Source organism: Delphinapterus leucas, chromosome 17, assembly GCF_059928025.1.
Source record: "Delphinapterus leucas isolate spDelLeu-1000000601 "Yukka" chromosome 17, BTC_Dleu_Yukka2, whole genome shotgun sequence".
Taxonomy (NCBI): Eukaryota; Metazoa; Chordata; class Mammalia; order Artiodactyla; family Monodontidae; genus Delphinapterus; species Delphinapterus leucas.
The window spans coordinates 51000354-51072442 of record NC_143145.1 but is presented as its reverse complement, the minus strand read 5'-3'; the positions used below and the strand labels follow the sequence as shown (position 1 = coordinate 51072442).

Genomic DNA, 72089 nt, shown 5'->3' with positions numbered 1-72089 from the left:
CAGAAGGGATGTGACCAGAGGTTGGGCCACGGCCTGCTTTAGAATCAAAGCACCTTGTATTCCTGAGCTGCTTGAAGGCTGCAATCGCTGGATTTTGGTTCTGGAGCGACCCAGGTCTTTTTGCGACTTTTCCGGAGTGTGCTTTCTCTTGGGACAACGTCTGGAGACTGGCGTCTCTGCTTCCACCTTTGCTGGCTTGGCGAAAGGAACATCCCCGTGGGCCCGGTAGCCACCAACCAGGCAGTAGGTCTCCCCATGCCGGCCGAACTGCGTTTTTCCACACCCTCGGTAGAGGACATGGTAGTGACCAGGTGTAGGACGAGAAACGGGAGCAACTGCTGCTGCAAAGAAAATCAGAACTGATCAGTCACTTCTGCTGTGCACAGTCTCCTGCCGGAACTTCCCTCTCTCACGTCTCTCCCAGTTTCTGGCTGAAGACCTTTAATCTACTTGACGTCCAAAACACAGCCTTGGCCCATCACCTCTATGAGTCCCTAAGGAAGGGACCGTGGCTGCAAAAGCCCTCCCTAGAGCCTACGGCTGCAGCGGATGAGGAAGTCTCTTCACCGTTTCCAGGGAAAACAGTAGAGCCCGAAAGTAATTGCAATCGTGATCCTCTCCATCTCTGCCTTCCACAACAGAGAAAACATTTCTTGCAGTGTGTCACTTCTGAGGCTTTCATGGAAATGTCTTTCAAGTTTTGAAAAACATAATCTAATATAAATTGGTTAAGAGCCCCGCCCACCTTGGCAACCCCTCTTGGGCCCCACTTATCCCGCCTGTTTCAACCACACTGAAATCCAGCCCTCTGATACTTTTATGTGGATTAGAACAAGGCCAAATCCTGAGGCAGAATGATCAGGAGACTCAGAACCGGGTTCTGGGTACCAAGACTAGGCTCACGTCAACCAAGCCTCCTGGAACACCATCTCCTCAGCCCTCCAGTCTCGTTAGCACTTCATCACCCCCCCTTCGTTCTTACGGTCTTCCCATCAATATGGCAACACCCTCTCCCCTACTACTCAGCAACGCAGTAAGGGATGTGTCTGAGGGGACCGATATAGATGTCTACATGATAGCCCAGTGGTGTCTGGGTTTGAAGGTGCGGTTCAAGAGTGGCCCTGTTCCTCAAACCGCTCCATCTACAATTGGCCAACAAAAAGGCACTTGTCTTTTGTTAAGAGGCCAATCAGGAAAGGGTCTGAATGGAAGCATCCTGTAGCCCAAAGGGTAAGGCTACATTTATAAAGCTCAGAACCGTCCTGCACACTTGTCCAGGGATGACCTTTCACTTGTCCTCAGCAGTGAGAACTGTGCGTCCCTGAAGGCGTCCCAGCTCACTGGTATTACTTACATCTGGGAAAGTGCTCAGCTGTACGTAGTTGGCAACCCCCACAGGAATATGTACCAGCCAGGTGAGGTTGTGTGTGTATCACACCTCCTGTAGAGTTGCCGAGTCTGGGTGTCCCTGCTGCACTGCCCACCCAGGGAACAGAGCACAGGTTAGAGTACACGTACACTATCCGCTCACACATTCTCACACAGACAGCCAAAAAGATTGGTATCTGGTGGAGAACTGGCAGAGAAGTTTCTCTGAGTGCAGCCCGTTTGCATAGTTATGCTGCCGTGGAAACCCTGAGAACGCCTGTGAGGGCATCACTACCCAGTGACGTCATAAATGGAAGCTTTGACTTGAGGGGCAGGCTTGAGGAGGAGGGGCAGTTTTGTGGAGGAGAACAGGGTAGAGGCAAAGGTACTCTGCCTCGCCCCTCACCCCTGGGCCTCCCCACCCATGCCCTAGTCTAGTAGACACCCCACGTGGGGCGTGCCGGTGGGCTGGCACAGCCGCAGGGGCCACAGGAGGGCAAGAGAGACCCATATTCTGAGTTTGGCTTGAGAGGCAAGATTAACGTAAGAGACAGCTAGGTTGTATGGCACTGACCCTGAGAGGCAGAGATTTGTGTGGCCTGGGGAATCAGGGAAGGCTCATGGCAGTCGGCCTGAAGGACCAGTGAGATTTGGACCCATGCGGAAGAGAGGGAATACATTCCAGTTTGGAAGAATAAAGGAAGAGACACACTCTTCTCGACCTTGTCGTGCCCCAAATATAAATTCATAGCACCCTCACATTTTTACCACTGAGGACTTAAAAAAGCCAAGAGGTTGAGGGGCCTACCCAGTGTTACACAGGTAGTGGAGAGGTGTTCTGCTCAATGGTTAGGTTCATGTCGGGGCTCCAGATTTACAGCTAATAGGAATGGGAGGACAAGCTCATGCCAATTCAGATATTTCCAAGGGATACTGAGAGAGATGTTAAAGGTGCAAAAGGAGGGTGCTGAATGACCTCACAAAGTGGAAATGGTGGGCCCATTTTAACATGAAATTGAAAACAAATTCATGACAAAAGGACATAATAGAAAATGACAACATAATCATTACACTTCCCTCTCCCCTAGAAGTAAAAATCATTAGAATCCTCTTTCTCTCCACCGGGAAAGGATGAGAGCAAGACTCAGCAGCAGCTCCCATGAAAAACATGGTCAACAGTGGGAAGAGGTGTTACTAAGACGATTTGGTCCGACTCAGAGAAGGAAAGAGACAACTCTGCCCTTAGCGTGATCAGGCCCACAGGAAGGAACCACATTTGGGGCAGCCTTTGATAGTGTGGCAATGAGAGAGAACCTTCTTTAGGAGGGGACTCCCTTTTGCCGACCTTGAAAAAGCAAAGATGGGACATTCGTTCACTGGGGCTGTTGCAGAAGGGATGTGACCAGAGGTTGGGCCACAGCCTGCTTTAGAATCAAAGCACCTTGTATTCCTGAGCTGCTTGAAGGCTGCAATCGCTGGATTTTGGTTCTGGAGCGACCCAGGTCTTTTTGCGACTTTTCCGGAGTGTGCTTTCTCTTGGGACAACGTCTGGAGACTGGCGTCTCTGCTTCCACCTTTGCTGGCTTGGCGAAAGGAACATCCCCGTGGGCCCGGTAACCACCAACCAGGCAGTAGGTCTCCCCATGCCGGCCGAACTGCGTTTTTCCACACCCTCGGTAGAGGACATGGTAGTGACCAGGTGTAGGACGAGAAACGGGAGCAACTGCTGCTGCAAAGAAAATCAGAACTGATCAGTCACTTCTGCTGTGCACAGTCTCCTGCCGGAACTTCCCTCTCTCACGTCTCTCCCAGTTTCTGGCTGAAGACCTTTAATCTACTTGACGTCCAAAACACAGCCTTGGCCCATCACCTCTATGAGTCCCTAAGGAAGGGACCGTGGCTGCAAAAGCCCTCCCTAGAGCCTACGGCTGCAGCGGATGAGGAAGTCTCTTCACCGTTTCCAGGGAAAACAGTAGAGCCCGAAAGTAATTGCAATCGTGATCCTCTCCATCTCTGCCTTCCACAACAGAGAAAACATTTCTTGCAGTGTGTCACTTCTGAGGCTTTCATGGAAATGTCTTTCAAGTTTTGAAAAACATAATCTAATATAAATTGGTTAAGAGCCCCGCCCACCTTGGCAACCCCTCTTGGGCCCCACTTATCCCGCCTGTTTCAACCACACTGAAATCCAGCCCTCTGATACTTTTATGTGGATTAGAACAAGGCCAAATCCTGAGGCAGAATGATCAGGAGACTCAGAACCGGGTTCTGGGTACCAAGTCTAGGCTCACATCAACCCAGCCTCCTAGAACACCATCTCCTCAGCCCTCCAGTCTCGTTAGCACTTCATCACCCCCCCTTCGTTCTTACGGTCTTCCCATCAATATGGCAACACCCTCTCCCCTAGTACTCAGCAACGCAGTAAGGGATGTGTCTGAGGGGACCGATATAGATGTCTACATGATAGCCCAGTGGTGTCTGGGTTTGAAGGTGCGGTTCAAGAGTGGCCCTGTTCCTCAAACCGCTCCATCTACAATTGGCCAACAAAAAGGCACTTGTCTTTTGTTAAGAGGCCAATCAGGAAAGGGTCTGAATGGAAGCATCCTGTAGCCCAAAGGGTAAGGCTACATTTATAAAGCTCAGAACCGTCCTGCACACTTGTCCAGGGATGACCTTTCACTTGTCCTCAGCAGTGAGAACTGTGCGTCCCTGAAGGCGTCCCAGCTCACTGGTATTACTTACATCTGGGAAAGTGCTCAGCTGTACGTAGTTGGCAACCCCCACAGGAACATGTGCCAGCCAGGTGAGGTTGTGTGTGTATCACACCTCCTGTAGAGTTGCCGAGTCTGGGTGTCCCTGCTGCACTGCCCACCCAGGGAACAGAGCACAGGTTAGAGTACACGTACACTATCCGCTCACACATTCTCACACAGACAGCCAAAAAGATTGGTATCTGGTGGAGAACTGGCAGAGAAGTTTCTCTGAGTGCAGCCCGTTTGCACAGTTATGCTGCCGTGGAAACCCTGAGAACGCCTGTGAGGGCATCACTACCCAGTGACGTCATAAATGGAAGCTTTGACTTGAGGGGCAGGCTTGAGGAGGAGGGGCAGTTTTGTGGAGGAGAACAGGGTAGAGGCAAAGGTACTCTGCCTCGCCCCTCACCCCTGGGCCTCCCCACCCATGCCCTAGTCTAGTAGACACCCCACGTGGGGCGTGCCGGTGGGCTGGCACAGCCGCAGGGGCCACGGGAGGGCAAGAGAGACCCATATTCTGAGTTTGGCTTGAGAGGCAAGATTAACGTAAGAGACAGCTAGGTTGTATGGCACTGACCCTAAGAGGCAGAGATTTGTGTGGCCTGGGGAATCAGGGAAGGCTCATGGCAGTCGGCCTGAAGGACCAGTGAGATTTGGACCCATGCGGAAGAGAGGGAAGACATTCCAGTTTGGAAGAATAAAGGAAGAGACACACTCTTCTCGACCTTGTCGTGCCCCAAATATAAATTCATAGCACCCTCACATTTTTACCACTGAGGACTTAAAAAGGCCAAGAGGTTGAGGGGCCTACCCAGTGTTACACAGGTAGTGGAGAGGTGTTCTGCTCAATGGTTAGGTTCATGTCGGGGCTCCAGATTTACAGCTAATAGGAATGGGAGGACAAGCTCATGCCAATTCAGATATTTCCAAGGGATACTGAGAGAGATGTTAAAGGTGCAAAAGGAGGGTGCTGAATGACCTCACAAAGTGGAAATGGTGGGCCCATTTTAACATGAAATTGAAAACAAATTCATGACAAAAGGACATAATAGAAAATGACAACATAATCATTACACTCCCCTCTCCCCTAGAAGTAAAAATCATTAGAATCCTCTTTCTCTCCACCGGGAAAGGATGAGAGCAAGACTCAGCAGCAGCTCCCATGAAAAACATGGTCAACAGTGGGAAGAGGTGTTACTAAGACGATTTGGTCCGACTCAGAGAAGGAAAGAGACAACTCTGCCCTTAGCGTGATCAGGCCCACAGGAAGGAACCACATTTGGGGCAGCCTTTGATAGTGTGGCAATGAGAGAGAACCTTCTTTAGGAGGGGACTCCCTTTTGCCGACCTTGAAAAAGCAAAGATGGGACATTCGTTCACTGGGGCTGTTGCAGAAGGGATGTGACCAGAGGTTGGGCCACGGCCTGCTTTAGAATCAAAGCACCTTGTATTCCTGAGCTGCTTGAAGGCTGCAATCGCTGGATTTTGGTTCTGGAGCGACCCAGGTCTTTTTGCGACTTTTCCGGAGTGTGCTTTCTCTTGGGACAACGTCTGGAGACTGGCGTCTCTGCTTCCACCTTTGCTGGCTTGGCGAAAGGAACATCCCCGTGGGCCCGGTAGCCACCAACCAGGCAGTAGGTCTCCCCATGCCGGCCGAACTGCGTTTTTCCACACCCTCGGTAGAGGACATGGTAGTGACCAGGTGTAGGACGAGAAACGGGAGCAACTGCTGCTGCAAAGAAAATCAGAACTGATCAGTCACTTCTGCTGTGCACAGTCTCCTGCCGGAACTTCCCTCTCTCACGTCTCTCCCAGTTTCTGGCTGAAGACCTTTAATCTACTTGACGTCCAAAACACAGCCTTGGCCCATCACCTCTATGAGTCCCTAAGGAAGGGACCGTGGCTGCAAAAGCCCTCCCTAGAGCCTACGGCTGCAGCGGATGAGGAAGTCTCTTCACCGTTTCCAGGGAAAACAGTAGAGCCCGAAAGTAATTGCAATCGTGATCCTCTCCATCTCTGCCTTCCACAACAGAGAAAACATTTCTTGCAGTGTGTCACTTCTGAGGCTTTCATGGAAATGTCTTTCAAGTTTCGAAAAACATAATCTAATATAAATTGGTTAAGAGCCCCGCCCACCTTGGCAACCCCTCTTGGGCCCCACTTATCCCGCCTGTTTCAACCACACTGAAATCCAGCCCTCTGATACTTTTATGTGGATTAGAACAAGGCCAAATCCTGAGGCAGAATGATCAGGAGACTCAGAACCGGGTTCTGGGTACCAAGTCTAGGCTCACATCAACCCAGCCTCCTGGAACACCATCTCCTCAGCCCTCCAGTCTCGTTAGCACTTCATCACCCCCCCTTCGTTCTTACGGTCTTCCCATCAATATGGCAACACCCTCTCCCCTAGTACTCAGCAACGCAGTAAGGGATGTGTCTGAGGGGACCGATATAGATGTCTACATGATAGCCCAGTGGTGTCTGGGTTTGAAGGTGCGGTTCAAGAGTGGCCCTGTTCCTCAAACCGCTCCATCTGCAATTGGCCAACAAAAAGGCACTTGTCTTTTGTTAAGAGGCCAATCAGGAAAGGGTCTGAATGGAAGCATCCTGTAGCCCAAAGGGTAAGGCTACATTTATAAAGCTCAGAACCGTCCTGCACACTTGTCCAGGGATGACCTTTCACTTGTCCTCAGCAGTGAGAACTGTGCGTCCCTGAAGGCGTCCCAGCTCACTGGTATTACTTACATCTGGGAAAGTGCTCAGCTGTACGTAGTTGGCAACCCCCACAGGAACATGTGCCAGCCAGGTGAGGTTGTGTGTGTATCACACCTCCTGTAGAGTTGCCGAGTCTGGGTGTCCCTGCTGCACTGCCCACCCAGGGAACAGAGCACAGGTTAGAGTACACGTACACTATCCGCTCACACATTCTCACACAGACAGCCAAAAAGATTGGTATCTGGTGGAGAACTGGCAGAGAAGTTTCTCTGAGTGCAGCCCGTTTGCACAGTTATGCTGCCGTGGAAACCCTGAGAACGCCTGTGAGGGCATCACTACCCAGTGACGTCATAAATGGAAGCTTTGACTTGAGGGGCAGGCTTGAGGAGGAGGGGCAGTTTTGTGGAGGAGAACAGGGTAGAGGCAAAGGTACTCTGCCTCGCCCCTCACCCCTGGGCCTCCCCACCCATGCCCTAGTCTAGTAGACACCCCACGTGGGGCGTGCCGGTGGGCTGGCACAGCCGCAGGGGCCACGGGAGGGCAAGAGAGACCCATATTCTGAGTTTGGCTTGAGAGGCAAGATTAACGTAAGAGACAGCTAGGTTGTATGGCACTGACCCTAAGAGGCAGAGATTTGTGTGGCCTGGGGAATCAGGGAAGGCTCATGGCAGTCGGCCTGAAGGACCAGTGAGATTTGGACCCATGCGGAAGAGAGGGAAGACATTCCAGTTTGGAAGAATAAAGGAAGAGACACACTCTTCTCGACCTTGTCGTGCCCCAAATATAAATTCATAGCACCCTCACATTTTTACCACTGAGGACTTAAAAAGGCCAAGAGGTTGAGGGGCCTACCCAGTGTTACACAGGTAGTGGAGAGGTGTTCTGCTCAATGGTTAGGTTCATGTCGGGGCTCCAGATTTACAGCTAATAGGAATGGGAGGACAAGCTCATGCCAATTCAGATATTTCCAAGGGATACTGAGAGAGATGTTAAAGGTGCAAAAGGAGGGTGCTGAATGACCTCACAAAGTGGAAATGGTGGGCCCATTTTAACATGAAATTGAAAACAAATTCATGACAAAAGGACATAATAGAAAATGACAACATAATCATTACACTCCCCTCTCCCCTAGAAGTAAAAATCATTAGAATCCTCTTTCTCTCCACCGGGAAAGGATGAGAGCAAGACTCAGCAGCAGCTCCCATGAAAAACATGGTCAACAGTGGGAAGAGGTGTTACTAAGACGATTTGGTCCGACTCAGAGAAGGAAAGAGACAACTCTGCCCTTAGCCTGATCAGGCCCACAGGAAGGAACCACATTTGGGGCAGCCTTTGATAGTGTGGCAATGAGAGAGAACCTTCTTTAGGAGGGGACTCCCTTTTGCCGACCTTGAAAAAGCAAAGATGGGACATTCGTTCACTGGGGCTGTTGCAGAAGGGATGTGACCAGAGGTTGGGCCACGGCCTGCTTTAGAATCAAAGCACCTTGTATTCCTGAGCTGCTTGAAGGCTGCAATCGCTGGATTTTGGTTCTGGAGCGACCCAGGTCTTTTTGCGACTTTTCCGGAGTGTGCTTTCTCTTGGGACAACGTCTGGAGACTGGCGTCTCTGCTTCCACCTTTGCTGGCTTGGCGAAAGGAACATCCCCGTGGGCCCGGTAGCCACCAACCAGGCAGTAGGTCTCCCCATGCCGGCCGAACTGCGTTTTTCCACACCCTCGGTAGAGGACATGGTAGTGACCAGGTGTAGGACGAGAAACGGGAGCAACTGCTGCTGCAAAGAAAATCAGAACTGATCAGTCACTTCTGCTGTGCACAGTCTCCTGCCGGAACTTCCCTCTCTCACGTCTCTCCCAGTTTCTGGCTGAAGACCTTTAATCTACTTGACGTCCAAAACACAGCCTTGGCCCATCACCTCTATGAGTCCCTAAGGAAGGGACCGTGGCTGCAAAAGCCCTCCCTAGAGCCTACGGCTGCAGCGGATGAGGAAGTCTCTTCACCGTTTCCAGGGAAAACAGTAGAGCCCGAAAGTAATTGCAATCGTGATCCTCTCCATCTCTGCCTTCCACAACAGAGAAAACATTTCTTGCAGTGTGTCACTTCTGAGGCTTTCATGGAAATGTCTTTCAAGTTTTGAAAAACATAATCTAATATAAATTGGTTAAGAGCCCCGCCCACCTTGGCAACCCCTCTTGGGCCCCACTTATCCCGCCTGTTTCAACCACACTGAAATCCAGCCCTCTGATACTTTTATGTGGATTAGAACAAGGCCAAACCCTGAGGCAGAATGATCAGGAGACTCAGAACCGGGTTCTGGGTACCAAGTCTAGGCTCACATCAACCCAGCCTCCTGGAACACCATCTCCTCAGCCCTCCAGTCTCGTTAGCACTTCATCACCCCCCCTTCGTTCTTACGGTCTTCCCATCAATATGGCAACACCCTCTCCCCTAGTACTCAGCAACGCAGTAAGGGATGTGTCTGAGGGGACCGATATAGATGTCTACATGATAGCCCAGTGGTGTCTGGGTTTGAAGGTGCGGTTCAAGAGTGGCCCTGTTCCTCAAACCGCTCCATCTGCAATTGGCCAACAAAAAGGCACTTGTCTTTTGTTAAGAGGCCAATCAGGAAAGGGTCTGAATGGAAGCATCCTGTAGCCCAAAGGGTAAGGCTACATTTATAAAGCTCAGAACCGTCCTGCACACTTGTCCAGGGATGACCTTTCACTTGTCCTCAGCAGTGAGAACTGTGCGTCCCTGAAGGCGTCCCAGCTCACTGGTATTACTTACATCTGGGAAAGTGCTCAGCTGTACGTAGTTGGCAACCCCCACAGGAACATGTGCCAGCCAGGTGAGGTTGTGTGTGTATCACACCTCCTGTAGAGTTGCCGAGTCTGGGTGTCCCTGCTGCACTGCCCACCCAGGGAACAGAGCACAGGTTAGAGTACACGTACACTATCCGCTCACACATTCTCACACAGACAGCCAAAAAGATTGGTATCTGGTGGAGAACTGGCAGAGAAGTTTCTCTGAGTGCAGCCCGTTTGCACAGTTATGCTGCCGTGGAAACCCTGAGAACGCCTGTGAGGGCATCACTACCCAGTGACGTCATAAATGGAAGCTTTGACTTGAGGGGCAGGCTTGAGGAGGAGGGGCAGTTTTGTGGAGGAGAACAGGGTAGAGGCAAAGGTACTCTGCCTCGCCCCTCACCCCTGGGCCTCCCCACCCATGCCCTAGTCTAGTAGACACCCCACGTGGGGCGTGCCGGTGGGCTGGCACAGCCGCAGGGGCCACGGGAGGGCAAGAGAGACCCATATTCTGAGTTTGGCTTGAGAGGCAAGATTAACGTAAGAGACAGCTAGGTTGTATGGCACTGACCCTAAGAGGCAGAGATTTGTGTGGCCTGGGGAATCAGGGAAGGCTCATGGCAGTCGGCCTGAAGGACCAGTGAGATTTGGACCCATGCGGAAGAGAGGGAAGACATTCCAGTTTGGAAGAATAAAGGAAGAGACACACTCTTCTCGACCTTGTCGTGCCCCAAATATAAATTCATAGCACCCTCACATTTTTACCACTGAGGACTTAAAAAGGCCAAGAGGTTGAGGGGCCTACCCAGTGTTACACAGGTAGTGGAGAGGTGTTCTGCTCAATGGTTAGGTTCATGTCGGGGCTCCAGATTTACAGCTAATAGGAATGGGAGGACAAGCTCATGCCAATTCAGATATTTCCAAGGGATACTGAGAGAGATGTTAAAGGTGCAAAAGGAGGGTGCTGAATGACCTCACAAAGTGGAAATGGTGGGCCCATTTTAACATGAAATTGAAAACAAATTCATGACAAAAGGACATAATAGAAAATGACAACATAATCATTACACTCCCCTCTCCCCTAGAAGTAAAAATCATTAGAATCCTCTTTCTCTCCACCGGGAAAGGATGAGAGCAAGACTCAGCAGCAGCTCCCATGAAAAACATGGTCAACAGTGGGAAGAGGTGTTACTAAGACGATTTGGTCCGACTCAGAGAAGGAAAGAGACAACTCTGCCCTTAGCGTGATCAGGCCCACAGGAAGGAACCACATTTGGGGCAGCCTTTGATAGTGTGGCAATGAGAGAGAACCTTCTTTAGGAGGGGACTCCCTTTCGCCGACCTTGAAAAAGCAAAGATGGGACATTCGTTCACTGGGGCTGTTGCAGAAGGGATGTGACCAGAGGTTGGGCCACGGCCTGCTTTAGAATCAAAGCACCTTGTATTCCTGAGCTGCTTGAAGGCTGCAATCGCTGGATTTTGGTTCTGGAGCGACCCAGGTCTTTTTGCGACTTTTCCGGAGTGTGCTTTCTCTTGGGACAACGTCTGGAGACTGGCGTCTCTGCTTCCACCTTTGCTGGCTTGGCGAAAGGAACATCCCCGTGGGCCCGGTAGCCACCAACCAGGCAGTAGGTCTCCCCATGCCGGCCGAACTGCGTTTTTCCACACCCTCGGTAGAGGACATGGTAGTGACCAGGTGTAGGACGAGAAACGGGAGCAACTGCTGCTGCAAAGAAAATCAGAACTGATCAGTCACTTCTGCTGTGCACAGTCTCCTGCCGGAACTTCCCTCTCTCACGTCTCTCCCAGTTTCTGGCTGAAGACCTTTAATCTACTTGACGTCCAAAACACAGCCTTGGCCCATCACCTCTATGAGTCCCTAAGGAAGGGACCGTGGCTGCAAAAGCCCTCCCTAGAGCCTACGGCTGCAGCGGATGAGGAAGTCTCTTCACCGTTTCCAGGGAAAACAGTAGAGCCCGAAAGTAATTGCAATCGTGATCCTCTCCATCTCTGCCTTCCACAACAGAGAAAACATTTCTTGCAGTCTGTCACTTCTGAGGCTTTCATGGAAATGTCTTTCAAGTTTCGAAAAACATAATCTAATATAAATTGGTTAAGAGCCCCGCCCACCTTGGCAACCCCTCTTGGGCCCCACTTATCCCGCCTGTTTCAACCACACTGAAATCCAGCCCTCTGATACTTTTATGTGGATTAGAACAAGGCCAAATCCTGAGGCAGAATGATCAGGAGACTCAGAACCGGGTTCTGGGTACCAAGTCTAGGCTCACATCAACCCAGCCTCCTGGAACACCATCTCCTCAGCCCTCCAGTCTCGTTAGCACTTCATCACCCCCCCTTCGTTCTTACGGTCTTCCCATCAATATGGCAACACCCTCTCCCCTAGTACTCAGCAACGCAGTAAGGGATGTGTCTGAGGGGACCGATATAGATGTCTACATGATAGCCCAGTGGTGTCTGGGTTTGAAGGTGCGGTTCAAGAGTGGCCCTGTTCCTCAAACCGCTCCATCTGCAATTGGCCAACAAAAAGGCACTTGTCTTTTGTTAAGAGGCCAATCAGGAAAGGGTCTGAATGGAAGCATCCTGTAGCCCAAAGGGTAAGGCTACATTTATAAAGCTCAGAACCGTCCTGCACACTTGTCCAGGGATGACCTTTCACTTGTCCTCAGCAGTGAGAACTGTGCGTCCCTGAAGGCGTCCCAGCTCACTGGTATTACTTACATCTGGGAAAGTGCTCAGCTGTACGTAGTTGGCAACCCCCACAGGAACATGTGCCAGCCAGGTGAGGTTGTGTGTGTATCACACCTCCTGTAGAGTTGCCGAGTCTGGGTGTCCCTGCTGCACTGCCCACCCAGGGAACAGAGCACAGGTTAGAGTACACGTACACTATCCGCTCACACATTCTCACACAGACAGCCAAAAAGATTGGTATCTGGTGGAGAACTGGCAGAGAAGTTTCTCTGAGTGCAGCCCGTTTGCACAGTTATGCTGCCGTGGAAACCCTGAGAACGCCTGTGAGGGCATCACTACCCAGTGACGTCATAAATGGAAGCTTTGACTTGAGGGGCAGGCTTGAGGAGGAGGGGCAGTTTTGTGGAGGAGAACAGGGTAGAGGCAAAGGTACTCTGCCTCGCCCCTCACCCCTGGGCCTCCCCACCCATGCCCTAGTCTAGTAGACACCCCACGTGGGGCGTGCCGGTGGGCTGGCACAGCCGCAGGGGCCACGGGAGGGCAAGAGAGACCCATATTCTGAGTTTGGCTTGAGAGGCAAGATTAACGTAAGAGACAGCTAGGTTGTATGGCACTGACCCTAAGAGGCAGAGATTTGTGTGGCCTGGGGAATCAGGGAAGGCTCATGGCAGTCGGCCTGAAGGACCAGTGAGATTTGGACCCATGCGGAAGAGAGGGAAGACATTCCAGTTTGGAAGAATAAAGGAAGAGACACACTCTTCTCGACCTTGTCGTGCCCCAAATATAAATTCATAGCACCCTCACATTTTTACCACTGAGGACTTAAAAAAGCCAAGAGGTTGAGGGGCCTACCCAGTGTTACACAGGTAGTGGAGAGGTGTTCTGCTCAATGGTTAGGTTCATGTCGGGGCTCCAGATTTACAGCTAATAGGAATGGGAGGACAAGCTCATGCCAATTCAGATATTTCCAAGGGATACTGAGAGAGATGTTAAAGGTGCAAAAGGAGGGTGCTGAATGACCTCACAAAGTGGAAATGGTGGGCCCATTTTAACATGAAATTGAAAACAAATTCATGACAAAAGGACATAATAGAAAATGACAACATAATCATTACACTCCCCTCTCCCCTAGAAGTAAAAATCATTAGAATCCTCTTTCTCTCCACCATGAAAGGATGAGAGCAAGACTCAGCAGCAGCTCCCATGAAAAACATGGTCAACAGTGGGAAGAGGTTTTACTAAGACGATTTGGTCCGACTCAGAGAAGGAAAGAGACTACTCTGCCCTTAGCGTGATCAGGCCCACAGGAAGGAACCACATTTGGGGCAGCCTTTGATAGTGTGGCAATGAGAGAGAACCTTCTTTAGGAGGGGACTCCCTTTCGCCGACCTTGAAAAAGCAAAGATGGGACATTCGTTCACTGGGGCTGTTGCAGAAGGGATGTGACCAGAGGTTGGGCCACGGCCTGCTTTAGAATCAAAGCACCTTGTATTCCTGAGCTGCTTGAAGGCTGCAATCGCTGGATTTTGGTTCTGGAGCGACCCAGGTCTTTTTGCGACTTTTCCGGAGTGTGCTTTCTCTTGGGACAACGTCTGGAGACTGGCGTCTCTGCTTCCACCTTTGCTGGCTTGGCGAAAGGAACATCCCCGTGGGCCCGGTAGCCACCAACCAGGCAGTAGGTCTCCCCATGCCGGCCGAACTGCGTTTTTCCACACCCTCGGTAGAGGACATGGTAGTGACCAGGTGTAGGACGAGAAACGGGAGCAACTGCTGCTGCAAAGAAAATCAGAACTGATCAGTCACTTCTGCTGTGCACAGTCTCCTGCCGGAACTTCCCTCTCTCACGTCTCTCCCAGTTTCTGGCTGAAGACCTTTAATCTACTTGACGTCCAAAACACAGCCTTGGCCCATCACCTCTATGAGTCCCTAAGGAAGGGACCGTGGCTGCAAAAGCCCTCCCTAGAGCCTACGGCTGCAGCGGATGAGGAAGTCTCTTCACCGTTTCCAGGGAAAACAGTAGAGCCCGAAAGTAATTGCAATCGTGATCCTCTCCATCTCTGCCTTCCACAACAGAGAAAACATTTCTTGCAGTCTGTCACTTCTGAGGCTTTCATGGAAATGTCTTTCAAGTTTCGAAAAACATAATCTAATATAAATTGGTTAAGAGCCCCGCCCACCTTGGCAACCCCTCTTGGGCCCCACTTATCCCGCCTGTTTCAACCACACTGAAATCCAGCCCTCTGATACTTTTATGTGGATTAGAACAAGGCCAAATCCTGAGGCAGAATGATCAGGAGACTCAGAACCGGGTTCTGGGTACCAAGTCTAGGCTCACATCAACCCAGCCTCCTGGAACACCATCTCCTCAGCCCTCCAGTCTCGTTAGCACTTCATCACCCCCCCTTCGTTCTTACGGTCTTCCCATCAATATGGCAACACCCTCTCCCCTAGTACTCAGCAACGCAGTAAGGGATGTGTCTGAGGGGACCGATATAGATGTCTACATGATAGCCCAGTGGTGTCTGGGTTTGAAGGTGCGGTTCAAGAGTGGCCCTGTTCCTCAAACCGCTCCATCTGCAATTGGCCAACAAAAAGGCACTTGTCTTTTGTTAAGAGGCCAATCAGGAAAGGGTCTGAATGGAAGCATCCTGTAGCCCAAAGGGTAAGGCTACATTTATAAAGCTCAGAACCGTCCTGCACACTTGTCCAGGGATGACCTTTCACTTGTCCTCAGCAGTGAGAACTGTGCGTCCCTGAAGGCGTCCCAGCTCACTGGTATTACTTACATCTGGGAAAGTGCTCAGCTGTACGTAGTTGGCAACCCCCACAGGAACATGTGCCAGCCAGGTGAGGTTGTGTGTGTATCACACCTCCTGTAGAGTTGCCGAGTCTGGGTGTCCCTGCTGCACTGCCCACCCAGGGAACAGAGCACAGGTTAGAGTACACGTACACTATCCGCTCACACATTCTCACACAGACAGCCAAAAAGATTGGTATCTGGTGGAGAACTGGCAGAGAAGTTTCTCTGAGTGCAGCCCGTTTGCACAGTTATGCTGCCGTGGAAACCCTGAGAACGCCTGTGAGGGCATCACTACCCAGTGACGTCATAAATGGAAGCTTTGACTTGAGGGGCAGGCTTGAGGAGGAGGGGCAGTTTTGTGGAGGAGAACAGGGTAGAGGCAAAGGTACTCTGCCTCGCCCCTCACCCCTGGGCCTCCCCACCCATGCCCTAGTCTAGTAGACACCCCACGTGGGGCGTGCCGGTGGGCTGGCACAGCCGCAGGGGCCACGGGAGGGCAAGAGAGACCCATATTCTGAGTTTGGCTTGAGAGGCAAGATTAACGTAAGAGACAGCTAGGTTGTATGGCACTGACCCTAAGAGGCAGAGATTTGTGTGGCCTGGGGAATCAGGGAAGGCTCATGGCAGTCGGCCTGAAGGACCAGTGAGATTTGGACCCATGCGGAAGAGAGGGAAGACATTCCAGTTTGGAAGAATAAAGGAAGAGACACACTCTTCTCGACCTTGTCGTGCCCCAAATATAAATTCATAGCACCCTCACATTTTTACCACTGAGGACTTAAAAAAGCCAAGAGGTTGAGGGGCCTACCCAGTGTTACACAGGTAGTGGAGAGGTGTTCTGCTCAATGGTTAGGTTCATGTCGGGGCTCCAGATTTACAGCTAATAGGAATGGGAGGACAAGCTCATGCCAATTCAGATATTTCCAAGGGATACTGAGAGAGATGTTAAAGGTGCAAAAGGAGGGTGCTGAATGACCTCACAAAGTGGAAATGGTGGGCCCATTTTAACATGAAATTGAAAACAAATTCATGACAAAAGGACATAATAGAAAATGACAACATAATCATTACACTCCCCTCTCCCCTAGAAGTAAAAATCATTAGAATCCTCTTTCTCTCCACCATGAAAGGATGAGAGCAAGACTCAGCAGCAGCTCCCATGAAAAACATGGTCAACAGTGGGAAGAGGTTTTACTAAGACGATTTGGTCCGACTCAGAGAAGGAAAGAGACTACTCTGCCCTTAGCGTGATCAGGCCCACAGGAAGGAACCACATTTGGGGCAGCCTTTGATAGTGTGGCAATGAGAGAGAACCTTCTTTAGGAGGGGACTCCCTTTTGCCGACCTTGAAAAAGCAAAGATGGGACATTCGTTCACTGGGGCTGTTGCAGAAGGGATGTGACCAGAGGTTGGGCCACGGCCTGCTTTAGAATCAAAGCACCTTGTATTCCTGAGCTGCTTGAAGGCTGCAATCGCTGGATTTTGGTTCTGGAGCGACCCAGGTCTTTTTGCGACTTTTCCGGAGTGTGCTTTCTCTTGGGACAACGTCTGGAGACTGGCGTCTCTGCTTCCACCTTTGCTGGCTTGGCGAAAGGAACATCCCCGTGGGCCCGGTAGCCACCAACCAGGCAGTAGGTCTCCCCATGCCGGCCGAACTGCGTTTTTCCACACCCTCGGTAGAGGACATGGTAGTGACCAGGTGTAGGACGAGAAACGGGAGCAACTGCTGCTGCAAAGAAAATCAGAACTGATCAGTCACTTCTGCTGTGCACAGTCTCCTGCCGGAACTTCCCTCTCTCACGTCTCTCCCAGTTTCTGGCTGAAGACCTTTAATCTACTTGACGTCCAAAACACAGCCTTGGCCCATCACCTCTATGAGTCCCTAAGGAAGGGACCGTGGCTGCAAAAGCCCTCCCTAGAGCCTACGGCTGCAGCGGATGAGGAAGTCTCTTCACCGTTTCCAGGGAAAACAGTAGAGCCCGAAAGTAATTGCAATCGTGATCCTCTCCATCTCTGCCTTCCACAACAGAGAAAACATTTCTTGCAGTCTGTCACTTCTGAGGCTTTCATGGAAATGTCTTTCAAGTTTCGAAAAACATAATCTAATATAAATTGGTTAAGAGCCCCGCCCACCTTGGCAACCCCTCTTGGGCCCCACTTATCCCGCCTGTTTCAACCACACTGAAATCCAGCCCTCTGATACTTTTATGTGGATTAGAACAAGGCCAAATCCTGAGGCAGAATGATCAGGAGACTCAGAACCGGGTTCTGGGTACCAAGTCTAGGCTCACATCAACCCAGCCTCCTGGAACACCATCTCCTCAGCCCTCCAGTCTCGTTAGCACTTCATCACCCCCCCTTCGTTCTTACGGTCTTCCCATCAATATGGCAACACCCTCTCCCCTAGTACTCAGCAACGCAGTAAGGGATGTGTCTGAGGGGACCGATATAGATGTCTACATGATAGCCCAGTGGTGTCTGGGTTTGAAGGTGCGGTTCAAGAGTGGCCCTGTTCCTCAAACTGCTCCATCTGCAATTGGCCAACAAAAAGGCACTTGTCTTTTGTTAAGAGGCCAATCAGGAAAGGGTCTGAATGGAAGCATCCTGTAGCCCAAAGGGTAAGGCTACATTTATAAAGCTCAGAACCGTCCTGCACACTTGTCCAGGGATGACCTTTCACTTGTCCTCAGCAGTGAGAACTGTGCGTCCCTGAAGGCGTCCCAGCTCACTGGTATTACTTACATCTGGGAAAGTGCTCAGCTGTACGTAGTTGGCAACCCCCACAGGAACATGTGCCAGCCAGGTGAGGTTGTGTGTGTATCACACCTCCTGTAGAGTTGCCGAGTCTGGGTGTCCCTGCTGCACTGCCCACCCAGGGAACAGAGCACAGGTTAGAGTACACGTACACTATCCGCTCACACATTCTCACACAGACAGCCAAAAAGATTGGTATCTGGTGGAGAACTGGCAGAGAAGTTTCTCTGAGTGCAGCCCGTTTGCACAGTTATGCTGCCGTGGAAACCCTGAGAACGCCTGTGAGGGCATCACTACCCAGTGACGTCATAAATGGAAGCTTTGACTTGAGGGGCAGGCTTGAGGAGGAGGGGCAGTTTTGTGGAGGAGAACAGGGTAGAGGCAAAGGTACTCTGCCTCGCCCCTCACCCCTGGGCCTCCCCACCCATGCCCTAGTCTAGTAGACACCCCACGTGGGGCGTGCCGGTGGGCTGGCACAGCCGCAGGGGCCACGGGATGGCAAGAGAGACCCATATTCTGAGTTTGGCTTGAGAGGCAAGATTAACGTAAGAGACAGCTAGGTTGTATGGCACTGACCCTAAGAGGCAGAGATTTGTGTGGCCTGGGGAATCAGGGAAGGCTCATGGCAGTCGGCCTGAAGGACCAGTGAGATTTGGACCCATGCGGAAGAGAGGGAAGACATTCCAGTTTGGAAGAATAAAGGAAGAGACACACTCTTCTCGACCTTGTCGTGCCCCAAATATAAATTCATAGCACCCTCACATTTTTACCACTGAGGACTTAAAAAAGCCAAGAGGTTGAGGGGCCTACCCAGTGTCACACAGGTAGTGGAGAGGTGTTCTGCTCAATGGTTAGGTTCATGTCGGGGCTCCAGATTTACAGCTAATAGGAATGGGAGGACAAGCTCATGCCAATTCAGATATTTCCAAGGGATACTGAGAGAGATGTTAAAGGTGCAAAAGGAGGGTGCTGAATGACCTCACAAAGTGGAAATGGTGGGCCCATTTTAACATGAAATTGAAAACAAATTCATGACAAAAGGACATAATAGAAAATGACAACATAATCATTACACTCCCCTCTCCCCTAGAAGTAAAAATCATTAGAATCCTCTTTCTCTCCACCGGGAAAGGATGAGAGCAAGACTCAGCAGCAGCTCCCATGAAAAACATGGTCAACAGTGGGAAGAGGTGTTACTAAGACGATTTGGTCCGACTCAGAGAAGGAAAGAGACAACTCTGCCCTTAGCCTGATCAGGCCCACAGGAAGGAACCACATTTGGGGCAGCCTTTGATAGTGTGGCAATGAGAGAGAACCTTCTTTAGGAGGGGACTCCCTTTTGCCGACCTTGAAAAAGCAAAGATGGGACATTCGTTCACTGGGGCTGTTGCAGAAGGGATGTGACCAGAGGTTGGGCCACGGCCTGCTTTAGAATCAAAGCACCTTGTATTCCTGAGCTGCTTGAAGGCTGCAATCGCTGGATTTTGGTTCTGGAGCGACCCAGGTCTTTTTGCGACTTTTCCGGAGTGTGCTTTCTCTTGGGACAACGTCTGGAGACTGGCGTCTCTGCTTCCACCTTTGCTGGCTTGGCGAAAGGAACATCCCCGTGGGCCCGGTAGCCACCAACCAGGCAGTAGGTCTCCCCATGCCGGCCGAACTGCGTTTTTCCACACCCTCGGTAGAGGACATGGCAGTGACCAGGTGTAGGACGAGAAACGGGAGCAACTGCTGCTGCAAAGAAAATCAGAACTGATCAGTCACTTCTGCTGTGCACAGTCTCCTGCCGGAACTTCCCTCTCTCACGTCTCTCCCAGTTTCTGGCTGAAGACCTTTAATCTACTTGACGTCCAAAACACAGCCTTGGCCCATCACCTCTATGAGTCCCTAAGGAAGGGACCGTGGCTGCAAAAGCCCTCCCTAGAGCCTACGGCTGCAGCGGATGAGGAAGTCTCTTCACCGTTTCCAGGGAAAACAGTAGAGCCCGAAAGTAATTGCAATCGTGATCCTCTCCATCTCTGCCTTCCACAACAGAGAAAACATTTCTTGCAGTGTGTCACTTCTGAGGCTTTCATGGAAATGTCTTTCAAGTTTTGAAAAACATAATCTAATATAAATTGGTTAAGAGCCCCGCCCACCTTGGCAACCCCTCTTGGGCCCCACTTATCCCGCCTGTTTCAACCACACTGAAATCCAGCCCTCTGATACTTTTATGTGGATTAGAACGAGGCCAAACCCTGAGGCAGAATGATCAGGAGACTCAGAACCGGGTTCTGGGTACCAAGTCTAGGCTCACATCAACCCAGCCTCCTGGAACACCATCTCCTCAGCCCTCCAGTCTCGTTAGCACTTCATCACCCCCCCTTCGTTCTTACGGTCTTCCCATCAATATGGCAACACCCTCTCCCCTAGTACTCAGCAACGCAGTAAGGGATGTGTCTGAGGGGACCGATATAGATGTCTACATGATAGCCCAGTGGTGTCTGGGTTTGAAGGTGCGGTTCAAGAGTGGCCCTGTTCCTCAAACCGCTCCATCTGCAATTGGCCAACAAAAAGGCACTTGTCTTTTGTTAAGAGGCCAATCAGGAAAGGGTCTGAATGGAAGCATCCTGTAGCCCAAAGGGTAAGGCTACATTTATAAAGCTCAGAACCGTCCTGCACACTTGTCCAGGGATGACCTTTCACTTGTCCTCAGCAGTGAGAACTGTGCGTCCCTGAAGGCGTCCCAGCTCACTGGTATTACTTACATCTGGGAAAGTGCTCAGCTGTACGTAGTTGGCAACCCCCACAGGAACATGTGCCAGCCAGGTGAGGTTGTGTGTGTATCACACCTCCTGTAGAGTTGCCGAGTCTGGGTGTCCCTGCTGCACTGCCCACCCAGGGAACAGAGCACAGGTTAGAGTACACGTACACTATCCGCTCACACATTCTCACACAGACAGCCAAAAAGATTGGTATCTGGTGGAGAACTGGCAGAGAAGTTTCTCTGAGTGCAGCCCGTTTGCACAGTTATGCTGCCGTGGAAACCCTGAGAACGCCTGTGAGGGCATCACTACCCAGTGACGTCATAAATGGAAGCTTTGACTTGAGGGGCAGGCTTGAGGAGGAGGGGCAGTTTTGTGGAGGAGAACAGGGTAGAGGCAAAGGTACTCTGCCTCGCCCCTCACCCCTGGGCCTCCCCACCCATGCCCTAGTCTAGTAGACACCCCACGTGGGGCGTGCCGGTGGGCTGGCACAGCCGCAGGGGCCACAGGAGGGCAAGAGAGACCCATATTCTGAGTTTGGCTTGAGAGGCAAGATTAACGTAAGAGACAGCTAGGTTGTATGGCACTGACCCTAAGAGGCAGAGATTTGTGTGGCCTGGGGAATCAGGGAAGGCTCATGGCAGTCGGCCTGAAGGACCAGTGAGATTTGGACCCATGCGGAAGAGAGGGAAGACATTCCAGTTTGGAAGAATAAAGGAAGAGACACACTCTTCTCGACCTTGTCGTGCCCCAAATATAAATTCATAGCACCCTCACATTTTTACCACTGAGGACTTAAAAAAGCCAAGAGGTTGAGGGGCCTACCCAGTGTTACACAGGTAGTGGAGAGGTGTTCTGCTCAATGGTTAGGTTCATGTCGGGGCTCCAGATTTACAGCTAATAGGAATGGGAGGACAAGCTCATGCCAATTCAGATATTTCCAAGGGATACTGAGAGAGATGTTAAAGGTGCAAAAGGAGGGTGCTGAATGACCTCACAAAGTGGAAATGGTGGGCCCATTTTAACATGAAATTGAAAACAAATTCATGACAAAAGGACATAATAGAAAATGACAACATAATCATTACACTCCCCTCTCCCCTAGAAGTAAAAATCATTAGAATCCTCTTTCTCTCCACCGGGAAAGGATGAGAGCAAGACTCAGCAGCAGCTCCCATGAAAAACATGGTCAACAGTGGGAAGAGGTGTTACTAAGACGATTTGGTCCGACTCAGAGAAGGAAAGAGACAACTCTGCCCTTAGCCTGATCAGGCCCACAGGAAGGAACCACATTTGGGGCAGCCTTTGATAGTGTGGCAATGAGAGAGAACCTTCTTTAGGAGGGGACTCCCTTTTGCCGACCTTGAAAAAGCAAAGATGGGACATTCGTTCACTGGGGCTGTTGCAGAAGGGATGTGACCAGAGGTTGGGCCACGGCCTGCTTTAGAATCAAAGCACCTTGTATTCCTGAGCTGCTTGAAGGCTGCAATCGCTGGATTTTGGTTCTGGAGCGACCCAGGTCTTTTTGCGACTTTTCCGGAGTGTGCTTTCTCTTGGGACAACGTCTGGAGACTGGCGTCTCTGCTTCCACCTTTGCTGGCTTGGCGAAAGGAACATCCCCGTGGGCCCGGTAGCCACCAACCAGGCAGTAGGTCTCCCCATGCCGGCCGAACTGCGTTTTTCCACACCCTCGGTAGAGGACATGGTAGTGACCAGGTGTAGGACGAGAAACGGGAGCAACTGCTGCTGTAAAGAAAATCAGAACTGATCAGTCACTTCTGCTGTGCACAGTCTCCTGCCGGAACTTCCCTCTCTCACGTCTCTCCCAGTTTCTGGCTGAAGACCTTTAATCTACTTGACGTCCAAAACACAGCCTTGGCCCATCACCTCTATGAGTCCCTAAGGAAGGGACCGTGGCTGCAAAAGCCCTCCCTAGAGCCTACGGCTGCAGCGGATGAGGAAGTCTCTTCACCGTTTCCAGGGAAAACAGTAGAGCCCGAAAGTAATTGCAATCGTGATCCTCTCCATCTCTGCCTTCCACAACAGAGAAAACATTTCTTGCAGTGTGTCACTTCTGAGGCTTTCATGGAAATGTCTTTCAAGTTTCGAAAAACATAATCTAATATAAATTGGTTAAGAGCCCCGCCCACCTTGGCAACCCCTCTTGGGCCCCACTTATCCCGCCTGTTTCAACCACACTGAAATCCAGCCCTCTGATACTTTTATGTGGATTAGAACGAGGCCAAATCCTGAGGCAGAATGATCAGGAGACTCAGAACCGGGTTCTGGGTACCAAGTCTAGGCTCACATCAACCCAGCCTCCTGGAACACCATCTCCTCAGCCCTCCAGTCTCGTTAGCACTTCATCACCCCCCCTTCGTTCTTACGGTCTTCCCATCAATATGGCAACACCCTCTCCCCTAGTACTCAGCAACGCAGTAAGGGATGTGTCTGAGGGGACCGATATAGATGTCTACATGATAGCCCAGTGGTGTCTGGGTTTGAAGGTGCGGTTCAAGAGTGGCCCTGTTCCTCAAACCGCTCCATCTGCAATTGGCCAACAAAAAGGCACTTGTCTTTTGTTAAGAGGCCAATCAGGAAAGGGTCTGAATGGAAGCATCCTGTAGCCCAAAGGGTAAGGCTACATTTATAAAGCTCAGAACCGTCCTGCACACTTGTCCAGGGATGACCTTTCACTTGTCCTCAGCAGTGAGAACTGTGCGTCCCTGAAGGCGTCCCAGCTCACTGGTATTACTTACATCTGGGAAAGTGCTCAGCTGTACGTAGTTGGCAACCCCCACAGGAACATGTGCCAGCCAGGTGAGGTTGTGTGTGTATCACACCTCCTGTAGAGTTGCCGAGTCTGGGTGTCCCTGCTGCACTGCCCACCCAGGGAACAGAGCACAGGTTAGAGTACACGTACACTATCCGCTCACACATTCTCACACAGACAGCCAAAAAGATTGGTATCTGGTGGAGAACTGGCAGAGAAGTTTCTCTGAGTGCAGCCCGTTTGCACAGTTATGCTGCCGTGGAAACCCTGAGAACGCCTGTGAGGGCATCACTACCCAGTGACGTCATAAATGGAAGCTTTGACTTGAGGGGCAGGCTTGAGGAGGAGGGGCAGTTTTGTGGAGGAGAACAGGGTAGAGGCAAAGGTACTCTGCCTCGCCCCTCACCCCTGGGCCTCCCCACCCATGCCCTAGTCTAGTAGACACCCCACGTGGGGCATGCCGGTGGGCTGGCACAGCCGCAGGGGCCACAGGAGGGCAAGAGAGACCCATATTCTGAGTTTGGCTTGAGAGGCAAGATTAACGTAAGAGACAGCTAGGTTGTATGGCACTGACCCTAAGAGGCAGAGATTTGTGTGGCCTGGGGAATCAGGGAAGGCTCATGGCAGTCGGCCTGAAGGACCAGTGAGATTTGGACCCATGCGGAAGAGAGGGAAGACATTCCAGTTTGGAAGAATAAAGGAAGAGACACACTCTTCTCGACCTTGTCGTGCCCCAAATATAAATTCATAGCACCCTCACATTTTTACCACTGAGGACTTAAAAAAGCCAAGAGGTTGAGGGGCCTACCCAGTGTTACACAGGTAGTGGAGAGGTGTTCTGCTCAATGGTTAGGTTCATGTCGGGGCTCCAGATTTACAGCTAATAGGAATGGGAGGACAAGCTCATGCCAATTCAGATATTTCCAAGGGATACTGAGAGAGATGTTAAAGGTGCAAAAGGAGGGTGCTGAATGACCTCACAAAGTGGAAATGGTGGGCCCATTTTAACATGAAATTGAAAACAAATTCATGACAAAAGGACATAATAGAAAATGACAACATAATCATTACACTCCCCTCTCCCCTAGAAGTAAAAATCATTAGAATCCTTTCTCTCCACCGGGAAAGGATGAGAGCAAGACTCAGCAGCAGCTCCCATGAAAAACATGGTCAACAGTGGGAAGAGGTGTTACTAAGACGATTTGGTCCGACTCAGAGAAGGAAAGAGACAACTCTGCCCTTAGCCTGATCAGGCCCACAGGAAGGAACCACATTTGGGGCAGCCTTTGATAGTGTGGCAATGAGAGAGAACCTTCTTTAGGAGGGGACTCCCTTTTGCCGACCTTGAAAAAGCAAAGATGGGACATTCGTTCACTGGGGCTGTTGCAGAAGGGATGTGACCAGAGGTTGGGCCACGGCCTGCTTTAGAATCAAAGCACCTTGTATTCCTGAGCTGCTTGAAGGCTGCAATCGCTGGATTTTGGTTCTGGAGCGACCCAGGTCTTTTTGCGACTTTTCCGGAGTGTGCTTTCTCTTGGGACAACGTCTGGAGACTGGCGTCTCTGCTTCCACCTTTGCTGGCTTGGCGAAAGGAACATCCCCGTGGGCCCGGTAGCCACCAACCAGGCAGTAGGTCTCCCCATGCCGGCCGAACTGCGTTTTTCCACACCCTCGGTAGAGGACATGGTAGTGACCAGGTGTAGGACGAGAAACGGGAGCAACTGCTGCTGTAAAGAAAATCAGAACTGATCAGTCACTTCTGCTGTGCACAGTCTCCTGCCGGAACTTCCCTCTCTCACGTCTCTCCCAGTTTCTGGCTGAAGACCTTTAATCTACTTGACGTCCAAAACACAGCCTTGGCCCATCACCTCTATGAGTCCCTAAGGAAGGGACCGTGGCTGCAAAAGCCCTCCCTAGAGCCTACGGCTGCAGCGGATGAGGAAGTCTCTTCACCGTTTCCAGGGAAAACAGTAGAGCCCGAAAGTAATTGCAATCGTGATCCTCTCCATCTCTGCCTTCCACAACAGAGAAAACATTTCTTGCAGTGTGTCACTTCTGAGGCTTTCATGGAAATGTCTTTCAAGTTTCGAAAAACATAATCTAATATAAATTGGTTAAGAGCCCCGCCCACCTTGGCAACCCCTCTTGGGCCCCACTTATCCCGCCTGTTTCAACCACACTGAAATCCAGCCCTCTGATACTTTTATGTGGATTAGAACGAGGCCAAATCCTGAGGCAGAATGATCAGGAGACTCAGAACCGGGTTCTGGGTACCAAGTCTAGGCTCACATCAACCCAGCCTCCTGGAACACCATCTCCTCAGCCCTCCAGTCTCGTTAGCACTTCATCACCCCCCCTTCGTTCTTACGGTCTTCCCATCAATATGGCAACACCCTCTCCCCTAGTACTCAGCAACGCAGTAAGGGATGTGTCTGAGGGGACCGATATAGATGTCTACATGATAGCCCAGTGGTGTCTGGGTTTGAAGGTGCGGTTCAAGAGTGGCCCTGTTCCTCAAACCGCTCCATCTGCAATTGGCCAACAAAAAGGCACTTGTCTTTTGTTAAGAGGCCAATCAGGAAAGGGTCTGAATGGAAGCATCCTGTAGCCCAAAGGGTAAGGCTACATTTATAAAGCTCAGAACCGTCCTGCACACTTGTCCAGGGATGACCTTTCACTTGTCCTCAGCAGTGAGAACTGTGCGTCCCTGAAGGCGTCCCAGCTCACTGGTATTACTTACATCTGGGAAAGTGCTCAGCTGTACGTAGTTGGCAACCCCCACAGGAACATGTGCCAGCCAGGTGAGGTTGTGTGTGTATCACACCTCCTGTAGAGTTGCCGAGTCTGGGTGTCCCTGCTGCACTGCCCACCCAGGGAACAGAGCACAGGTTAGAGTACACGTACACTATCCGCTCACACATTCTCACACAGACAGCCAAAAAGATTGGTATCTGGTGGAGAACTGGCAGAGAAGTTTCTCTGAGTGCAGCCCGTTTGCACAGTTATGCTGCCGTGGAAACCCTGAGAACGCCTGTGAGGGCATCACTACCCAGTGACGTCATAAATGGAAGCTTTGACTTGAGGGGCAGGCTTGAGGAGGAGGGGCAGTTTTGTGGAGGAGAACAGGGTAGAGGCAAAGGTACTCTGCCTCGCCCCTCACCCCTGGGCCTCCCCACCCATGCCCTAGTCTAGTAGACACCCCACGTGGGGCGTGCCGGTGGGCTGGCACAGCCGCAGGGGCCACAGGAGGGCAAGAGAGACCCATATTCTGAGTTTGGCTTGAGAGGCAAGATTAACGTAAGAGACAGCTAGGTTGTATGGCACTGACCCTAAGAGGCAGAGATTTGTGTGGCCTGGGGAATCAGGGAAGGCTCATGGCAGTCGGCCTGAAGGACCAGTGAGATTTGGACCCATGCGGAAGAGAGGGAAGACATTCCAGTTTGGAAGAATAAAGGAAGAGACACACTCTTCTCGACCTTGTCGTGCCCCAAATATAAATTCATAGCACCCTCACATTTTTACCACTGAGGACTTAAAAAAGCCAAGAGGTTGAGGGGCCTACCCAGTGTTACACAGGTAGTGGAGAGGTGTTCTGCTCAATGGTTAGGTTCATGTCGGGGCTCCAGATTTACAGCTAATAGGAATGGGAGGACAAGCTCATGCCAATTCAGATATTTCCAAGGGATACTGAGAGAGATGTTAAAGGTGCAAAAGGAGGGTGCTGAATGACCTCACAAAGTGGAAATGGTGGGCCCATTTTAACATGAAATTGAAAACAAATTCATGACAAAAGGACATAATAGAAAATGACAACATAATCATTACACTCCCCTCTCCCCTAGAAGTAAAAATCATTAGAATCCTCTTTCTCTCCACCGGGAAAGGATGAGAGCAAGACTCAGCAGCAGCTCCCATGAAAAACATGGTCAACAGTGGGAAGAGGTGTTACTAAGACGATTTGGTCCGACTCAGAGAAGGAAAGAGACAACTCTGCCCTTAGCCTGATCAGGCCCACAGGAAGGAACCACATTTGGGGCAGCCTTTGATAGTGTGGCAATGAGAGAGAACCTTCTTTAGGAGGGGACTCCCTTTTGCCGACCTTGAAAAAGCAAAGATGGGACATTCGTTCACTGGGGCTGTTGCAGAAGGGATGTGACCAGAGGTTGGGCCACGGCCTGCTTTAGAATCAAAGCACCTTGTATTCCTGAGCTGCTTGAAGGCTGCAATCGCTGGATTTTGGTTCTGGAGCGACCCAGGTCTTTTTGCGACTTTTCCGGAGTGTGCTTTCTCTTGGGACAACGTCTGGAGACTGGCGTCTCTGCTTCCACCTTTGCTGGCTTGGCGAAAGGAACATCCCCGTGGGCCCGGTAACCACCAACCAGGCAGTAGGTCTCCCCATGCCGGCCGAACTGCGTTTTTCCACACCCTCGGTAGAGGACATGGTAGTGACCAGGTGTAGGACGAGAAACGGGAGCAACTGCTGCTGCAAAGAAAATCAGAACTGATCAGTCACTTCTGCTGTGCACAGTCTCCTGCCGGAACTTCCCTCTCTCACGTCTCTCCCAGTTTCTGGCTGAAGACCTTTAATCTACTTGACGTCCAAAACACAGCCTTGGCCCATCACCTCTATGAGTCCCTAAGGAAGGGACCGTGGCTGCAAAAGCCCTCCCTAGAGCCTACGGCTGCAGCGGATGAGGAAGTCTCTTCACCGTTTCCAGGGAAAACAGTAGAGCCCGAAAGTAATTGCAATCGTGATCCTCTCCATCTCTGCCTTCCACAACAGAGAAAACATTTCTTGCAGTGTGTCACTTCTGAGGCTTTCATGGAAATGTCTTTCAAGTTTTGAAAAACATAATCTAATATAAATTGGTTAAGAGCCCCGCCCACCTTGGCAACCCCTCTTGGGCCCCACTTATCCCGCCTGTTTCAACCACACTGAAATCCAGCCCTCTGATACTTTTATGTGGATTAGAACGAGGCCAAATCCTGAGGCAGAATGATCAGGAGACTCAAAACCGGGTTCTGGGTACCAAGTCTAGGCTCACATCAACCCAGCCTCCTGGAACACCATCTCCTCAGCCCTCCAGTCTCGTTAGCACTTCATCACCCCCCCTTCGTTCTTACGGTCTTCCCATCAATATGGCAACACCCTCTCCCCTAGTACTCAGCAACGCAGTAAGGGATGTGTCTGAGGGGACCGATATAGATGTCTACATGATAGCCCAGTGGTGTCTGGGTTTGAAGGTGCGGTTCAAGAGTGGCCCTGTTCCTCAAACCGCTCCATCTGCAATTGGCCAACAAAAAGGCACTTGTCTTTTGTTAAGAGGCCAATCAGGAAAGGGTCTGAATGGAAGCATCCTGTAGCCCAAAGGGTAAGGCTACATTTATAAAGCTCAGAACCGTCCTGCACACTTGTCCAGGGATGACCTTTCACTTGTCCTCAGCAGTGAGAACTGTGCGTCCCTGAAGGCGTCCCAGCTCACTGGTATTACTTACATCTGGGAAAGTGCTCAGCTGTACGTAGTTGGCAACCCCCACAGGAACATGTGCCAGCCAGGTGAGGTTGTGTGTGTATCACACCTCCTGTAGAGTTGCCGAGTCTGGGTGTCCCTGCTGCACTGCCCACCCAGGGAACAGAGCACAGGTTAGAGTACACGTACACTATCCGCTCACACATTCTCACACAGACAGCCAAAAAGATTGGTATCTGGTGGAGAACTGGCAGAGAAGTTTCTCTGAGTGCAGCCCGTTTGCACAGTTATGCTGCCGTGGAAACCCTGAGAACGCCTGTGAGGGCATCACTACCCAGTGACGTCATAAATGGAAGCTTTGACTTGAGGGGCAGGCTTGAGGAGGAGGGGCAGTTTTGTGGAGGAGAACAGGGTAGAGGCAAAGGTACTCTGCCTCGCCCCTCACCCCTGGGCCTCCCCACCCATGCCCTAGTCTAGTAGACACCCCACGTGGGGCGTGCCGGTGGGCTGGCACAGCCGCAGGGGCCACAGGAGGGCAAGAGAGACCCATATTCTGAGTTTGGCTTGAGAGGCAAGATTAACGTAAGAGACAGCTAGGTTGTATGGCACTGACCCTAAGAGGCAGAGATTTGTGTGGCCTGGGGAATCAGGGAAGGCTCATGGCAGTCGGCCTGAAGGACCAGTGAGATTTGGACCCATGCGGAAGAGAGGGAAGACATTCCAGTTTGGAAGAATAAAGGAAGAGACACACTCTTCTCGACCTTGTCGTGCCCCAAATATAAATTCATAGCACCCTCACATTTTTACCACTGAGGACTTAAAAAAGCCAAGAGGTTGAGGGGCCTACCCAGTGTTACACAGGTAGTGGAGAGGTGTTCTGCTCAATGGTTAGGTTCATGTCGGGGCTCCAGATTTACAGCTAATAGGAATGGGAGGACAAGCTCATGCCAATTCAGATATTTCCAAGGGATACTGAGAGAGATGTTAAAGGTGCAAAAGGAGGGTGCTGAATGACCTCACAAAGTGGAAATGGTGGGCCCATTTTAACATGAAATTGAAAACAAATTCATGACAAAAGGACATAATAGAAAATGACAACATAATCATTACACTCCCCTCTCCCCTAGAAGTAAAAATCATTAGAATCCTCTTTCTCTCCACCGGGAAAGGATGAGAGCAAGACTCAGCAGCAGCTCCCATGAAAAACATGGTCAACAGTGGGAAGAGGTGTTACTAAGACGATTTGGTCCGACTCAGAGAAGGAAAGAGACAACTCTGCCCTTAGCCTGATCAGGCCCACAGGAAGGAACCACATTTGGGGCAGCCTTTGATAGTGTGGCAATGAGAGAGAACCTTCTTTAGGAGGGGACTCCCTTTTGCCGACCTTGAAAAAGCAAAGATGGGACATTCGTTCACTGGGGCTGTTGCAGAAGGGATGTGACCAGAGGTTGGGCCACGGCCTGCTTTAGAATCAAAGCACCTTGTATTCCTGAGCTGCTTGAAGGCTGCAATCGCTGGATTTTGGTTCTGGAGCGACCCAGGTCTTTTTGCGACTTTTCCGGAGTGTGCTTTCTCTTGGGACAACGTCTGGAGACTGGCGTCTCTGCTTCCACCTTTGCTGGCTTGGCGAAAGGAACATCCCCGTGGGCCCGGTAGCCACCAACCAGGCAGTAGGTCTCCCCATGCCGGCCGAACTGCGTTTTTCCACACCCTCGGTAGAGGACATGGTAGTGACCAGGTGTAGGACGAGAAACGGGAGCAACTGCTGCTGCAAAGAAAATCAGAACTGATCAGTCACTTCTGCTGTGCACAGTCTCCTGCCGGAACTTCCCTCTCTCACGTCTCTCCCAGTTTCTGGCTGAAGACCTTTAATCTACTTGACGTCCAAAACACAGCCTTGGCCCATCACCTCTATGAGTCCCTAAGGAAGGGACCGTGGCTGCAAAAGCCCTCCCTAGAGCCTACGGCTGCAGCGGATGAGGAAGTCTCTTCACCGTTTCCAGGGAAAACAGTAGAGCCCGAAAGTAATTGCAATCGTGATCCTCTCCATCTCTGCCTTCCACAACAGAGAAAACATTTCTTGCAGTGTGTCACTTCTGAGGCTTTCATGGAAATGTCTTTCAAGTTTCGAAAAACATAATCTAATATAAATTGGTTAAGAGCCCCGCCCACCTTGGCAACCCCTCTTGGGCCCCACTTATCCCGCCTGTTTCAACCACACTGAAATCCAGCCCTCTGATACTTTTATGTGGATTAGAACGAGGCCAAATCCTGAGGCAGAATGATCAGGAGACTCAGAACCGGGTTCTGGGTACCAAGTCTAGGCTCACATCAACCCAGCCTCCTGGAACACCATCTCCTCAGCCCTCCAGTCTCGTTAGCACTTCATCACCCCCCCTTCGTTCTTACGGTCTTCCCATCAATATGGCAACACCCTCTCCCCTACTACTCAGCAACGCAGTAAGGGATGTGTCTGAGGGGACCGATATAGATGTCTACATGATAGCCCAGTGGTGTCTGGGTTTGAAGGTGCGGTTCAAGAGTGGCCCTGTTCCTCAAACCGCTCCATCTGCAATTGGCCAACAAAAAGGCACTTGTCTTTTGTTAAGAGGCCAATCAGGAAAGGGTCTGAATGGAAGCATCCTGTAGCCCAAAGGGTAAGGCTACATTTATAAAGCTCAGAACCGTCCTGCACACTTGTCCAGGGATGACCTTTCACTTGTCCTCAGCAGTGAGAACTGTGCGTCCCTGAAGGCGTCCCAGCTCACTGGTATTACTTACATCTGGGAAAGTGCTCAGCTGTACGTAGTTGGCAACCCCCACAGGAACATGTGCCAGCCAGGTGAGGTTGTGTGTGTATCACACCTCCTGTAGAGTTGCCGAGTCTGGGTGTCCCTGCTGCACTGCCCACCCAGGGAACAGAGCACAGGTTAGAGTACACGTACACTATCCGCTCACACATTCTCACACAGACAGCCAAAAAGATTGGTATCTGGTGGAGAACTGGCAGAGAAGTTTCTCTGAGTGCAGCCCGTTTGCACAGTTATGCTGCCGTGGAAACCCTGAGAACGCCTGTGAGGGCATCACTACCCAGTGACGTCATAAATGGAAGCTTTGACTTGAGGGGCAGGCTTGAGGAGGAGGGGCAGTTTTGTGGAGGAGAACAGGGTAGAGGCAAAGGTACTCTGCCTCGCCCCTCACCCCTGGGCCTCCCCACCCATGCCCTAGTCTAGTAGACACCCCACGTGGGGCGTGCCGGTGGGCTGGCACAGCCGCAGGGGCCACAGGAGGGCAAGAGAGACCCATATTCTGAGTTTGGCTTGAGAGGCAAGATTAACGTAAGAGACAGCTAGGTTGTATGGCACTGACCCTAAGAGGCAGAGATTTGTGTGGCCTGGGGAATCAGGGAAGGCTCATGGCAGTCGGCCTGAAGGACCAGTGAGATTTGGACCCATGCGGAAGAGAGGGAAGACATTCCAGTTTGGAAGAATAAAGGAAGAGACACACTCTTCTCGACCTTGTCGTGCCCCAAATATAAAGTCATAGCACCCTCACATTTTTACCACTGAGGACTTAAAAAAGCCAAGAGGTTGAGGGGCCTACCCAGTGTTACACAGGTAGTGGAGAGGTGTTCTGCTCAATGGTTAGGTTCATGTCGGGGCTCCAGATTTACAGCTAATAGGAATGGGAGGACAAGCTCATGCCAATTCAGATATTTCCAAGAGATACTGAGAGAGATGTTAAAGGTGCAAAAGGAGGGTGCTGAATGACCTCACAAAGTGGAAATGGTGGGCCCATTTTAACATGAAATTGAAAACAAATTCATGACAAAAGGACATAATAGAAAATGACAACATAATCATTACACTCCCCTCTCCCCTAGAAGTAAAAATCATTAGAATCCTCTTTCTCTCCACCGGGAAAGGATGAGAGCAAGACTCAGCAGCAGCTCCCATGAAAAACATGGTCAACAGTGGGAAGAGGTGTTACTAAGACGATTTGGTCTGACTCAGAGAAGGAAAGAGACAACTCTGCCCTTAGCCTGATCAAGCCTACGGGAAGGAACATTTGCGGCAGGCTTTGATAGTGTGGCAATGAGAGACAACCTTCTTTAGGAGGGGACTCCCTGTTGCCGACCTCGAAAAAGCAAAGGTGGGACATTCGTTCACTGGGGCTGTTGCAGAGGCGATGTGCCCGGGAGGTAGAGACTGCTTCGACTACCATTTTAGAGGTTGGACCACCCTGGTTGAAAACCACAGCACCTTCTATTCCTAAACTGCTTGAATCAGCGGGTGCACGTTAGGACACACGAAGTCAGGCCCCATTTGGAGCAGATTGCCTTTGGGAATGGTAGAATGTAAAACGTGAAGGGGAATGCTCTGGAGGAGCTTTGTCATGGCAGGTGGGCCAGCATGAGACCATTCAGATTCTCCAAGGCTCCAGAGATTACTTGGCTGGGAGCATCCCTCTGATGTGGTGGGGGAACTTCTACGTTAATAGGACCTGGCTGGGCATCTGGGGGAGGCAGAATAAATGGTTTATTAACTACGAGAGCGAGAGACTCACCTGGGGGGTTCCACAAAAGCACTTAAAAAGACTTGTACCTGGATTCTTGAGCCAACCCCAAGAAAACTTATCTAGATGTGGAGTAGGGCTCAGGAAGCTGCACTTTTAATAAGCTTCCTGGGCAGTCCCACCACAGTGGTCCATGGATAGAATGACCAAATTATTGTGTATTCTCGGTTGCTTTTGGGAGTCAAAGTGGGCAATATGAGAAACCGCAGCAGCCCTACGTATAAACAGGGAATATTCAAGGCAAACAGAGGTGTTTAGTTATTCTATGCATGAATCAGATTTGAGAAAAGCTAGCCTGCTGGTTAAAGAACACAACCCTAACGACAGACAGACCGGATTCTGTCCTACTTACTTGTGTGATTTTGACCAAGTTCTTTTATCCTTCTGACTGTTTCTTCATATGGAAAAGAGCTATGGCTGTACATTTAGCACAATATTCTCTTTTGGCAAAAGTTGCTCTGGGTCCATGTGTGCTCTCTGCAACGTAATCCTTTACAGTGCGCAAGCATTTTTAAGTTGTTTGGTGAAGTACTACACTTGACTTTTAACTGTTCATTACTTCGGGCAAAGCTTATGTAGTGCTGCAGAGACTAGAACCTATGCAGAGATAGTGAGAGGATGTTATAAGCTTATTCTGCCGGTTTATGAAAAACTTTTAACCTTTTCTCCTCTTCCTCAACCTGCCACCAAGAGATGAGAAAGAAGGCAGAGCCTGGAAATGCACACCAAGCAATACTTCTGGGGAGTTAGTTGGAGCGGGAGGGCTGACGCCTGAGCCCAGCTCCGCTTAGCCGAGCGGGTCCGCGGCGTGTCCAGCGGCTGTGGCGGAACCCGAGGGTGGTGGGCGTGGGCCCCTGTCGCGGCTGCACTGGCACGGTGAGTGAGGGCCATGGGCCGATTTGCGCGGCCGCCACATTCCCAGACCGGCCGCCAACCCTCCTGGTTCCTTCGCCGCTCCCCGACGCCGGGAGCCGGGAGCCAAGAGCAGCCCGCAAACGGGCACCTGCGCCCGCCGCCCGGAGATACACCAGAAATACATCTACACTTGGAACAACTCCTACATAACACCTACTGAACTCTGGCAGAAGACCTCAGACCTCCCAAAAGGGAAGAAAGTCCCCACGTACCTGGACGTGTGGATGAAAGGTTCTTGGTGCTGCAGCCAGGAGTCAGTGCTGTGCCTCTGAGGTGGGAGAGTCAACTGCAGGACACTGGTCCACAAGAGACCTCCCAGTTCCACATAATATCAAATGGCGAAAATCTCCCAGAGATCTCCATCTCAACAACAGCACGCAGAATCACTCAACGACCAGCAAGCTGCAGTGCTGGACACCCTATGGCAAACAACTAGCAAGACAGGAACACAACCCCACCCATTAGCAGAGAGGCTGCCGAAAATCATAATAAGTCCACAGACACCCCAAAACACACCAACAGACGTGGACCTGCCCACCAGAAAGACAAGATCCAGCCTCATCCACCAGAACACAGGCACTACTGCCCTCCACCTGGAAGCCTACACAACCCACTGAAACAACTTTAGCCACTGGGGACAGACACCAAAAACAAAGGGAACTACGAACGTGCAGCCTGCAAAAAGGAGACCCAAAACACAGTAAGAGTAGCAAAATGAGAAGACAGAAAAACACACATCAGATAAAGGAGCAAGATAAAAACACACCAGACCTAACAAACGAAGAGGAAATAGGCAGTCTACCTGAAAGAGAATTCAGAATAATGATAGTAAAGAGGATCCAATATCTTGGAAATAGAATAGACAAAATGCAAGAAACATTTAACAAGGACCTAAAAGAACTAAAGATGAAACAAACAATGATGAACAATGCAAGAAATGAAATTAAAAATACTCTAGATGGAATTAATAGCAGAATAACAGGCAGAAGAACGGATAAGTGACCTGGAAGATAAAATAGTGGAAATAACTACTGCAGAGCAGAATGAAGAAAAAAGAATGAAAAGAACTGAGGACAGTCTCAGAGGCATCTGGGACAACATTAGACACACCAACTTTCAAATTATAGGGGTTCCAGAAGAAGAAGAGAAAAACAAAGGGACTGAGAAAATATTTGAAGAGATGATAGTTGAAAACTTCCCTAATATGGGAAAGGAAATAGTTAATCAACTCCAGGAAGCACAGAGTCTCATACAGGATAAATCCAAGGAGAAATACACCAAGACACATATTAATGAAACTGTCAAAAATTAAATTCAAAGAAAACATATTAAAAGCAGCAAGGGAAAAACAACAAATAACACACAAGGGAATCCCCATAAGGTTAAAAGCTGATCTTTCAGCAGAAACTCTGCAAGCCAGAAGGGACTGGCAGGACATATTTAAAGTGATGAAGGAGAAGAACCTACAACCAAGATTACTCTACCCAGCAAGGATCTCATTCAGATTTGATGGAGCAATTAAAAGCTTTAGAGACAAGCAAAAGCTGAGAGAACTCAGCACCACCAAACCAGCTTTACAACAAAGGCTAAAGGAACTTCTCTAGGAAAGAAACCCAACAGAAGGAAAAGACCTACAATAACGAACCCAAAACAATTAAGAAAATGGGAATAGGAACATACATATAGAAAATTACCTTAAATGTAAATACACTAAATGCTCCCACCAAAAGACACAGATTGGCTGAATGGATACAAAAACAAGACCCGTATAGATGCTGTCTACAAGAGACCCGCTTCAGACCTAGAGACACATACAGACTAAAAGTAAGGGGATGGAAAAAGATATTCCATGCAAATGGAAACCAAAAGAAAGCTGGAGTAGCAATTCTCATATCAGTCAAAATAGACTTTAAAATAAAGACTATTAGAAGAGACAAAGGACACTACATAATGATCAAGGGATCGATCCAAGAAGAAGATATAACAATTGTAAATATTTATGCACCCAACATAGGAGCACCTCAATACACAAGGCAAATACTAATAGCCATAAAAGGAGAAATCGACAGTAACACATTCATAGTAGGGGACTTTAACACCCCACTTTCACCAATGGACAGATCATCCAAAATGAAAATAAATAAGGAAACACAAGCTTTAAATGATACGTTAAACAAGATGGACTTAATTGATATTTATAGGACATTCAATCCAAAAACAACAGAATACACATTTTTCTCAAGTGCTCGTGGAACATTCTCCAGGATAGATCATATCTTGGGTCACAAATCAAGCCTTGGTAAATTTAAGGAAATTGAAATTGTATCAAGTACCTTTTCCGACCAAAACGCTATGAGACTAGACATCAATTACAGGAAAAGATCTGTAAAAACTACAATCACGTGGAGGCTAAACAATACACTACTGAATAACGAAGTGATCACTGAAGAAGTCAAAGAGGAAATCAAAAAATACCTAGAAGCAAATGACAATGGAGACACGACGACCCAAAACTTATGGGATGCAGCAAAAGCGCTTCTAAGAGGGAAGTTTATAGCAATACAATACTACCTTAAGAAACAGGAAACATCTCGAATAAACAACCTAAACTTGCATCTAAAGCAATTAGAGAAAGAAGAAGAAAAAAAGCCCAAAGTTAGCAGAAGGACAGAAATCATAAAGATCAGATCAGAGATAAATGAAAAAGAAATCAAGGAAACGATAGCAAAGATTAATAAAACTAAAAGCTGGTTCTCTGAGCAGATAAACAAAATTGATAAACCATCAGCCAGATTCATCAAGAAAAAAAGGGAGAAGAGTCAAATCAATAGAATCAGAAATGAAAAAGGAGAAGTAACAACTGACACTGCAGAAATACAAAAGATCATGAGAGATTACTACAAGCAACTCTATGCCAATAAAATGGACAACATGGAAGAAGTGGACAAATTCTTAGAAATGCACAAGGTGCCAAGACTGAATCAGGGAAAAACGGAAAATATGAACAGAACAATCACAAGCACTGAAATTGAAACTGTGATTAAAAATCTTCCAACAATCAAAAACCCAGGACCAGATGGCTTCACAGGTGAATTCTATCAAACGTTTAGAGAAGAGCTAACAGCTATCCTTCTCAAACCCTTCCAAAATATAGCAGAGGGAGGAACACTCCCAAACTCATTCTACGAGGCCACCATCACCCTGATACCAAAACCAGACAAGGATGTCACAAAGAAAGGAAACTACAGGCCAATATAACTGATGAACATAGATGCAAAAATCCTGAACAAAATACTAGCAAACACAATCCAAGAGCACATTCAAAGGATCATACACCATGATCAAGTGGGGTTTATTCCAGGAATGCAAGGATTCTTCAATATACGCAAATCAATCAATGTGATACACCATATTAACAGATTGAAGGAGAAAAACCATATGGTCATCTCAATAGATGCAGAGAAAGCTTTCGACAAAATTCAACACCCATTTATGATAAAAACCCTGCAGAAAATAGGCATAGAGGGAACTTTCCTCAACATAATAAAGGCCATATATGACAAACCCACAGCCAACACCATCCTCAATGGTGAAAAACTGAAAGAATTTCCACTAAGATCAGGAAAAAGACAAGGTTGCCCACTCCCACCACTCTTATTCAACATAATTTTGGAAGTTTTAGCCACAGCAATCAGAGAAGAAAAGGAAATAAAGGGAATCCAAATCGGAAAAGAAGAAGTAAAGCTGTCACTGTTTGCAGATGACATGATACTATACATAGAGAATCCTAAAGATGCTACCAGAAAACTACTAGAACTAATCAATGAATTTGGTAGAGTTGCAGGAAACAAAATTAATGCACAGAAATCTCTTGCATTCCTATACACTAACGATGAAAAATCTGAAAGTGAAATGAAGAAAACACTCCCATTTACCATTGCAACAAAAAGAACAAAATATCTACGAATAAACCTACCTAAGGAGGCAAAAGACCTATATGAAGAAAATTATAAGACACTGATGTAAGAAATTACAGATGATACAAATAGATGGAGAGATATACCATGTTCTTGGATTGGAATAATCAACATTGTGAAAATGACTCTACTACCCAAAGCAATCTACAGATTCAATGCAATCCCTATCAAACTATCACTGGCATTTTTCACAGAACTACAAGTAAAAATTTCACAATTTGTATGGAAACACAAAAGACCCCAAATAGCCAAAGCTATCTTGAGAACGAAACACGGAGCTGGAGGAATCAGGCTACCTGAGTTCAGACTCTACTACAAAGCTACAGTAATCAAGACAGTATGGTACTGGCACAAAAACAGAAAGATAGATCAATGGAACAGGATAGAAAGCCCAGAGATAAACCCACACACATATGGTCACCTTATCTTTGATAAAGGAGGCAGGAATGTACAGTGGAGAAAGGACAGCCTCTTCAATAAATTGTGCTGGGAAAACTGGATAGGTACATGTCAAAGTATGAGATTAGATCACTCCCTAACAGCATACACAAAAATAAGCTCAAAATGGATTAAAGACCTAAATGTAAGGCCAGACACTATCAAACTCTTAGAGGAAAACATAGGCAGGACACTCTATGACATAAATCACAGCAAGATCCTTTTTAACCCACCTCCTAGACAAATGGAAATAAAAACAAAAATAAACAAATGGGACCTAATGAAACTTCAAAGCTTTCGCACAGCAAAGGAAACCATAAACAAGACCAAAAGACAACCCTCAGAATGGGAGAAAATATTTGCAAATGAAGCCAGTGACAAGGGATTAATGTCCAAAATGTATAAGAAGCTCATGCAGCTCAATAACAAAAAAAAAAACAACGAAATCCAAAAATGGGCAGAAGACCTAAATAGACAATTCTCCAGAGAAGATATACAGACTGCCAACAAACACATGAAACAATGCTCAACATCATTAATCATTAGGGTAATGCAAATCAAAACTACAATGAGATATCATCTCACACCAGTCAGAAAGGCCATCATCAAAAAATCTAGAAACAATAAATGCTGGAGAGGGTGTGGAGAAAAGGGAACCCTCTTGCACTGCTGGTGGGAATGTGAATTGGTACAGCCACTATGGAGAACAGTACGGAGGTTCCTTAAAAAACGACCAATAGAACTACCATATGACCCAGCAATCCCAGTAGTGGGCATGTACCCTGGAAAAACCATAATTCAAAAAGAGTCATGTACCAAAATGTTCATTGCACCTCTATTTGCAATAGCACGGAGATGGAAACAACCTAAGTGTCCATCATCGGATGAATGGATAAAGAATATGGGGCACATATATACAATGGAATATTACTCAGCCATAAAAAGAAATGAAATTCAGCTATTTATAATGAGGTGCATAGACGTAGAGTCTGTCATACAGAGTGAAGTAAGTCAGAAAGAGAAAGACAAATACCGTATGCTAACACATATATATGGAATTTAAGAAAAAATAATGTCATGAAGAACCTGGGAATAAGACAGGAATAAAGACACAGACCTACTAGAGAATGAACTTGAGGATATGGGGAGGGGGAAGGGTAAGCTGTGACAAAGCGAGAGAGAGGCATGGACATATTATACACTACCAAACGTAAAATAGATAGCTAGTGGGAAGCAGCCGCATAGCACAGGGAGATCAGCTCGGTGCTTTGTGACCACCTAGAGGGGTGGGATAGGGAGGGTGGGAGGGAGGGAGACGCAAGAGGGAAGAGATATGGGAACATAAGTATATGTATAACTGATTCACTTGGTTATAAAGGAGAAACTAACACACCATTGTAAAGCAATTATACTGCAATATAGATGTAAAAGAAAAAAAAAAAGCAATACCTCTCTGTCAGTTTGAATTTTATTCCTCTGCCAGTACTTCACAGAGAAATTTCACCAAAAGTGCCTAAGCTTGCCATGGCCATTGTTGTGAAGAAAGTTCTTTCTCTTTCTAGTCACATCCACTTTTCCTTCTCCTGGGGGCTTAATGGATGTTTGGGGGCAGGAAATAAAATTTAAACTAAAATATCAAAAACCAAAACAAAAAAAACAATTGTTCAAGTGTTCTTTTTTTTTTTTACATCTTTATTGCAGTATAATTGCTTTACAATGGTGTGTTAGTTTCTACTTTATACCAAAGTGAATCAGTTATACATATACATATGTTCCCATATCTCTTCCCTCTTTGTCATGGCTTACCATTCCCCCTCCCCACATCCTCAAGTTCATTCTCTAGTAGGTCTGTGTCTTTATTCCTGTCTTACCCCTAGGTTCTTCATGACATGATTTTTCTTAAATTCCATATATATGTGTTAGCATACAGTATATGTCTTTCTCTTTCTGACTTACTTCACTCTGTATGACAGACTCTAGGTCCATCCACCTCATTACAAATAGCTCAATTTCATTTCTTTTTATGGCTGAGTAATATTCCACTGTATATATTTGACACATCTTCTTTATCCATTCATCCGATGATGGACACTTAGGTTGTTTCCATCTCCTGGCTATTGCAAATAGAGGTGCAATGAACATTTTGGTACATGACTCTTTTTGAATTATGGTTTTCTCAGGGTGTATGCCCAGGAGTGGGATTGCTGGGTCATATGGTAGTTCTATTCGTAGTTTGTTAAGGAACCTCCATACTGTTCTCCACAGTGGCTGTACCAATTCACATTCCCACCAGCAGTGCAAGAGTGTTCCCTTTTCTCCACACCCTCTCCAGCATTTATTGTTTCTAGATTTTTTGATGATGGCCATTCTGACTGGTGTGAGATGTGTAATACCAAGAATGAACTGCAATGTAAACTATGTAATGTAAACAGATGTAAACTATGGACTCTGATTGATTATGATGTGGTAGTGTATGTTAAACAGGTGTAATAAATGAACCACTCTGGTCGGGGGATGCTGAGAATAGGGGAGGCTATGCATGTGCAGGGGCAGTGAGTATAAGGGAAATTCCTGTACCTTCCCCACAATTTTGCTGTGAACCTCAAACTGCTCTTTTAAAAAGTATAAATAATAATAAAAGAGAAAGCAAATCCTTCAAGAACAAAGAAGTGGGGGAAGAAGGGGTACGTCTCCGACAGAGAATTATTAGCACTACTGTCCCTTCTACTTAGGGCTCTAAGGCATTAGGGCCATATGCTACAAACAACGTTCAATCCAAAATAACAAATGAAAGATTACCACTACTAAGATGAGAAAGTGAATGTGTTGAGATGGGGCAGAGTGCTGAATATATCTACTTCCTTTCCCTGATGGTTCAAAACACTGCTAACTCCCTGCCACATCCTGGTAGAGAGGCTGGATTCACACACTTTCCAAACCGTAAAATCTAGAAATACATATTCCAACAAAACCTTAACTAGATATAAAATTACTCTACAATCAAGCAAATTGGAGGTAGTATGGAATTCATTTTTAAATTGGCTTTTGGCTGAATATAAAAATCAGCAGTTTAAAGGCCCAGAATAATTTTCAGCAACTAAGGCTTACGCATAACTTAAGAAACTCATTAGCTTCTTAAATTCTTAAATTTTCAGAGCCTGTGAAAGCAGTATAGCCTGGCTATATATTTCAGCCAACACTCAAAGCACGTAACACCAGGTAGCATCAGAAAATTTTTTAAGAAGTTGATAAAATGCCTCAGCTGCCTGCTGGAGCAGAGGGAGGAAACAGAGCAGAAAAAAACAAAAGACAAATACAACCAATAACAAAAGCAGTCATCTCACAAACTTTTAGCTGAAGGCCTCCCTCCAGACTCTTGCATGATTTCCTCCTTTGCCTGATTCCTTTTAGATGTAAACATTTATATGGTGATCCTATGGTAAAGTTTTATGTGAGTCACCACTTTGTTCTATATGTCAAACAACCTAGTGCCTTCCACATATTCTTCTCCTGTAACTCAGAGCAGAACAAGACAGGAAACCTGTACTCTCTCAGAGACAAGACTCTGCCAACATAGGCCAACTTCCTGAGAAGATGAGGGTTCCCATCTTTTTAATTTGCTGGTAAATTATTGTAAAGGTAGACTTATTTTGTTCTTTGTTTGTCTTGACGGGACACCTAAGTCAGCTTGAAATTACCTTTGATTTCAAACTCAAGACTAAACTTTATCAGACAGAACAGGAATCTGCCCAGTTCTGCCACTTGCTAACCAGGTAACATTGGGAAAGTAACAGTAACTGAGTGTTTGCTACTAAAGCACCGTTCAAACTGCTTTACTTAGATTCATCCATTTAATCCTCAAAAAGACCCTTTGAGGGGAGACCCAAGGAGACAAAGTAACTGTGTGAGAGAACAAGTAACCCACTCAAGATCACAGAGCTGGTAAGACAAAGAACTAGGATTAAACCAAGGTAACCTTTTTGCCAGAGCCTGTACTCTTAACCACTTTACTGGTGGGTTTAAAATTTTTTTAATGTAACCCACTATAAGAAATATGTTCTACAGGGCTTCCCTGGTGGCGCAGTGGTTGAGAGTCTGCCTGCCGATGCAGGGCACACGGGTTCGTGCCCTGGTCCGGGAAGATCCGACATGCCGCGGAGCCGGCTAGGCCCGTGAGCCATGGCCGCTAAGCCTGCGCGTCCGGAGCCTGTGCTCCGCAACGGGAGAGGCCACAACTGTGAGAGGCCCGTGTACCGCAAGAAAAAAAAAAAAGAAATATGTTCTACAACACAACCCAATACATATATATTTTATCAATTAAGACTCACTTGTAACTTGAGAGTCTTTGTTATATGTATAATTGAAACCAAATTTTATGAAAATATACTTATTCATTTTATGCAGTACACTGGTATTTTTCTACTGTATTTTATTGTTTAAAATTCCTTGTCAATCCTCACCAAACTGATTTCAACTTCCACTGAGACTCATGACCTGAACTTTGAAAAACAAGGTACTACATTTCTTTTTACCACCATGGGAATTTTGTGAGGATTAAATATGATAATGTGTACAAACCTTTAGCACAATGCCTGACACAGACTGTGCACCCAGTGCATGGTAGTGATTATTACTGATCTTGTAAATTAGCAGTAAGTAAGGGAGGCAAGGACACTTAGGGGGAAAACCTGACTGGAGTATAGGTGAATTTATGGCCTGTTGGCATCTTTCCCGGGCAGTGAGATAGGGAATTTCCCCAGTATTTTCAATTTATATTGTAATGGAAATCCACATTTAGAAAGAGACCTGGCTTGTAGCTAACTCTGATTTCCTCTTCTTCACTATAAAGGGCAATTTACAAGTTGCTATGCCTCTCTGCTGGAACCCTCAGTAGACTCAATTTTTGCATTTATGTTCCCATCCCGCACTACTCTGGACACTATGAGCTTTACGAAATTGGTCTTCAGCTGGGGAGGTGCACTCATTTCCTATTGATGCTTTAGTAATTACCACTACCTTAGTGGCTTAAAACAACACACACTTATTATCTTACAATTCTAGGGCTCACAAATCTGAACCAGATCTTACTGGGCTAAAAGCCTTTCTGCTGGCTCTGGGAGACAATCCCTTTATGTTTTCCAGCTTCTTTTTAGATGCCAGTATTCCTTGGCTCTTCTTCCATCTTCAAAGCCTGCAACAGCAGGTTGACTCCTTCTCACATCAAATCACTCTAACTCTGACACGGATTCTTCTTCCCTGAATCTTCTGCCTTCGTCTTCCATCTATAAAGGATCCTTGTGATTATATTGGGTCTACCTGATAATCCAGAATAAGTTCCCTATTTTAATATCTTTGATTTAGTCACATCGGCAGAGTCCCTTTTGCCATGTAAGGTAACATTCAGAGGCTCTGGTGATTAGGATGTGGACATTTGGAGGGGGAAGAGGGTCAACTATTCTGCCCAACACAGGAGACAAACCTTACAAAATAGCAAATAAGATTTAACAACAACAACAATAACACATAACATTTATTGAACATTTACCATACAATAGGCATTGTGCTGAGTGCTTTACCTGCTAACTCATTTCCTTGTTGAGAAACCAAGGCTCCAAAAGATCAGAGAGTGTCAAACCTAGGTGTGCCTGACTTCAAAGGTCATGCTCTCAACCACTTGACTACATAATTAGGTACTAGATGTGTGTACAGTTAGTGGTTTGCAACTTCTCCCCAGCAAGTACTCCTTTTTCTCTTTCCCCGCAAGAACCATATTTTGAAAAATTCTGTATGTTAACTTTTTTCATTAATCAAAGATAATTGTAACAGCTGATAGCTTTGAGCTAACCTCTTTGCCTCTTTGGATTTATATAGTTCCAGCCAAATAATGCAACTTAATATTTTATTTAACATATTTTGGCATCATTTTGGGATACTGAAGCATAACCCACTTTGTAGATGCCTAGGAGTTCAGAGAAGAAGGAAATCAATGGGGATGGGTGGAGCAGTCAGAAGAAATAGGGTCTGACTTCAGTCTCAAAGAAGCACAAATTTCACATAGACTAGAGAAGAGAGAAGATCATGAATGAGAAGTGAGAACAAGTACATGTAGGAATGAGACATAGGGAGCTTGTTAGGAGAACTGGACAAAAGAAATTAAAGAAGAATAAATAAAACATTGAGGCTTTGAAAGATAGGTAAATAAGGTTAAATTTAACCAGACAGGAAAATGCAGAAGCTGGAAAATTTCTGAGCAGGAGCCCTTGGGCTTGGGGAGATTAATCGGCTAGAACAAAGAGCATGAAAGGAGGAAGTGAGAGACTGGCAATTGTAATTCACCTTCCAGGAGGGAAATTGGTGGCTGGGAGGCATAGAAAGGGGTAGAGACTAACTTTTCACTATACCCCTTTTGATTCTTCTAAATTTTATACAATGTACATGTATGAACTAATGTCATATATAGATACACATATGTAATATATATAATGTATAAGTAACATATAGAAGCAGACATGTATGTACGACTATCATTACTGACCCAAAATACCATATAATAAAACTACACCTCTACTTTTAGCACACTTAAGAATTAAGGATAAACCACTCCTCAGTTGTACTCTGCACCCCGCAACGCCTGGCCTGAGTAGAGCAACTTCAGCAATTTTCTCATTGGTTTAAAAAATTGATCCTTTAGTCTCTGTCTACCTACCTCATCCTAAGCATCAACTCCAGGTTGGGCTGGTGCCCAAGCAATTATATACTGCTCTTACATGTTTGCCCAACTCGAACGAGAACCTACTTCAGAACTGACTCAGAAATCTCACAGGATGTTGCCATTCACCCCCAGGATCAATGATCAATAAGAGAGTTATAAGGTCTATACCTCCTGACCCAGCTCAAGGTCCTGACTCAGACAACGCCTGCTAGCTGGCCTCATCCCCACATGAGGAGCCCCTCATCCCCTAGGCTTCACTTCATCACCAGTGTATTGGCATCAATATTTATCTTTTCAAAGGAAATTGTTTACCTCATAAATCAATAGGTATCCTGTTGTTATCAGTTGTTTTGTTTTTAAGAGCTAATTAATGAAATAACTTCATCAACGATTTTGTGGGAAGATGTTGAACCTTTGTACTTTCTGAATAATCTATGTTTTATTTGTAGTGTTAGAAAGCTCAGCAGTGAAAGCAAGTACCCCATACTGCCCAGGCACACAACCTGCTGCATTAGCGCTCTGAGCAGTAACTGAGGCAAATGGACGACTACAGAATTATTCTAATGTTTTGAGGTTTAGGGAGAGTTGCATTAGAAAACAATTCCTTCATCATACTGTGACTTCATTACATTCAAAGCCATAGTGGCTAGCTCTTATAGTTTAGAAGTTATACATGAAGGTGACATAAATAAATACAAGATACAGCAGGCAGAGGAGAGAGATAATAAACCAAAACTGACTGACACAGCTAGATCCTAAAAGCCAGCTTGGTTACTCTTTGAACATGTTGCCAATTTTCATCTGTAAGATAACACGCTATATTGTATGAATGAAAGTGTTACATCTAATTATTTGATCTGCCTGTCTTATGTTAGTTAGTGGAGAAATATTTATTGAGCTCCACACAGATGAGTAATTTTAGAAACCGTGTTAGTAGGGAAACATGCAAGAGTGGAATAAGTGCTAAGCCTCTAAAAACTGTTCTCTCTTTTCTTGAAACTCCTGGAAGGCAGGAAATACCCTGTGTTTTTCTATATGTGCCTTGTGCAGTGCTCACCCTCAAATGACACTAAACTAGAACAAAGAAAACCTTAAAGAAGAGCCATGATTCAAAACTAAAATTAATTAGTATGTCACAGTTCATAAAGTACTTCCCTTACGGATGAGGAAAGCAAGTTTCAGTAAGGATAAGCAATGCAGGTACGAAAATAGAGACTGGGGTTAAAACCAAACATGATCTTGTTAACGTGTTTTTATATGTGTGATTAAGGCCAAGCCTTTGCCCATCTACCCACAAATTATAGGTAAGATGTTACAAACTCTTATTATGGAACCTGACTCTTAAAACATTTTATTGCCCAGAGTGTAGTGAGGTACAGACTTCATTCACCATGCTATTGCTTCTTTGCAACATGCAGACCCACCAGTTGTCCTGGTGGGACGTGGTTCTCATTCTTGGATTTTGTAGCCCTCTCTAAAATGTACCAAAAACTCTCTGGAAACAACGAAAAATGATTCTCTCCTTTGAACTGACCTTCAGATCACCTCTTTCTGTAAGTTTTTCTCAATCATTTACACTCTACAAAATAATAGTGATTAAATTCCTCGTTCACTAACTCTCTGGTAACTTCCATACTTCAGCATGAATATAATTGAACCTTTTTACTGTGTTTCTGTTAAATATTTGCGTGCATAAACATATGTACACTCTGCTACGTCTCCAATGATAGCTTCTTAATAACTGAGATATTTCAGGCATTTAATTCAGATGTATGCACCATTTGAGTACTCACTAAATAAAAATATATACAATGCTTTTATTCTAATAAGTTCATTACCTCATCACAAAGCAAATATAAAGAAAGCTGCAAATTTATGATATTCGGCTCTGACTTTTACATGTATAGGTCCTGGTTTTACTGTGATTCCAGGATACTATATCGTGTACCTCATTAATAAGGGCCCTCTGATAAACCTGAAATAAACCATCTGGTTTACTCCCAGTTCTATCACCTTTTACTTGTAATACTTGAAGCTAGTCAATCTACTCTTAGACTTAGTTTTCCCATCTTTGAAATGGGAATTGTTGGGGAGAACACTTACCACCATCCCCTCATTCCACGTATTTTCTTCCAGGGGGAGTTCTTTCACTGGAATAACGTACCCAGGCTCTCGCTGTACCATCCACTCCCCTTCCTTCATCAGGCCAGTACTCCTTCCTAGGGGAAGAGAAGTATCTTACCTGACTTGTAGGTTTGGTAACATAGTAGCTTATCTTTTTTCTTCCCTTTCTTTTTGGAATCTTCCTGTCTTTATAATATCATTTATTAGCCCCATCATATCTCTATAGGGGTAATAGTTACAACACAAGCTTGTCTTAATGATATTGTATTTGGTAGAATGTAAAACATTTTTATGTGTGAGAAGTTAGTATTTCAATTTTAATACTTCTTTCATCTATTTATTTCATAATAAGTTTTTAAAGAAGATTGATATATTCATTCAATCAGATGACTAAGTTTTCACTAAATCTACTAAAAGGAATAAACTTAAGTTAATACCTAATTATGCTTGAAATCAAATATCTTCCATCCAACATATTCAGTTGTACGTGGTTTCTTTAATAATACTTTAATTTTCTAAATAGGTGAAAGAATATATTACTTCTACTTAGACTACAGTCTAAGAGTTTAGAGATACAGTTTAGACTCAGAGAGTTATCAGAATATTGGCTGCAAAGATTTTTTAAAATCCTGTACTTTTGTCATAATAGATGTCATAATATTATTATTACTATTTACCTTTGTGAACTATAATGACTTTTAAACATGAACGTGTAACTTTGAAAACACAAAAACTTGAAATGAGCACACTAGAGAATTCTGCATGCTTTTCACCCAAGAACTGCAGTCTTCTACTGACCATAACATCCTTCCACAGTCTAAGGTGATAGTAGGTGTATTATTATCACTTTCATTGTCCTAGGCACTGTTGAACAAAACAGATACGGTCCATGTCTGCATAGAGATCACATTTGAAACAACAGCATGGCTACACAGTTTTTAAGTCATTTTTCACTATTCATAACCCAGCCTTGACAATCATAAAGTTGATAATTCTCACTTAGACTAAAATTGGCAAGGCCCAAATATTTTACTTTGAGAAAGAAAACTAATACTTATTGGGTATAATCTTATGCACATTATCCCATTTAATTCTCCTAACACCCTTAAGAAAAGTATTATTTTCACTATTTAATAGTTGAAGGAAATGAGACTCACTGAGATTACAAAATACCAAAGAGGTCATGCACATAGATTAATGAAGAAGGAGACTTTTAACTCTATTGGGTGCCGAAGCCCCATATTTTTCTGCTAGAATCAGATCAGTTAATGCCAATTATATTCCAATTCCAAGTTGTTATTATAATAAGGAAGATTTCTAAACGATAAAAATGATGTATATAAAGACTTAAATCATCATGATGTATATAAAGACTTTAGTCATCAGTTTTGTAGACAGCAGTGTAGAGCTTATTTATTCTGTAGATAGCAATGTAGAGCTTTTCTCCCATACTACATACCAAAGAGCCATTCTCATCATAGACAGTCAATAAATGCCGAATTAAAATGTTCATATGTAAAAGAAAAAGCAAATTATAGCCAATGGAGTTACTTCCATAAAGTTTAAATGATTCCTAACAGACACTATTATTAAAGAGACACATCAACACTTTAAGATGGCTAGACTGAACTCCTTTAAAAGATATCCTTGCTCACGTATAAAATAACTCTTCATATAAAAGTGTGTTGAGTGGTGCCAAATCATTCACACTCCATCTCTCAGTACTCTATTACTTCATGAGAACAGCTGAACTGATTCAGAATACAGCAACATAATTTCCTTTGTTCAATTGCTGGCTATGCCTCTGAATAGCTGTGGGACCTTACACAAGTAATTAACATCTCTGTGCCTCAGTTTCTACATCTGCGAAGTTAGAGTCATAAGAGCATCTATTGCACAGTGTTGGTGTCCTAAGTGAGTGACTCTATGGAAATTGCTTAGAAGAGTCCCTGACACGTAGCAAGCATTATATAAGTGTTAGGTTGTTTTTTTAAAAAATTAATAAATGTATTTATTTATTGGCTGCATTGTGTCTTCGTTGCTGTGCGCGGTCTTTCTCTAGTTGCGGCGAGCAGGCACTACTCTTTGTTGTGGTGTGTGGGCTTCTCATTGCGGTGGCTTCTCTTTGCTGTGGAGCACAGGCTCTAGGCACGTGGGCTGCAGTAGTTGTGGCACGTGGGCTCAGTAGTTGTGGCTTGCAGGCTCTAGAGAGCTGGCTCAGTAGTTGTAGTGCACGAGCTTAGTTGCTCCACAGCATATGGGATCTTCCCGCACCAGGGCTTGAACCCGTGCCCCCTGCATTCGCAGGCGGATTCTTAACCTATAAGTCTTAGTTATTATTGCTGTTGTCGATATTGTTGTTGTTGTTGCTGTTTTAGAAATTCAGTACCTCATGTCCATATCCCCATAATCCACAAAGGACTTGAAGGGGGATATTACGGCCAACCAGAATCTCTTCCTCAGGAGTTCTGGGCTATGAAAAAGAACCTACACCATAGCTAAGTCCCTAGAGAAGTTAGAGGAGCCAGTTCTTTAACTGAAATGCAGACAGTGAGGGCTCCATAGAGCATTCATAATAACTGCTCTATGAATCTGCCAATGTCCTCTATCCAAAGACCACCAGGAACACATCTGCAGTTCTATAAATCTGGGTTTACTGACTCATTGCAAGCAGGAGTTATGTGTACCATGAAGAATCAGGACATCTCAGTAAGAGGATGTTAGAAATAATTTATCATAGGATTTGGACTTCTTGTAGGTGATTCTGAGGAGCATTCAAGGAAACGGGTATCTTCCCTGCATTGGATGCTGTCTGGAAGCAGGAGGGATTCTCTGATCAGGTATCTCAATAATTTATATCTAGACAGTGAGAATAATGAAATTGAGATAAAGCTATAATTGGTAAAGAAGAAGCAGGCACTTATTATTAGCCAGGAAAGGGCAATGTTTGCTCATTTTTGTGGTTTGAACAATGTTTTTACCTCTGTCTGTTCAAACATGATAATGAAGTGGTCTCATTTTTTCTTGCTCCACTACAGTGACAAAATAGTCCTGTCTGACGTTGATGTTCTATGAAAGTGTTTATATTGAACAGGAGAATGCCACAGATTCATTGGGAGTGCCAGGCCAGCTCCCAGCTAATAAGGGCTGCTTTTCTCTTTCTTAAACTAGATAAGAATGTTTTGCTTGAAGGGCAGAGCTGGCCAGGAAAATAACTATTATTATTATTATTTACATAGATTGACAGGTTTATAACTTATAAAGTTCTTTTATATTCATTGTAAAACTTGAGTCTCTCAGAACAATCCTGGGAGACAGGTAGGCTATAGGGCCTCCACATCGCACAACTCTAGGGGGCCCATTCATAACGTATTCCACGTGAATGGCACCTCCCCAGTGTGAACAGTGTCCTTGGCAGGAGTTGTGCAACAAGGTTTCCCTGGCAGGGCAGACATTTCTATTCCTTTTTACAATTATAAAAATTAAGTCAAAGAAGCTTCCTGAGTGTTCCTTAGTTCCCAATAAACCTTAGAGTTCTCTCTGGCAACCTGTTCAGCTGCTGACATTGGACCCCTGCTTCAGTCATGTTTCCGATTCCAAATTGCACCAGCCGGCGCTGTTATGACCTAGACCAGTGGTCCCCAACCTTTTTGGCACCAGGGACCGGTTTTGTGAAACACAATTTTTCCCCGGACTGGGTGGGGCGGATGGCGAGCGATGGGGAGCGATGGGGAGCAGCAGATGAAGTTCCGCTCGCTTGCCAGCCGCTCACCTCCTGCTGTGCGGCCTAGTTCCTAACAGGCTGCACACCGGTACCAGTCTGCGGCCCGGGGGTTGGGGACTCCTGACCTACACTATATTGGCTACTACAATAAGAAAAGCTCTGCCTTCTTCTACAACTTGGTCTATACTTGCCCAAAAAAGGATACTAAAAAGGGTACTGAACTTATAATCTTTCATATAGCCACTGCCTAAAGCAGAAAAAAAAAAAAATGTGTGGCTTTGTGTGTGTGTGTGTGTGTGTGTGTGTGTGTGTATTGCCTAAAAAATATATCTTAGTATATTTTGCTTACAAGCTAGGAGTGACAGCTGGAGAAAATGATTTTGAGTTCTGAAGACATTTGAAAAAGCAAAATATCCTGCTTAATTCAGGAGCTAAAATTTTTAAATGCAGACTGAGCTACTGGTAACATACCTTTCCACACTCTTGGAAACCTGCCGATTAAAATGTCAAAAGAAAATGGAATTTCCCATGAAATGTCCATTAATAATAAATTTTTGTCCATCACTGTCTTTTTGTAGCTGGGAAATTCCCTCTTGCTACTAAATTCCTCTCCTGAGACATCATATAAAGTGAAACTGAAAATGTAATACCCTAGTGACACAGCAAACAGTTCCCAGAAAGAATATGAGCTTTAATTCAAATAGATTTGTGCAGGAATCATGTCTCTGTAGTTTAAAAACTCTATGACTTTGGGCAGTTTGCCTTACCTCTCTTCATTAAATTACCATGCAGGCTTCTTTCTCCTAATTTCTGAGTGTGCCCTGGACTTCCCTACCAGAACATTTATCACACTCTACTGTAATTGTATGCTTAGGTTCTATCTCCCTTAGAACACTAAAAGCATTTTAAGGACAGAGACCATGTGTCTTTTGTTATCCCTGTATTTCCAGCACCTAGCATTATGGCACATAATATTTGTTAAATTTATTTGCTGTCTTAGGGGAGGTGAACTGGAGATCTGAAGAATCAGGAAGCCTTACTTCTCCTTTACATGCCTTTTTATAATTCTTGTGGTTCTTTGTTATGGCAGTCCCTGGAAACGAATACACCCAGGTACAACTTTTTAAAACTTTTTATTTGGAGATAATAATAGACTCACAGGAAGTTGTAAAAATAATAGAGTGGTCCCACATATCCTTCACCCATTTTCCCCCAATGGTTACCAGATGCTTTTAGACCAAAAAATAGAAAAAATTAGAATATGAGATGTTTTTAATTCTTGCATTTGTACTTTTTTAAGTGGTTTATTTTTCAACTTTTCTGTCTTGTTTCTAATTTTAAAGACTATGAGATATATCCCCTCTTTTTTTGGATTTCCTTCCCATTTAGGTCACCACAGAGCATTGAGTAGAGTTCCTTGAGCTATATACAGTAGGTTCTCATTAGTTACCTAGTTTATACATAGTAGCAATAGTGTATATCTGTCAATCCCAATCTCCCAATTCATCCCACCCACCCCCCCACTTCCTGCCTTGGTGTTCATACGTTTGTTCTCTACGTCTGTGTCTCTATTTCTGCTTTGCAAATAAGATCATCTATACCATTTTTCTAGATTCCACATATAAACGTTAGTATATGATATTTGTTTTTCTCTTTCCGACTTACTTCACTCTTTATGATAGTCTCTGGCTCCATCCACGTCTCTACAAATGACCCAATTTCATTCCTTTTTATGGCTGAATAATATTCCATTGCATATATATACCACATCTTCTTTATCCATTCCTCTGTCGATGGACATTATATGTATACATATAGCTGATTCACTTTGCTGTACAGCAGAAATTAACACAACATTGTAAAGCAACTATACTCCAATAAAAATTAATTTTTAAAAAAATTAGAAAAATAAATAAATATAAAGAGCTTACAGGAATAAAAGGCATTGAAGTTAAAAAAACAAGCAAAACAAAAAAACAGACTATGAGAGATTTCAAGCATGCCATTTCAAGCTACCATGTCCCTAAAATAGCACATGCAGATATAAATAACCTTTATTCTCAGTAAATGGAAAATATGACTTAATATGATTCTACAGAATTTTGAATAGATGAATTCAACATATAGGTGTGAGGCTTGTTTTTTAGCCTAATTTGCATAATTATTCTCATGTTTTTTGTTTCTCATTTAGTTGATGTAGTTTAGCATTAGTATTATTTAGGTTTTCTGTCATTAGCCATTCATTATGGGCATTAATTAAACAATGTACATATCACTAAGAATACATAGTTTTAGCTCTATAATGGTGAAACTATCATGAAAGCTAAAGGTTTGATGTTGTGATAAGCAAATTGAAGCCAGATATTTAGAAGGTCTGCAATAAAAAGAATCTTAGCATTTAAATGACTTTAAAAGCACTGAAATACAGGAATCAGCAGATCAACATTATACTATCTATCTCGAAAAGAAATGCAAGAAGGTGTGTGGAGAAACAGCACTCTCATTTGTCTGCAGAAAAAGAAAACTGGAACAACCTCAGTGAAGGTCAATTCAACAATACAAACCAAAATTACAAACGAACATAACTCTTTTGTCCAGCAGTTCAGCTTCTAGGGCATATATATGGATACACTTGCACATGTATGAAATGACATATATGATTACTTATTGCAGCATAATTTGTAATAGTAAATATGTGGAAACAAGCTAAGTGTCCACCAATGAGGGGTAAATTATGGCATATCCATCATTAAAAAAAAAAAAGATGAGAAAGCTTTATATGCATTTGTATGGAAAGATATCCGAAATAGATTACTAAGTGAAAGACAAGCAAGGTGAACAGGTATATACTGTAATACTAATTAAATAAAAGTAAGAGACATAATATACACCCACATATATTATTTATTTTGTATTTAAACCTATTAACCTTTTATTGAAGTATAACATATATATACACAGAAAAGTGCACATTGTGTAACCTCAAAGAATTTTCATAACTGAACATACCCATGTAACTGGCACCAAGAGTCTAGGTCCTAGATCAAGAAACAGAACATTTCTATCACCCCAGAGGCCTCATCCTGTCCCTTCTACTCACTATGACCACTCTACAAGAGCAGACATTATCCTGATTTCTAAAAGCATAGGCTAGTTTTGCTTACTTTTGTACTTAACAGGAATTGACTCATAAAATGTATACTCTTCTGTGTCTGGCTTTTCCATCCAGTATTGTATTTGTGCAATTCATCATATTGTACACTGCTCAATATCATTGCTGTTTAGTATTCCACTGTGTAAATGGGCCACAAATCATTTACTCATTCTACTATGTATGGATATGTGGGTAATTTCCAGTTTGAAGCTATTATAAATAGCACTACTATGAACTTTCTAGTATATGCATATGCATGTCCATATACCTAGGCAAGGAATTGCTGAGGATCCTCATAACTGCAATTTTAATACTACTGCCATACAGTTTGCAAAATTGATTGTACCAATTGACACTCCCACCAGCAATGTACAAGAGCTCCAATTGTTACAAAACCTCACCCACACTTGCTATATTCTGTCCTTTTAATTTTATTCTTGTATTTGTGTAGTGATATTGCACTGTGGTTTTAACTTGTAGTTCTCTAATGACTGATGATGTCGAGCACCTTTTCACATTCATGTACTATTTGCTATTTAGATATACCCTTGTGTGAAGTATCTAAGTGTTTTGCCTAATTTTCTATTGAATTATCTGTCTGTTACACTTTTAAATTTTGAACCATGTGAATACTAATTTTTAAAAATTTTAAAGTAATGTGATTAAAAATATACATAAATTTCAGAGTGCTCTATGCTGCATGTTCTCTCCTTCGAGGTTTATAATACACGAGTATTTCAGAAGCTCTAAAAAGTCTTAGAATTTTCACCACACAACAGTTGGAGAAACGCTGTTTCCATTCTTGTCTAATTTTTAGTTTTCATGGAATTAATAATTGCTTCTGTTTTTTACTTCCTTATATTTTTTAAGTTCTCTCTCGAATTTTATCACGTATTTCATTAGATCTATCAAACATCTATCAATGTAACTACCCAAATACTCAAAACTAGTAATCTAAATAAATTCAATTACACTAACCAGTCTTTCTTCTTGGAGTCTGCCATCTTCCTTCTCCGGTGAAAATGATTGCTCTCTAATTCTGCCACATATCTTTCACCCTGGCATTTCCCTTCACATTCTCCTGGTCCTTTTTTCTGGATCCCATGTCTTTCTCTTTCTTGTCTTGCTCTCATGTTTTGTTGGAGCACATCCTCTAGTAACTTGCCCTTAAAAAAAAAAAAAAAAAGGTGGATGGATGGATGGAAAATAAATGTTTTCATCCTTGTATATGTGAAAATGTTTTTATTCTACTCTTACACTTGATGGATAGTTTGACTACAGGATTCTAGGTTGGAAGTTATTGTCTTACAAAACTTGAAATTTCACTGTAGTGTTTTAGCATAAAAGTTATTGTTGAGAAACCCAATGCCATTCTAATTCCCATCCGTTTATTCCTGCTTCTTCCCTCTAAAAACTTTTAAAATCCTCTCTTTATTCTTCGTGTTCTGATCTTTTTAATGGTGTGCTTTAACATAGGTCCTTCTTCATTCACTGTGGGTAGCTGGTGGGTCCTTTAACTATGAACATCTTTGTCTTTTGGTCCTGGAAGAAATTCTTGCATTATTATTTTGATCATTTCCTCCCTTCTTAATTTTTGTTCTCTTTCTCTAGAATTCTTAGTTTGTAAACTGACTGGATGAATGAATGAATGGGAAAAGTTTTCTGAGCACTTTTTGTAGAAAAAGCTTATTAAGGAATGAACCACAGATTATCAGACCATATCTTTAGAGCTAAGTATTTTATTTTAAATTATCAAATTTTAAAACACACTCTTTCATTACAGCTTCCATTTATTGTAAAATGTAACACTGCTACTCTCATTTCAGGCAATACAAAAATACAGGAAGCACTGATTTTCTGTAGGCAGAAATCCCTGATTGAAGTCAGGCATTCCCTATTACTTTTGCTTTAGAATTCATTAAATGCCTAGCATGGACTTGGTATTGTGTATAATATTTGCACCACACTTTGCAAAATAATCATTTCTGGTGTAGAAAAGTGTTTGTTTAAGGTAAAAAGATCTTTGCAGTCTTTTTTGATTGGCATTAAACACCGCATTCTTCCCAGATCTATAAGAAAGTAATGTTTGCAGGCTTACCTGGAATCAAGGGAAGGACTCTCTCAAGGTTACTTTTCAATCTCTGTCTGTAATTATGGACGTCAGGAGAGAAAAAAAAAGTCAGAAAAATACGTCCCTAGTAGAGAAGCACCCAACAGGAACTAAACATCTGAAGGTTTAGACAGGATTAAACTCTGACAGGGCTTATCAGCCACCCCCACACGACTAAAGTAGTTGGAAGTGAGGTTAGATTGGAGTCCAGATAAGCAAGTGAATCTACACCCCTACCTGACTCACCGGGCTGAGGAGTGCGGAGCCCTAGTAAGTCACCACTGCACGTCCTCAAAGGGCTTTCCGCGCAGGCTTGGAGTCAGGAAATGGCAGCTGCCACACCCACCCCACTACCTCTATCTGGTGTTTGGTGACTCCCGGAAGACGCGCCGATGGGACCAGAGGCGATTCCTCCTGGGTGGGAGGGTTCGCTGACTGGCTGTGGAGCTGCGAAGAGGAAATTTCCCCAAAAGAAAACCTTTCCAACCTACTGGGTTGGGTGGAGAGAAGACAAATTGAGCGCCCCTGGCTCACTTCCCCACTCCCAAGCCCCCGCCCGAGCCCCGCCGGTGTGGCACACGTCATCTGGGCGCCACAAGGCAGAGATCTCGGGCCTCAGGCCGAGGCCGGAGCCTTGCTGGGAGGATCGCGGGCCAGTGGCCCTCATCCCCGCCTCGGCATCCGCCGCTGACGTCGCCTGAGAAGTCTGGGGATGGTGGAGCTCTGACAGGCGGGCTCCGGTGGCAGGCAGCACCTGGGAGGGCCAGGTCGGAGAGAGGAAGCTTCTCCCCTGTGCGCCCCGCCGCCGCAGAGTTGACCAGTCTCTAGAAGAGAAGAGTCCGCTCCGGCTCCGGATAAGCAGCGGCTTGGCGTGGGCTGCGCGGAGAATGGACGGCCTCGTGACCTCATGTCCGGCAGGCTGTAGGGCCTGCCGACGCGGCTCGCGCAGGGGGTGGAGCCGGGGAAGCGGCGGGCACTTCCGGAATCGACCGGCTGCCTGAGTGCTCGCGACACCCGCTACCATGAACGAGGAGGCCATCTGCAGCGTCCTGCTCACCCTCCCGTACCACAAGCTCGCCGACTTGCGCTACCTGAGCCGCGGCGCGTCCGGCACCGTGTCTTCTGCCCGCCACGCAGACTGGCGCGTTAAGGTGGCCGTGAAACACCTGCACATTCACACCCCGCTGCTCGACAGGTAGGGCGCCCTGGCGGCTCCACCGCGGAGCCCCGAAATCTGCGTTCCCCACCCCACTGGCTCTAATCCCGGGCAAGCGGGCTTTGAAGCCCAAGCGACGGTGACCCTTTAGGATCGGCCGCACACCTCGTCACCTCTAGGCAGCCGTTCAACGCTTGGGCTAACATGGTGGGGAGAGCAGGCTTCTCTGGAGATGCAGCAATCACGCTTCGTTTCACTGCCCTCTCCTTTTTTTCTTACTCCTGGGCCTCCTTTCTCCAGACACCAAAAATCAGCGATCACAGCCCAACTCTAAACGTCCTCTTTATTGAAATTGGGTTCTGTTTGCTTTGTTTTTCCCTTTTTTTTTTTGAAGTCGAATTCTAGGGCTGCACTGCCCAATAGTTAGGCTCTTAGCCACAGGTGGCTATTACTTTTTTTTTTTAAGTGGCTATTAGAAAATTTCAAATTGTATATGTGGTTCACATTATATTTTTACTGAACAGCACTGCTGTAGAGTCTGGGACGTTTTGGTTTGGGCTTTTTGTTGTTTTTGGTTTACACATGTAGGCATGAAAGTTTAGATATCAAACTCAATTTAGTTTCTCCTCTTACCGTCACAGGGAAGGAAGCCTGTCTCTAGAGGAAACTTGTATTATTTTTGCTAACAATAAACGGAAATCAGAAAGCTGTTAAATGACCAAAACTTTTGAATGTCTCTCCCATCCTGGAACAAGTTTAGTGCAATGTCCAGATTTCAAGGGAAGGCTAGATTAGTTCCTGTTTCCAGAAAAACCTTTCAACCATATATATTAATCAGTGAGTCTAGTCACTAGCCTTGTGTATTTTCCTTCCAATAGGAATTTAACTAGGCCCTGCATTCAATTCTTAGTGAGTTAACATCCATGTTTGCAACATTCTCTTCTCCTCCCCCTCTATCTAAAGTGAAAATACATCATGCTAGATGCCTGATTAGCCAGAGGCCGTCAGTATCCAACAGCAGATAAATTCCTCAGCTTCAGCCCTGCTAATGGTATTGACTTTCATCTGCCTGTGGCTTTTACTTGCTCTCTTGCGATCAGGCTTGGATGGGCTAGATCTCACAGTAAGTTTGAGACACCTCTAGAAATTGTTCCCGCTTTTTGTGTACCATAATCCTGATTTAGTGATATACAGGGTCTATTTACCCTGGGTCTTGAATTCTGTGGAGCAATTACTGGGAAATTATGTGTATGTAGTCAACTTTGAAGGGTGGTGGTTGATTAGAGAGGGTAGATGTATTTTAGAATCAACTATTAAAATATATGGAAATCTAGCACAGATGGATTCCTTAGGTATTTTAAAGGAGATTGATCCTCCCATTTGGGATGCTGCTTCTCAAGATTTTAATTTATCTAAGTTTTGTGCCATTTGGGACCAAGAAATGAAGGGAGCTCCCTTTCGTGCTCATTAACAATTTCATAATCTAAAATTCTTCACTACATCGGGTAGGAAATTAATTCTGCCGTCAAAGAAGCCATAAGGAACAGTGCAACACTCTGGCATTACTGCATCACATTTTTTCTTCCACTTGTTTCCTAGAATGTTAACATTAGCAGTATTTATGTAGTCTGAGCATAGGACTGGGCTATGCAGTTGACTCACAGGGTGTCTTATGTCCTCACTTATGAAGTGGGAATAACAGATACATGTACTTCTTGGGCTCTGGTGTGGATAATGTTTGCATTGTTCGTTGAGATCACAAAAGAAAAATAAGTTTATGTGCTGTAACATGTTCTTATTTTAGTGATTGGTGAATTATTCTCTGTAACCTGACTTCTGCCCATGAGAGGACCTTCCTCAACAATCTCCCAACGCCTTATGAGTAGGTGAGTCTGATAGGTTGTTCAAATACCTTGTGTAAACAGTGTAACTGTTTTGTAACTGAAATTTGCTATGGGTAATTTAGGTAATATGTCTATAAAAGCTGTTTTACATTTTAATTTTTTTAATATAAAAACCTATTTTTAAACTGTTTTGGCTTTCTCTGTTTTCCCATTCATTCTTCCTGAAATCTGACTTCAAGAATTTTCCTTCTCTGATTAAGCAGTGAGTGGAAAAAACAAGGCTTTGGAGTCCCACAATTGCAATTCAAATCTGACTCCAAATCTGCCACTTATTGTTGGCATGACCATTAGAAACTATTAATTTATGTGAGGCTTAGTGTTCTCATATATAAAGTAGGGATAATGAAACCAACTGTAGTAAAGTGGCCAACACATAATAGGATCACAAGAGAAGGAAGAATGCATCATACTCTTAATGGGAGGAGGAATTAGTATATTAAGTATCACTAAGATATCCCCTAGCATGCCCTCTCTATAATTCTTTCTCAGAGTATCCAGGAACCTTCCCGGCAAAGGTGCTACTCAATAACTGTCTTGTTGACCTACATTTCATGAGGCAAATACAGACCTGTTTCAGCTTAGGAAATATACATTTAATTAAAACAGGTCTCACAAACTGGTATAATTGGGTGCCTCACAGTTGGGATATTAAGTGGCTGAAGAGCAGGGAGAAGAAGAGAAACTCTTTATGCATTCTTGTAATTCTTGAATTTTGAAACATATAAGTATATTACCTATTCAAAACATAGATGACTAAGATTTTTTTGGTTTATTTTGCTTATTGTTTGCTTATTGTTCAGAGCAAACTCTAAATTTTCAGCTTTCTTCCAGTAAAACCGACTGGAACACTTCACACATAATGGAGAATAACCACCATTTTCAGGTCTGGGATTCAGTGAATTGCTAGGGGTACTAAGGACAACTTTGTTTTAATACTTTTTACACCCAAATCCCTTCTATCGTGATGAGGCATAAGTGGCCTTTTACCTTTCAATTTAGTGCTTACCCTTATTAAATTTACCAGTCAATTGGCTAATATTTAGAGAAAGAGCCTCTGCTCTATGTATTACCAGAGTTGCCACCAGACCCTTGCTCAAAACTCACCAATCCCTCCTTTGAACAGGAACTAACGTATATCTTTAAGTCACAGGGTCTGGATACAAAGGAAGTTATAGGTAGAGAAAAACAAAAACTGGTTAGAATCAGCTGAAACCAAAATGGCTACGAATCTGGCCTCCAGCAGACCCTGAGTCTCATTTTATGCTTATCTTACTGTATAGTATACTATATGACACACCTACAGGTGACTATGACCGGATGTCACAAAGCAAAAAAGGACAGAAAAGGGGTGCTACCCCATTTCCAGGGAAGCCCTGCTTCTTTCCCAGAAAACCAATGCACGTGCCTCACCGTCATTAGTCTCACTCCTACCCTCATCGTCCTTATTCCTTAAAAGCAAATCCCTCTCACCATTAAGGTGAGAAGTTGATTCGTGAACTAAGTTTCTACTTCTCCATTCTCTGACCATTGAATAAAGCTGCTTCAATCTCAGCTTCGGTTTTATTTTGGCTGCATGAACTCAAATGGAGAAAGAACCTTCCCCACTGAGGCAGAGGGCCTCAGCAGGGCTAGGGAGCAAGCAGGGGTCCATAAGACTTAATTTCGTAAAGTATACATAACAGTGCTTTGGGAAAATTCCTTTAAAATAGTCAAGTAATGACATGAATGTTCACAGAATGCATAAAGCTTGAAGGTATTCCTTTCATAGAATCTTTTCAAGAAGTAATACTTATTCTGATAATACTACTGTTACTAAAAAATATTTTTGAACCATTTGTTTGGAGATGTCTTTAGACTCAATTTACAATCTCATGTTTGCACAGTTATAGCTAATATAGACCAGTAAATAAGAGATGATAAGTCCACCATAGTTTAGAGTAGGAAAAACTCATTTCAATAGAGATTGACTAAGGAATGACAGGGCATCTGCTCCACACAGAGCAATCAGCTCACTGCTTTAAGGGAATATTTTAAAAATAATTTGTTCATTATAAAACTATATAACAGAATATGTGCATCCATGAATGATTTTCTTTTCAGAATTATCTAGGTAAGCAATATAATAATACTATGATTGCTAAAATATTCTTAAATTAGCCATTTAGTGTGCCTTTAGACTCAGTTTACAAGTAATGTGAAAGACTTAATCTCATTTTTGTTTGGTTATCGTTAATGCAGGACACTAAATGAAAAGATAAATCCTAATATAATTCAGAGCTAAGAGATAGCATTTCAATAGACATTGGCCAAGAAATTATCTATGAAAGAAGTAAGATTTAAATTAGACCTTGAATACAAGCACCATTTGGAGATGTGTAGAGAGATAAAGATAGCACTCTATGCGGAAACAACTGTGTAAACAAAGGCATCAATACTGGACAACTCAGATTCTGCTCATGAGAGAGTAAATAGATGTAAGTGAAAACAAATATGTAAGGGAAGACTGAGAAACAAAATTAGGGTAAGAGTTTGTACGAAATTGTGGAGAGCTGTGGGCATATATGAGTTTTGATTAGCATGATGCCACTGGTAGCCATACACCACATTCAAAAACCATTTTTATTATTTTGCTATAAGGCTTTCCATTAGCAGTTTGATGGGATTCATTGTTTGGTAATACTTCAGTCTGTATGCTGCTTTCATTAGCTAGTACAAGCAAGATTCCTATTAAAGATTTTTTATTTCCTATAACATTTCTATTTTAATTTGTTAGATATTTATAGTTTAAAATATTTGATGAAGACTCTATGACTTTGGAAGATCAGAATAGGAGAGGTATGAAAAACAAATGACTCCATTCATTAAAATGTGAAAAAGTAGCTTATTTTCCCAAGAGTGGTGCATGAAAGGCCACTGTGTAGATTACATAATCTTGCAAAGAAAACAACAAGCCCGTTTTTCACCAAAGCGGATCTGTTGGAGTTTTCTTCTAGTTCCTACTTCATTCTTTAATTCACAGTTGTATGACTTCTTTATTCTCCTTGTTTTACATTGTTTACTATTTCTTCCTGTCTTGACTCTTATTCCACTAACTTGTCCTAAAGCCTCAAAATCTCCCACCTACACCGTTATGTTAGTCACCACGGCAATGCTTAGGGCAGGTTATAATGTATAGGCAGATACTGCCTTTATCTGGCATGTTCCCTTTGTGAGTACTTTTCAAACATCTTTCAGTGTTTGGTACTTTCTTCATTCCTGATCATTCAGTATGTCCATGACCTCAAGTGAAATCACTGTAACACTTTTACTAAGTATTATGAGAGATTGGACATGAAAATATTATGGAACTTTCTAAAGGAAATAACAAATCTGAACTAGAAATCATTATGCAAGGCTTCCTAGTGGAGAAGAAACCTAAGGTTAGCCAAAGTGATAATCAGGAGCTACCCAGGCAAAATGTTGAGGTAAATAAATGCTGTCAGAAAGCATGGAATAAGCAAGTGTTCAGAGGAGAAAGAGCTGACGGTTTTGAGGGAACTGCAGGTGACTTGGCAGAGATGGCACATGGGCAGTGAATCTGAGATGGGCGTGAGGAATGAGGCTGACAGGGTAATCAAAGCCTGGGTTGTGAAAGGACATGGATGCCATAGGATAGATGATGTCTTTCATCCTGAAGGTAAAAAGATGCTACCGACAAATTTTAAGGAGGAATATTACATGAAAACATACAAAGTTTTAGGAAGATTTTTCTAGCTTCAATGTAGAGAATGTGTTAGGAGTGCTCAAGACAGGAGATAAGGAGTTCCACTAAGAAGATATTTTAATATTCTGAATGAGAGATGATAGAACCCTGAAGTGGAAATATGGTAGAAGGAATGGAGTGAAAGGGAATACTCTAGTGATGTTATGCGGGTAAAATCAACAGGATTTTGTGCTTAATTGAATGTGAGGAGTGAGTGAAAATAAAATTTAATCTCTGAGAATTAAAAAGTATAATATATGTAATGTTTTCTTCAAGCTAGTATTCAGAAATATTAGTTTTGATTTAAATTCTGTTTATACCATAGTGTTCTATCCATTATAGGGATAGAATTTTGTGTAATTATAAAATTGACTTCCACCTAGTCTGTATTTGTTTCTAGTACATTTTTAAAGGTTCTTCATTATGTGTCTAGTTTGATGAATTCCTATGATAATGTCTATTAACTGTCTTTATCCAGGTATTACTAGACTGGCAATGGCTTCTATTTTTGTAGCTTGAGAGTCTCTCTCTCTCTCTTTCTCCCCTCACCTTCTTCTTTCCCTCTCTCTGTCTCTGTCCCTCTCTCTCTGTCTCTGTCTCTCTCTAATTACTTTCATTACTTTCATTTCATCTCTTCTCATTGCTTTCTTATTTCCAGGTGGTAGTGAGTGGGATTTAATCCTAATTGGATCCAAGCTGAGGCCAGATCCTTTCTTTCACAAATTATGGGCCCCGTTTCATACCAATTCACTTTGGTGGGTGTGTATGTGTGTGTGGAGTGGTGGTATTTTTGAGCCCCTTGTATGGTGGGCTACATAAATACAGTAATAAAAATTTTTTTAAATAGAATTTTTATGAAGAAATAAGAGCAATTCATATCCTATAAGAAGCCTATAAATAACGTTTTCTTTCTCCTTCAGTCTTTGCCAGACTGGCTAAGCTGCCATGACTTAAACGAAGGGTCTGCAAAATGATCTGAGACAGCAGAAATAAGCCTGTTTCTTATATGAGACACAGGATTTATTAGATCCACTTTAGAGATTCTGTGAAAAGTTTTAATTTTAAATGGATTTTTAAATGTCCTCCCCTTTTCTTCTTTTAAAATCAATATTTTCTGCTTCGTGTCTGTATTTTTTAAGTGTTAACCCTCAAATTGAATATACCCTGTGCTTGGCAAATGAATATTAAATGATTTTTCCTGGAAAATGTGTTTGCTCTTTAAATTTGACAGTCATTGCTTATATGGTAAATGTTGTCAGTGCCAAGAACTACCTGGCATGGCTGCCAGCTACAGGTCCATTATTTTCATTGCCTTTAACCTATAATAAATATTTACTGCTTTCCATAGAAAGAGACTGTGTAGCTAAGCAGGATGAAAAGTAAGTTTATTCTTCTGAACCTTAGTTTCTGCATTCACATCTAAAAGATAACATTAAACGCTTCCTCTGTGTACTACTGTCTTTACAAAACTGTTTCTTACCACTTATTTTGTGAAATGCTCACATCAGCCAAATCATGTCTATTTGAAATGACAGTTTGAATTTATGACTAAGTGAGACCCAAATTCTGCTTCATCGTGGAGTTATCTACATTTTTTGTTTTGTCGTTGGGAGAAGGTTCTGAATTTTAATAGAATTTTTTGAGGAATGTATGCCTTTAAGTATAAAATCACCAGGATTTGCTCCGGGAATTTGGAGAAGAACTAAGCCTACAGGTAAAAATCAAGAGATCCTAATTGGGAAGAGGCAGAATTCAAAGGCTAGGAGGATGCTTTGATCTTTTAGATATGCAGGCTGGCAATGGGGACCCACTGAAGACGATTAAACTGAGGCATGGCATATAAATGTCATTGTGAAATGATTACTCTGATGATATGTGGAGACTGAAATGGTAGAGTCAGGAAAAGTGGGGTTTAATATAAACAAATACAGTAATTGAAAGAAATACAGCAATATTGTACATCAGGAATATCATAATAGTGTATGTGTGTAAGTACCTAGGCACATGAATTTTTATTGTGAGAATTTTTATAATAATAAATATTTGGAAAGAGCTTAAATTGTCAAAAATCAGGGATTGGTAAAATAAATATGCTACTCTCCACTCTAATGAAGCCACTGAATTTGATTTCTAAAAAGCATATTTAGTACACAATGTTCACGGTACATGGTTGACATAAAATAATGTTCATGACACATTAAGTGAAAAATTGAATATCTATATGACAGGTTCATATTATATGCAAATAAACACATCTAGATGGAAACACTAAAATGTTATCTCTAAATGATCAAGTTATAGTTGATTTTATTTTCTCCTTTTATTGGTATTTAGATTTATTTTCTCAATTTTTATAACAAGTGAGCACTGTATGCATGATTTCTGCACTTGTCCACATGCTGAAATATTATAATGCAGCACTATGGATGTGGTCATGAAATTTGAGAGAAGGGCACAGTTTTGGAAGTCAGTGTTAGATTGGACTGGAATTTGATGACATTGAGTTCATCTAGAATTCTAATAAATTTCATGTGATTGACCAATGTCACCACCAATGAAGCTCTACAATGTAGTCATTTCTCAAATATTAACTTTATGTGTATCACAACCTTACTTCATGGGAGAGAAAATGTGTGAACAAAGAAAACAGCCTTACAGTCAAGAAACTTTTGTATGGTAATGTCTTATAGTATAGTCTCTAACTACATAGGATAATTATATCGGGCAAGGATAATCTACCACTAGCAAACCTTTGAAGTTTTCAGCTACAAAGAAATTACGTCTCTTTCCAAATAAAAGTTTAAACTCCCTTATATTCTAACAAAATATTTTCAGTTAAAATAGACAATGAATTAAGTGAAAATGTATGGCATCAGCCAAACATCATGTATGCTTACTATAAAAAAATTTTTTTTCAGTCACACACAAAATACACCAACCAGTGCATTATGATTTACTTCATTCAAAACATATTTTCGTTATCTATCTTGTGCAAGGCACTGTGCTAAGCCCTGCAGAGCATACAAAACTTATGAAATATAGTATGATCTCAAGGAAGTAATAGTCAGATGAAATGACATAAGTATTGATAGCCAGAAAGCAAGGTAAATATAACAAGGTAACTATAACAACAATAAGAATCATACAGACAAGTAGTTTAACTGAATAAGAAACAGAACTCTTTAAGTTTTAGATTTTCATAAGAAGCTGAGAACAATACAATAGGTATTGCGTACCCTGCCACTTCAGAGGGTGGCAGTAGATGCAAGACTTTCCAAGAAACTATGAGAGCTGTTATGCCATCATTAACCCACCATGTTCCTACAGACAAAAGTAACCCACTTTACTGAATGGAAAGTTTTCAGCTCAAAGGGAGGTTGTATAGAGGAGGATTTTGAGAAACTGAAAGAAGTGAATTATGTTCTCAATTATTAAGTATGTAACTGGCAACAGATAGCTAGCAAGAAAACCTGATAGATCAGCTCCTCCGCAGTCCTAGGTCTTGAGTGAGTAGCAGTAAGAATCTACACACATAATTTTAATTGTCATAAGAAAATATTAATTTCTAATTTTGACTATGGAGTATATACTCACAGTCCCAAAATCAAGTGATTGCTGATGGTTTCAAAATACTGCTTCATATAGTAGATACACAGTTTACACCTACATGGATCATATAACTAAGTCCTTAAGAGTTTAAGTCATATGATACATGATGGCATAAACTATATATATATATACACACACACACACACACACACACATATATATATATTAAGATTTAGAACAATGATTCTGTGATATGAAGAGTTAGATGATTTTTTTCAGAACAAGTTTTGTTCTCACAGGTTATACCTATTTTATAATCACAAGATTATAAAAGAAAATTTTATAAGAAATCACAAGGATTTGAGGAGCAATCTATTTATTTTGAGTAGAATGGGGTAAAATTCTGCCATTGTGCATTTCAAATCCAGGAAAGGGAAGCTGAATTATTATATGTAAAAATACATATTTTTGAGACAAATAGCTCACTATTTGGATAAAATAAAGCAAAATCCATACCTCATTCTTTGTAACTTCCAAATTGCTCAAATGGCTAAAATACTTAAATACAAAAATAATCCATAAAAATAGCATAAGAAGTCTTCCTAGGGTTTAATTTTTTGAAAGTACTCTAAGAATGGGGAAGACCTGAGTACAGTAATAACTTCAGACAACATAAAAGATAAATTTGAAAATATAAACATTTTCAAGAGTTTTTAGGGGACACACACTCCAAGTCAAATACATAGAAAAAGTTGTTCTATATCCCTCATAGATACACAGTTCCTGAGGTGGCTCCTAATGTTCCTTATCCTCGTGTATTATCCTTCTCTTAAATGTGGTCTGGATCTGGTGACAGTTTCCAACAAATAGAAAAAGCAAAAATGATGGATGTTACGTTCATGATTAAATAATAAAGGACTGTATCTTCCTTTCTCTGGCTTCAACACCTTAGACTGCTGCCATGTCATGAGGACATTCAGGGAGCCAGTGGAGAGCCCTATGTGACAAAGAAACAAGACCTGACAGCAACAACATGAGCAATCTTGGAAGGGGACTCTCCCCCAGTTGAGCTTTGAGATGACTGTAGGCCCTGCCAATGTTTTGATGGCACCCTGCCTGAGAGCCGGAGCCTGAGGCTTTGACACTCCCAGCTAACTTGCACCTGTTTTCCTATATCTGTTTCCATAGAAACTGTGAGATAATAAATGTCTGTTGTTCTAAGCTGCTAAAGTTTTTGGACTATTTGTTACACAGGAATACATAATTAATAAACCTCTTAATTCTTTTTTTTTAACGTCTTTATTGGAGTATAACTGCTTTACAATGGTGTGTTAGTTTCTGTTTTTTAACAAAGTGAATCAGTTATACATATACATATGTTCCCATATCTCTTCCTTCTGGCATCGCCCTCCCTCCCACCCTCCCTATACCCCGCCTCTAGGTGGTCACAGAGCACCGAGCTGATCTCCCTGTGCTATGCGGCTGCTTCCCACCACCTATCTATTTTACGTTTGGTAGTGTATATATGTCCATGCCACTCTCTCACTTTGTCACAGCTTACCCTTCCCCTCCCCATATCCTCAAGTCCATTCTCTAGCAGGTCTGTGTCTTTATTCCCGTCTGGCCCCTAGGTTCTTCATGACCTTTTTTTTTTTTTCTTAGGCTCCATATATATGTGCTAGCATATGGTATTTGTTTTTCTCTTTCTGACTTATTTCACTGTGTATGACAGACTCTAGGTCCATCCATCTCACTACAAATAACTCAGTTTCGTTTCTTTTTATGGCTGAGTAATATTCCATTGTATATATGTGCCACATCTTCTTTATGCATTCATCTGTTGATGGACAGTTACGTTGCGTCCATGTCCTGGCTATTGTAAATAGAGCTGCAATGAACATTTTGGTACATGACTCTTTGAATTATGGTTTTCTCAAGGTATATGCCCAGTAGTGGGATTGCTGTGTCATATGGTAGTTCTATTTGTAGTTTTTTAAGGAACCTCCATACTGTTCTCCATAGTGGCTGTATCAATTTACATTCCCACCAACAGTGCAAGTGGGTTCCCTTTTCTCCACACCGACTCCAGCATTGTTTGTAGATGCTGACCAGTGTGAGATGATATCTCATTGTAGTTTTGACTTTCATTTCTCTAATGATTAATGATGTTGAGCATTCTTTCATGTGTTTGTTGGCGGTCTGTATATCTTCTTTGGAGAAATGTCTATTTAGGTTTTCTGCCCATTTTTGGATTGGGTTGTTTGTTTTTTTGTTATTGAGCTGCATGAGCTGCTTGTAAATTTTGGAAATTAATCCTTTGTCAGTTGCTTCATTTGCAAATATTTTCTCCCATTCTGAGGGTTGTCTTTTGGTCTTGTTTATGGTTTCTTTGCTGTGCAAAAGCTTTGAAGTTTCATTAGGTCCCATTTGTTTATTTTTGTTTTTATTTCCATTTCTCTAGGAGGTGGCTCAAAAGGGATCTTGCTGTGATTTATGTCACAGAGTGTTGTGCCTATGTTTTCCCCTAAGAGTTTGATAGTGTCTGGCCTTACATTTAGGTCTTTAATCTATTTTGAGCTTATTTCTGTGTATGGTGTTAGGGAGTGATCTAATCTCATACTTTGACATGTACCTGTCCAGTTTTCCCAGCACCACTTATTGAAGAGGCTGTCCTTTCTCCACTGTACATTCCTGCCTCCTTTATCAAAGATAAGGTGACCATGTGTGCGTGGGTTTATCTCTGGGCTTTCTATCTTGTTCCATTGATCTATCTTTCTGTTTTTGTGCCAGTACCATACTGTCTTGATTACTGTAGCTTTGTAGTATAGTCTGAACTCAGGTAGCCTGATTCCTCCAGCTCCGTTTTTCATTCTCATGATCGCTTTGGCTATTCGGGGTCTTTTGTGTTTCCATACAAATTGTGAAATGCTTTGTTCTAGTTCTGTGAAAAATGCCAGTGGTAGTTTGATACGGATTGCATTGAATCTGTAGATTGCTTTGGGTAGTACAGTCATTTTCACAGTGTTGATTCTTCCAATCCAAGAACATGGTATATCAGATGGAGACCTCTTTGTATCATCTTTAATTTCTTTCATCAGTGTCTTATACTTTTCTGCATACAGGTCTTTTGTCTCCTTAGGTAGGTTTATACCTAGATAGTTTATTCTTTTTGTTGCAATGGTAAATGGGAGTGTTTTCTTGAGTTCACTTTCAGATTTTTCATCATTAGTGTATAGGAATGCCAGAGATTTCTGTGCATTAATTTTGTATCCTGCTACTGTACCATAGCTCTAGTAGTTTTCTGGTAGCATCCTTAGCATTCTCTATGTATAGTTATCTGCAAACAGTGACAGCTTTACTTCTTCTTTTCCAATTTGGACTCCTTTTATTTCTTTTTCTTCTCTGATTGCTGTGGCTAAAACTTCCAAAACTATGTTGAATAAGAGTGGTGAAAGTGGGCACCTTTGTCTTGTTCCTGATCTTAGTGGAAATGGTTTCAGTTTTTCACCATTGAGCACACTGTTGGCTGTGGGTTTGTCATAAATGGCCTTCATTATGTTGAGGAATGTTCCCTCTATGCCTACTTCCTGCAGGGCTTTTGTCATAAATGGGTGTTGAATTTTGTCGAAAGCTTTCTCTGCATCGATTTAATTCTTAAGATATAAGACATTAGAAATAATTATTCACACATCCTATTAACAAAGAATGAAGGTTAATGATGCCCATTCTTGATAAAGAGTGGGAAAAGAGACTTTGCTTACTGTTTATAATGTATAAATTCTGTCATTTTTAAAGGTAAGATTTTTAATGTGTCTATGGTTTTAAATGTTTATACCCATTCACCCAGCAATTTATTTGATAGAGTATTTATGAAAGTACCCAAACTATGTGTCCATCAATAGATGACTGATTATATTAGTCATGAGTCACACATGCGATGGAATATTTTGTGAAGAATAAGATACATCTAAATGCTAATGTCTAAATTTGCCAAGGAAATGATGCTGTTACCTTTGCTTTATTTTCTATTTCATTTTGCTCCGTTTTCTAAAGATTCTTCCCCCTTACCCTAACATTGTTTTCAGCAATGTTTATTCTAACTTGTAACAGGTTAGTTTCGAGACTAAGTTGTTTACTTTGGAAGCAGATTATCTGAGTTCAAATCTCTTCTCTGCCCCTTCTTTTGTGACCTTGGACAGGTTACTCTGTGGCTTCTTCATCTGTTAGTAGTAACTGTTTCATAGGTATATTGTGACAATTAAATGAGTCAATATAAGTCAAGACTTACAATAGTATTTGGAACATAGTACAAACTGCATAAGTGTTGATTCTTTTCTAAGTTGTAGTTTTGTCTAGGTTAGATATTTCCTAAAAAATAATTTCAGAATGTTTTAGGGGATAGATGAGCAGCAGGCACATTCAAGGATGTGGTCTTAGAATAGTCTCATCAGGTCTGCTCTTGGTACATCTCTTATTGGTGTCCTCTGGGTTCAATGTTTTTCTCCTTCTTGGTTACCAGGAAACCTGTGGATTGAGTTAAACCCCCTACTTTAGAAGATTTACATGAGATGCTTTGGATATTAAAAATTATTATTTTCACTGGTACTGGCAAAATATGCTACTACATTCACTTTTTAAAAAAAGAAACAGAGTGTCCTTTGACCCACAGATGACCTCATTCCATTTCCAGGTGAAACCACCATTACCAAAATGCTGGTATCCAGGCACCACCCTTAGTCTGGAGACCAACTCGGAAATGCCCATGGAATTTTACAGCATTAAGGATGGAATGGACTAAGACTAAAGTACAAGGGGAACATTGCTGATGGGGCAACTGCTTCTGTGCACAGGGGTGGGAAATTTTTCACAGGATGTATCACATGTAAGATAAGATATTAAGAAAGTGTCTGGTAGCCATAGAGAAACTGGAAAGAAAGACTGGACCTCAGTCAAACTTAAATATTAGAAACGACTCATATGTAAAAAAGAAAAGTGCTATTAATACTACAATTTTTAGATGATAATTATGAAAATCGTATAGAAGATTGTTCAAATTGCATAGAGGTTGATGGTGGAAAGCCAGCCAAAGGAAGAGGAAGGCCTAAATCAAGGCAGTGGCAAG

General features: G+C 44.1%; 2 long non-coding RNA genes across 3 annotated transcripts; one reads left to right on the top strand and one right to left on the bottom strand.

Moving 5' to 3' along the window:
* Positions 1-42440: 42440 nt before the first annotated feature.
* Positions 42441-59370, bottom strand: LOC149747006 (uncharacterized). The gene is made up of 3 exons (XR_016388442.1): positions 56605-59370; positions 53018-55672; positions 42441-47723 (listed from the first exon to the last, which is right to left on the bottom strand). It is a non-coding gene; the product is annotated as an uncharacterized LOC149747006 (long non-coding RNA).
* LOC149747005 (uncharacterized) lies at positions 55683-68265 on the top strand. 2 transcript variants are annotated; one of them, XR_016388441.1, is made up of 3 exons: positions 55683-57811; positions 59577-59658; positions 64767-68265. It is a non-coding gene; the product is annotated as an uncharacterized LOC149747005 (long non-coding RNA). The 2 variants fall into 2 exon arrangements; XR_016388440.1 differs by having other exon boundaries at positions 57022-57811; positions 67920-68188.
* Positions 68266-72089: the final 3824 nt, after the last annotated feature.